General features: G+C 51.6%; 2 protein-coding genes and 1 pseudogene across 2 annotated transcripts; all 3 read left to right on the top strand.

Moving 5' to 3' along the window:
* The first annotated feature begins 14,718 nt into the window (after window positions 1-14,718).
* ERLIN2 (ER lipid raft associated 2) lies at window positions 14,719-33,383 on the top strand. The gene is made up of 11 exons (XM_056116946.1): window positions 14,719-14,848; window positions 16,483-16,564; window positions 17,502-17,548; window positions 19,702-19,763; window positions 19,848-19,973; window positions 24,968-25,041; window positions 25,171-25,229; window positions 25,663-25,754; window positions 26,483-26,572; window positions 29,026-29,105; window positions 29,642-33,383. Exons 1-11 carry the CDS (start codon window positions 14,742-14,744, stop codon window positions 29,843-29,845), a joined length of 1,023 nt encoding a protein of 340 aa, XP_055972921.1. The 5' UTR covers window positions 14,719-14,741; the 3' UTR covers window positions 29,846-33,383.
* Window positions 33,384-41,982: 8,599 nt separating this feature from the next.
* PLPBP (pyridoxal phosphate binding protein) lies at window positions 41,983-55,854 on the top strand. The gene is made up of 8 exons (XM_056116947.1): window positions 41,983-42,121; window positions 43,939-44,046; window positions 44,354-44,389; window positions 45,027-45,102; window positions 49,982-50,116; window positions 53,303-53,445; window positions 53,848-53,946; window positions 55,231-55,854. Exons 1-8 carry the CDS (start codon window positions 42,023-42,025, stop codon window positions 55,357-55,359), a joined length of 825 nt encoding a protein of 274 aa, XP_055972922.1. The 5' UTR covers window positions 41,983-42,022; the 3' UTR covers window positions 55,360-55,854.
* Window positions 55,855-60,046: 4,192 nt separating this feature from the next.
* Window positions 60,047-60,229, top strand: LOC130026232 (uncharacterized; annotated as a pseudogene).
* Window positions 60,230-70,037: the final 9,808 nt, after the last annotated feature.

Below are 70,037 nucleotides of genomic sequence, written 5' to 3'. Positions count from 1 at the left end.
AGGTGAGAATGCAGGAGTGAGGGAAGGTAGGGATTGATATTTCATAACAGGGAAGCATCATCTTTAACTAACTACCTCAAGCCTGCACGCACGCCAGCTTGCAACCCAGAAAGCGGCTCAGCCCCAGTCTCTGGGAAGGCAGTAATGACTTTGTTTTCTGTTCTCTTACAAATCATCTTTACCTCTGTGCTAGCTCACATCTTGATGCGGTTAGGCACGTGTTGGCCTGGGGTTTCATATTTGAAGGAGTTGGAGCAATGTAATAAGCAAACAGTTTAAAAGGCCCAGAAAGACCCCCTCAGCTTAAAAATCTATTACTTTTCAATGTGATATAAATGTATTTTGCTTCTGCTCAGAGCAATTTCCTAGTTTACTCTTATTAAACCAGGAGACAGCTTAGCAGAGTTCTTGATTTATGAAACACATACTAGATTCATTAAAACCTTAAAAGATTTAATACATTTTATCAGGACATTAAATCTAGGCAGGCTTTTTAAATCAAACACCTACCAGAGTTCGCCCTACCTCCACTGCCTGCACATGTACCCCAGTCCAACCAAACACGAACTGACAAAGATTGGGGGGTTCAGGCCTGATTCCTAAGTGGCATTCAGGTCCCCCCATACACACCTGTGAGGTTTGCGGTCCTCCTCTCCCCGACTCTGATTTGAAAACAAATGAGTCCCCTCTTTTGAATGGGGTTCAGTCAGGACACGCGGAGCCCCATGGTTGAAATCCACCTTCCCGTTCCCCCTTGTTCCGGCCCACAGCCAGTGGGTCAGCCCTTGGCCTTCCACCCCGTCCATCTTCCTCCAGACACAGCAGGGTTTCTCTGCTGGGAACAAATTTGTCACCGCCCCACCAGGGGACATTTGGCGACATCTGGAGACATCCTTGTGGTTACACCTGGGTCGGGGAGGCTGGAGAGGGGTCGGGTCGGAGATGCTGTGGAATAGTTCGAATGCACAGTCAAGCCCTCTCTCCCTCTCCCCTACCTTCCTCTCCTTCCGCTGCCGGACCCCTTCCTCCGCCTTTCACACACACATGAATTATCAGACCTTGGGACTGGGGAGACAGCTCATGTGGGGAGCACGTGCTTGACAGGTGCAAGGCACTATATGCTCACCACCCACCTCCAGCACCCCCACATGTAGCCCTCCCCAGAACCATCGAAAGTGGTTCTCTCATCTCCCAGGCTCGGCTGGGGGTGACCCCTCGAAATGACTGTTCCAACCCTGCAACCGGAGAGATGCTATGTCAGGTAGGGCCCTGCCCTTGCAGGCAGCCATTCTGGGTTTGATCCCCAATACACCATATGGTTTCCCAAGCCCCTCTTGGAGTGATCCCTGAGTACAGAGCCCCTGAGCCCTGTTAGGTATGGTTCAATAACCAAAGCAAAAAAAAAAATATTCAGTCTATAATGTTGATGGGGCTGGAGCGATAGCACAGCGGGTAGGGCGTTTGCCTTGCACACAGCCAACATGGCCAACCCGAGTTCGATTCCTCTGCCCCTCTCGGAGAGCCTGGCAAGCTACCGAGAGTATCTCGCCCACACGGCAAAGCCTGGCAAGCTACCCATGACGTATTCAATATGCCAAACGCAGTAACAAGTCTCACGATGGAGACGTTACTGGGCCCGCTCGAGCAAATCGATGAATAATGGGAGGACCGTGACCGTGAACATAATGTTGATAGCAGGGCGCAGGGGATGGTCTAGTCTGGAAGCTTACAGGCCCAAGGTTCCCTCTCTTCCCTTCTGCTCTCACTCGGGACTGGCATTCTTCACTGTTTCACGGATTGAACAAAATCTCCATCCTGACACATTGTTATTCCCCAAAGTCTAAAACACAGGTAGACAAGTGATTGCATTGGCAATCAGATTGACAATCAGATCAGCCCGTGGCATCCAAAGGACTTAGCCCTGCCATCCCTATGCCCTCACCTGTCAAACAGGGCACAGATGCCATCTTCGTGGCTGGTTCTGAGGCTCAATGAGCTACCACAACTGCAAGCTCAGTTTAGGAGTGAAGAATCCCATGACGGTTATTTTATTCAACAAGTCCTCAGACCAGGAAACTGAGGAGCCAGAAAGCCCGCTGGGCCCCAGGGGTGACTAAGTCGCAGCTGCACCTCCCAGGAAATCCCCTGCCAGGACCAGAATATTTCCAAATTGTGCAAAGGAAGCTGTGGGAACAGAGAAACTTTTCTCTGTTTATCTGGTGTGGAGGTCAACAGCCAGCAGTGTTCAGAGGCTACTCCCAGCTCTGTGCTTGGGGGTCACTCCTGGAAGTGCTTGGGGGAACCATGCGCAGTGCCGGGAATCAAGCTACAGTCAGCCAGGTCCTGGGCAAGCACTTTAACCACTGAGATTTAAAAGTCTTGATCTAAGGGCTGGAGCAATAGCACAGCGGGTAGGGCGTTTGCCTTGCATGCGGCCGACCCCGGTTCGATTCCCAGCATCCCATATGGTCCCCTGAGCACCGCCAGGGGTAATTCCTGAGTGCAGAACCAGGAGTAACCCCTGTGCATCTCCAGGTGTGACCCAAAAAGCCAAAAAAAAAAATAAATAAAATAAATAAAAGTCTTGATCTAGCCTTGAAAAGACCCTGATCTGGTAAGTCACTGAGAACAATATAGAAGCTGGAGGTATAGGTAGGATATCTAATCATTAAAGAGAGGAGAGAGATGGAAGGAGAGCGGAGAGAGAAAAAGGAGAGGGGAATGGAAAGAGTGTGAGACGGAGAAGCGAGAGTAAGGTGGAGACTTCAGGCTGCTGGAGGGAGGAGATAATGGAAGGTGTGGGTTGCTGAAGAGAAGACAGGTGAAATTTAAGAATCCAGGCAGAGAAAGACTGACGTAGAATACAACGTGGGGGGCTGGAACAATAGCACAGCGGGTAGGGCGTTTGCCTTGCATGCGGCCAACCCGGGTTCGATTCCCATCATCCCATATGGTCCCCAGAGCACCACCAGGAGTAATTCCTGAGTGCAGAGCCAGGCTGTGCATCGCTGGGTGTGACCCAAAAAGAAAAAAAAAAAAGACTACAACGTGGGTTCCTGAATCCGCCAAGATGCGTATGCCAAATATATCAGGAATCTCTTTACCTAGAACAAAATGGAATTGTGGATGATATAAAGAAATCTATAGACATAAGTGGGGGCATGCCAAGCTACCTCTTAAAAGTCCCTATTATTAGGAGTGGGCTAGAGTGATAGCACAACGGTAGGGCGTTTGCCTTGCACACAGCCAACATGGCCAACCCGAGTTAGATTCCTCTGCCCCTCTCGGAGAGCCCAGCAAGCTACCAAGAGTATCTCTCCTACACGGCAAAGCCTGGCAAGCTATCCGTGACATATTCAATACACCAAACACAGTAACAAGTCTCACAATGTTACTGGACCCACTTGAGCAAATCGATGAACAACAGGAGACCAGTGACAGTGACAGTGATTATTAGGGGCCAAAGCGATAGGATAGTAGTTAGGGTATTGCCTTGCATGCTGTGGCCCCTAGTTCAATCCCAAAAGAGGAAACAAGCAAAGTAAGTCCATATTACTCGTATGGCTTTAGAGATGTCAGGTGAATAGACTTCCATGCAAAAGAGACCAAGTCACACCTGGCACTCCCAGGTCTCTCACTGTGACTCTCCAAAGAGTAGGCTACTTTCGCCAAGTGTGCTGCTTACCCTGGCCAGGTCCAGTGTCGAGAAACATCCTCTCTTTTCCCTCTATCTAAGAGTATTTAAATCACAGACTATGTATGTGTTTATTATGAATGAACGGTAATAGGAATGGAATAACAAATTTAGTATAACTGTACAGTGGAATACTATATAGCAATAAAAATGAGCAAAGCATCAATATACTCAATCAAACAGATTTTAAAACTCTTTTTCTTTAAGCAAAAAAAAATCCTCCCTAGGATCTACATATCAAATGTATTTTCACATACTATTTAATTCCATGTATCGAAATTGCAAATGAATCTATAGCGACAGGCACATAGGTAGTTGCTTGGAATTGGGAGGAGGTCAGCAAGAGTCAAGGGTGAAAAGTTTCAGGGGGCATGAGGAAATTTGGGGCATGAGGCATGTCACACGTATTATCTGGATTAAGGTCATGGTTTCACAAGTTTTTAAATATGTCAAATTTTAACAAATTGTATGTTGTTGTGTATTTTATTGTAGGTCAATTATACCTCAATAAAGCCATAAAAACATAAAACCACACAATAATCCTTCGGTGATGACCAACCACCTTCCAACTCAATCTATTTTTCATGATTCCTCTTTGATCCTTCTGTGAAGCTCCCCTTGAAAAAGAAAAAAGAAAAAAAATCATAAGCCCCAAGCAAATATCCCTTTGTTCTTAGAAGGTACCCAATCTGGTTTTCCTAACTGAAAAAAAGGGGGTAGGAGGAATTCTAGGTAAACTGCCCTCTTAATAAAGACAGAACTCTCCATTTGTCTTTCCTCAAGCTCACAAAAATTTTGTTAGGATCAAATGTACTGAAAAATTAGAAAAGGAAAAAAAGTGACCCAAGAACTTGGGGATATCTCTGTGGAAGAGCCCTTCATGCAGACGTCAGAGTTGCACAAGTTGGGTCCCAGTTCTGCTGCACAAGCCAAGTGGAATCCATCAGCTTCTTAGGGGGCTTTGGAGACCCCTGACACCACCACCACTGCTGCTGAAGAGAAGGGGAAATTTTTTCAATTTTTTTTCTAGCAACTTCCATTATATCATAATAATATAAATGAATTAAAACCAAAGGTTTCGAGAATTGCCTGGTTCTTTGGGGGGTTGTTAATCGGAAGTGCTCTAATTATGTAAAATAAGGGGGGGCTGTTTTCCCTTTGGTGCGGCACCCTCACCAAGAATCAGCTTGATAAGAGAACTAACCAAACAGAAATCCTGAGATAAGGAGATGTGAAGTGCTAGAGAAGGAGTACTCTTTATCCTACTTCGAACTACAACTCAAAAATGAACTGGTCCAACTTAAAAGTTTTGCAATGTCTGACCACTGGTTTGCATTCCTGATAGGTTACATGTGAAATACATGTGAAGTAAGTGGGAAAGGGGAGGGAAATGGAATGAGAGAAAGAGAGAAAGAAGAAGAGGAGAAGGAAGAGGAGGAAGGAGAGAGTTGAGTCACTGCTTTCTAATTCATTAATTACAAGAAAGAAGGGCAGGTCCTCTGAGTTCTGCAGTTTATGAGTTCTAAGTAAGATCTTTCACTTCTTTAAGTTTTGACTTCTCGAAATCGATGGAATAGATGACCTGAAAAATTATATCAAATGAGAAAGGTACAAAGTACCTACCAAGTACTCAGTTATACCTTATGCAACCTGAATTGTGAGTACCTATTAAGATATACTTTCAGAGTCCCTTATCTCTTCTGATAAGCCTTCATTTGCTTATTACTCAATACCTCATAACTTTAACCTTCTCCTCCCGTCTTCTGTCACATTAACAGTCTGAATGGATGAATAGACGAGAGCTCATTAAATGAGTTAAGCTATTTAAAACAGCAAATGTTTCATAGCTAACACTTTATTAAACATGTATGATATACCAAATGTTGATGTGTGCATTCATCTTGGTGTGCTGTTTCATCCTCACAGCCGTACTAAATGGGTCTTACCATGATAAATACCCATTTTATAGATGATAAAACTAAGACATATACATTTCGCCATTTTTTCCAAAGTTAGTGGGGTGAAGAGGGTGGGGTTAGGACTTAGACAGTCTACGGATTATCTGTGCTTACTTTATATGAAAGCTTTTTAAAAATAGATTTTAGTCTCGGTACAGGAAATACATTTTGGGGGGAGTAGAGATAGGGGGGAAAGTGCACTTACCTTGTGTGCGGCCGATCCAGGTTTGATCCCCAGCACTGCATATAATCGCAGAGTTCCCCGAGGAGTGATCCCTGAGCACAGGGCCAGGTATCAGCCCTAAGTACTGCTGGGTGTGACCAAAAAGCAAAAAATAAAATAAGGAAGTGGATGATTTTTAAAAAGAAATGAAGTGAGGGGCTGAAGCAATAACACAGAGGGTGGGGCGTTTGCCTTGCACGCAGCCGACCCGGGTTCGATTTTCAGCATCCCGTATGGTCCCCCGCACACCACTAGGAGTAATTCCTGAGTGTATGAGCCAGGAGTAACCTCTGTGCATCGCTGGGTGTGACCCAGAAAGCAAAAAAAGAAATGAAATGTGCACTCCTATATTCATTGCAGCACTGTTCCCAAGAGCCAAAATCTAGAAATGCCCTCTCCTCTCTGGAAAGAGAGATGGCGGCCGCATGGGAGCCTTGTGGACAGCAGGTATGAGCCGGAGGTCGGGGGGCGACGAAAACCTCATGGGAAGGGGGGTGTTCTGGCCCGTCCTTCACGCCCTACCGAGGTCACCAGTTGCCCCCCACGAGCGGCTCTCCGGCATGGCCACGACTCCAGAGCACAGAAACGAATCTCTTAATTATCTGACTTTTAGTAGAAATACTTCCAGGGTTAATAAGTAAAATAGCAGAAATCCAAAACCGCGCAGCCGTGACAACATTTAATTCTTGAACCCATCTGTAGAAAGCAAATCATTTCACAACGCTTTTTCAGCATGTCTGATTTGGGGGAGGAGGGGTAAACTCTAAATAATAATGGTGCATCTTTTATCAAAACAATGAATCTAGTCAAAGTAGATAGAGTGTTAACTAGAACTCATCTGCCTCACAGGAATTGGGAGGGGTGGGAGGTGGGGTTCTATTGGGGTTCGTGGTAAAAAATAAGTATTGGTAAAGGGAAATGTGTTTGATATTTGCATGACTGAGACCTAAACCTGAAAGCTTTGTAACTTTTCCCACAGTGATTCAATAAATAAATAAATTATTAAAAAAAAATCTAGAAATGACCCAAGGATCCAAGAACAGGTGACGGATTAAAAATAAATAAATAAATAAATAAATACCAAAACAACATAACATGACACCTAAGGATAGTAGATACACCGGACAGGAAGATCGCTCCATAGCTGGAAGCCTGCCTCATGAGCAAAGGGGAGAAGGCAGCTGGAATAGAGAAGGGATCACTAAGAAAAAGATGGCTGGAGGAATCGGTCGGGATGGGAGATGTGTGCAGAAAGTGGATAAAGGACCAAACACGATAACGTCTCAGTATCTGCATTGCAAACCATAATGCCCAAAAGTAGAGAGAGAGTATGGGGAATATTGTCTGCCATGGAGGCAGGGGGAGGGTGGGAAAGGGGGGGTACACCGGAGATATTGGTGCTGGGGAATGTGCACTGATGGGTGTTTGATCATTGTGTGACTGTAACCCAAACATGAAAGCTTGTAACTATCTCATGGTGATTCAATAAAATTAAAAAACAAAAAAATACTATAGTACCTATATGCAATGGAATACTACTTGGCTCTGAAAAAAAGAGAATTAAATCTCGAAGTTTGCTGCCGTGTGAATGGATCTGGGGAATAACACCTAAGTTGAGGGAGAAGAACAGATTCAGAATCTCTCTCGTATGCGGGATCACTGTCACTGTCACTGTCCTCCCATTGTTCATCGATTTGCTCAAGCGGGCCCAGTAACATTGTGAGACTTGTTACTGTGTTTGGCATATCGAATACGTCACGGTCAGCTTGCCATGCTTTGCTGTGCGGGCAAGATACTCTCAGTGGCTTGCCGGGCTCTCCGAGAGGGGCGGAGGAATCGAACTCAGGTCGGCCAGGTTGGCTGTGTGCAAGACAAACGCCCTACCCGTTGTGGTATGTATACAGGATATAAGGAAGATAGGAAGGAAATCAGTGCCCCGAGGCAGCAGGAGCTGAGAGCTGGTCTTCAGCAGAAAGCTTAGCACAAGGCAGGATGGAGGGGAGAGCACCTGAGGGACAGTTGTGCGGGGTACTGGAAACTCTGGGGGAGCGGGGTCCTGGAATGCTTCATACAGTACCATTAGCAGTATGGTAAATCATCTTAATTTTTTAAAAATCCGAATTAAAGTCATTTTAAAGTCAAAGAGAAAAATGTGGGTTTTATTGTTGTTGTTGTTGTTTTTTGTTTGTTTGTTTTTCTTTGCTTTTTGGGTCACACCCTGCGATGCACAGGGGTTACTCCTGGCTCTACACTCAAGAGTTACTCCTGGCGGTGCTCAGGGGACCACATGGGATGCTGGGAATCGAACCCGGGTCGGCCCCGCGCAAGGCAAACGCCCTACCCGCTGTGCTATCTCTCCAGCCCCCAAAATGTGTTTTTAAGCATCAGAAAGAGACTAAAGTGTAGAGCACAAGCCTCACATGAGCATGGCCCTGCGTTTGATCCCTAGCACTGACCCCTAGCGTGGCCCCGAACACCCTCGTCTGGAGCCTTGCTGACCCCCAGAGGGGCCAGATGCGACCCCTATGTACACTGCCCCAGCATTATAGGAAAAGAAAGAAATACAGATTCTTTTTTTTTTTTTTTTTTTTTTGCTTTTTTGGGTTACACCTGGTGATGCACAGGGGTTACTCCTGGCTCTGCACTCAGGAATCACTCCTGGCAGTGCTCGGGGAACCATATGGGATTCTGGAAATCGAACCCAGGTCGACTGCATGTAAGGCAAACACCCTACCCACTGTGCTATGACTCCAGCCCCAGAAATACAGATTCTTTCAAAAATATGTGTTTAACTTTATTTAAACATTGTGGTAAGCCCAGTTGTTCATAATACAGTTGTTACAGGCCTTTTATGTTCCAACACCAGAAACACAGATTCCGAAACACTGTTGTTAAATAAATGATCACAGACTCACCCACTTGGTGGCTTTAGATATTGAATCACTAAAACTCACAGATCTCTTAAGACAGGGCTTTTTAGAAATGTTAGATCATCTACTTAAACTCCACTCCCAACCTCTAGACAGGGCCAAACAACTTAGGTCTGGTGAAAAGCCCCTTGAGAACAAAATCCCACAGCTTCCGCTCATAGTGCATGCCAAACTTTATTAGTCAGGAATTTTGTTTTTGTTTCTGAGCCACACCAGCTGTGCTGGGGCTACTCCCAGCTTGGTGCTCAATGGATCAAACCCAGGCCTCCTCCTGCACATAAAGCATATGCCCAGGAACCCAAAAAAAAAAAAAAAAGAGAGAGAGAGAGAGTAGACAAGGCATTGGCCTTGCACACAGCCGACCCAGTTTCAACTCCCAGCACCCCTGATGGCCCCCTAAGGCCGCCAGGAGAGGTCCCTGAGTGTCCCAGGAGTCAGTCTACCTGCCCCCAAACTAAACAAACCAGCATGTGCTCAACCTGTTGTGCTCGCTCTTCGATCCACTTGAGAAATTTTTTTTTTAAGTGAAGCAATATATTTTTGTACTTAAAATTCTTTAGAAAGATGTGGGGGGATGGGGCTGGAGAGAGAGTACAGTGGGTGAGGTACTTGCCTTGATTTCTGAGTGCAGAGCCAGTAGTAACCCCTGATCACTCCCCGCTACCACTTCCCCCCCCCCCCAAAAAAAAAAGATGTGAGGGGAGAGAAAGGGAGAAGAATGTGCTCAAAAGAGAACAACGTCTTCCCCAGAGTGGAAACAATAAGCAAAGAGATAGACAAGCAAGTGAGACAGGTGTTCAAGGGAGAACACGGGCTTGGAGAGCAAGTCCACTCAGGGAATTCTTAAATGACAACTAATTTAAATCCGGCATGCTTCAGGCTAAGTCAGCCATGTTTCTCAAGCTAATCAATCCCACCAACATCTCCATTTCTCTTAGTCATTTTCTCAACTAGTAAATAAACATTTATTATGCATGCCTGGGTGACTTATATCACTGAACATAGAAATAAAAGACTCAAGTTCTAGGGGCCTAGGGACCCCCCAGTCATGGTGATAGCAGCAGCAAAGAAATAAGATAGGGGGAAAAAAACCCTCAAATTCTAATAGAATCAATGAGGAGATGGTCAAGGGTGTGTGTGTGTGTGTGTGTGTGTGTGTGTGTGTGTGTGTGTGTGTGTTGGGGTGGGAGAGGGATTTGAAGTGAAAGATAGAGGTGAGAACAAAAGCCTCCTGCAAGAGAGAAAGTATGTGGGTAGGGCATTTTTATTGCCAATGACTGATCTGGGTTTGCCAGAGCCCTGAGCACTGCCAGGTGTGGCCCAAAACCCCAAAACAAAAATAAAGTCCTGTCAGCCCACACGTGGATTTTAGCATGGTCACGGTCACGGTCCTCCCGTTGTTCATCGATTTGCTCAAGCGGGCCCAGTAACGTCTCCATCGTGAGACTTGTTGTTACTGTGTTTGGCATACTGAGTACATCACGGAGAGCTTGCCAGGCTTTGCCATGCGGGCGAGATACTCTTGGTAGCTTGTCGGGCTCTCGGAGAGGAGCGGAGGAATCGAACTCCGGTTGGCCATGTTGGCTGTGTGCAAGGCAAACGCCCTACCTGCTGTGCTATCGCTCCAGCCCCAGATTCAGGGGTAACATGATTCAGGGGTAACATGATTCAGGGGTAACAGGATTTTAGCATATAATGCTGAAATATCCCAACACACAGAGAAACCAGGGAGGGAAAAGCAGCTGGCCTGGAAACACTATTATTTCCGTTTTCCTGTCTAATATGAGGCAGAGGCAGGGGAGCAGGAAGCTCCCGTTTACCCAAGGCTGTAGATGAAGTGGAGCACTTTGAGCAGACACAATGCAGAGGCTGAATTAGAAATTCCAGGGCAGTGCAGCCCCAAGTCTGGGTCCCCCTGAGGTTCCAGTCCACCTTCAGCCTGTGTTTCCCAAGCCCTGAGCACCCAAGCGCCCCAAAACCTGTAGGGCAGACACAGCTGCCTCAGAGAACTTACCTTCTAGGCAAGGAGACAACGCAAGCCACAAGCAGGTGTACTGCAGCAGATTAGGAAGGCACTCAAGCTCACGTGGCTGTCGGGGGCGGGGGGCTGTCTCCCCATGTTACCACTGAACCTTACTGAAGTTGCACTGTTTCATGATCTCTGTTCACTGAAACTGGGCTAACAGGACCAGGCAGTGGGTTAGGGCATTTGTCTTGCATGTGGTCAACTAGGGTTTGATCCCTGACCCTACAAAGGATCCCCAGCATCCCCCCCCCCCCCGCCCCCAGGCACAAGTCACTGATCCCTGAGCAGAGAGGCAGTCCTATGCCCTGAGAGCCATTGGGTGGGGCCTAAAACAGGTTGAAAAAAAAAAAGGAGGGAAAATAGGGCCGAAGCAATAGTACAATGGGTAGGGCATTTGCCTTGCACGCGCCAACTGGGATTTGATCCCCAGCGTCTCACACGGTCTTGGTCCCCCAGCACTGCCAGGGGAGTCCTGGCCCTCCTCTCCCAAATAATTGGAAAATCGGGCCAGAGAGAGAGCTCAATGGGCGGGACCGCATACATTACGTGGTGAGGTCCAGGCTTGATCCTCGGGACCACCAAGTCCCCAGCATGGCCAGGACTAGCCCCAAGTGCCAGGGATGTGGATCAAATACCAAAAGCTGAAATTTTCTTTAAAATAGTAAAATAATCTCGAAACCCGGCGGCTTTGGGCAGAAATGCGTCCGGACCACACAGTAGGTTACTGTTACCGGGCCACCCTAGGGGGTGTTGTCCCTCCACCTGCTCCCCCTTGGCGGCTCGGTGGCCGTCATCCTCCAGAGGCCATTAGACAGTCAGGTTTGAGCCCGCAGTGTCGAAACTTGTTGGGCCTCACAGGATGGGGGTGGAGCTAGTCCTGGTCTCCCCCATCCCAATGAGACCCCAAGTCATCGCCCACGAACGGCCTCTCTGGCTCCTGATCAAGCTGCTCAACGGCCATGATCCCAGAGACTCAAGAGCAAATCTCGAAACCCAGTGGCTTTTGGCAGAAATCCTTCCAGATTTAAGTGTTAAAATTTCAGAATTTCAAAATCACCTGGCCCTATTGCAGCCATGCGACATCATGTTATTCATAACCAGCAATAGAACACAAATTGTCTACTGTTGCCTTTTCAGCAGATCTGAGTGTTGGGGTAAAAATCTCAAATAATAATGGTGGGTCTGGTGTCGAAATATTGAACGTGATCAAAGTAGAGAGAGAGTAATGCGGAAATCATCTGCCCCACAGGTAGGGGGAGGGTGTGGGATGGGGGGGGGGGGGATACTGGGGTTTTTGGTGGTGGAGAATGGGCACTGGTGAAGGTATGGGTGTGTCATTATATGACCGAGACTTAGACCCGAAAGCTTTGTAACTGCTCTCGTGGTGATTCAATAAATAAAATTGTAAAAAATGGGGGGAAAAAGTAAGGTGGAGTTCATGCCCAATTCAATCAGCTAATCAGTGGCTGAATAAACAGCAGCACTCCTACATAAAAAAAAAATAGTAAAATAATAATAAGAAGAAGAACAATCTGTTTGGGTTTGGTCCATACCCCAAGCCCCCCCTCCCAAAAAAAATACAAATTAACTATGGGTGTGCATGCTTTGCACACACAACACGCAGGAGCCCCGGCTGAGCCTGGCACCGCTGACCGGGGTGCCCCGCCCCCTCGGAACCGGAAGCCACGCCCCGAAGGCGGCCGGGCCCGCCACCAGCGCCCCCTGGCGGCCGGAGCCCGCGCGGCCGAGGGGCGTGTTCTCGCGTGAACTGGGCGTCGCGGGCTCGCGGCCGGAAGGAAGCGGCGCGCAGGGGCGTGGCGGGGCGGCGGCGCGCGGCGGCGGCGGCGCTACGGAGAGCCCGGAGGGACAGCCCGGTACGCGCCCCCGCCCGCCGCGCGCCCCCGCGGCGCCCCGGCCCACCCCGGCCGGGGACCGCAGGCCCGGGGAGGGGGCGGGCACGGCCCGAGGAGCGTCCGGCCCGCGGCGGCGGCGGCGGCCTCCGGGGACACCCGGGCACTGCGCGGCCAGATGGCAGCGCGCGGGCCGCAGCCGCCCTGTCCACGCGCCGGGCCGGAGCGCGGCCGCGGGAGGGCCGGACGGGGAGAGGGACACGGGGGCGGGGAGACGGACACACGGACGGGAGAGGGACACGGGGACGGGGAGAGGGACACGGACGGGAGAGGGACATGGGGACAGGGAGAGGGACACGGACGGGGAGTGGGACATGCACGGGAGAGGGACACGGGGACAGGGAGAGGGACACGGGGACAGGGAGAGGGACACGGGGACAGGGAGAGGGACACGGACAGGAGAGGGACATGGGGACAGGGAGAGGGACACGGACGGGGAGTGGGACATGCACGGGAGAGGGACACGGGGACAGGGAGAGGGACACGGGAACAGGGAGAGGGACACGGGGACAGGGAGAGGGACACGGGGACAGGGAGAGGGACACGGACGGGGAGTGGGACAGGGAGAGGGACACAGACGGGGAGTGGGACATGCACGGGAGAGGGACACGGGGACGGGGAGAGGGACACGGACGGGAGAGGGACATGGGGACAGGGAGAGGGACACGGGGACAGGGAGAGGGACACGGGGACAGGGAGAGGGACACGGACGGGGAGTGGGACATGCACGGGAGAGGGACACGGGGACAGGGAGAGGGACACGGGGACAGGGAGAGGGACACGGGGACAGGGAGAGGGACACGGGGACAGGGAGAGGGACACGGACGGGGAGTGGGACAGGGAGAGGGACACGGACGGGGAGTGGGACATGCACGGGAGAGGGACACGGGGACGGGGAGAGGGACACGGACGGGAGAGGGACATGGGGACAGGGAGAGGGACACGGGGACAGGGAGAGGGACACGGGGACAGGGAGAGGGACACGGACGGGGTGTGGGACATGCACGGGAGAGGGACACGGGGACAGGGAGAGGGACACGGGGACAGGGAGAGGGACACGGGGACAGGGAGAGGGACACGGGGACAGGGAGAGGGACACGGGGACAGGGGAGGGACACGGGGACAGGGAGAGGGACACGGGGACAGGGAGAGGGACACGGACAGAGAAGGACACGGACAGGAGAGGGACACGGGGACAGGGAGAGGGACACGGACGGGGAGAGGGGCCCAAATGGGGAAAGACACTCACGGGAGAGGGACACGGACAGGGAGATGGACACGGACAGGAGAGGGACACAGGGACAGGGAGTGGGACATGGGGACGGGGAGAGGGACACGGATGGGGAGAGGGACACGGGGATTGGGAGTAGGACATGGACGGGAGATGAACATGGACAGGGACAGGGACACAGATGGGGAGAGGGACACGGGCGGGAAAGGAAGACGGGGAGAGGGACATGGGAACAGGGAGAGGGACATGGACGGGAAACGGACACAGGTGGAGAGGGGACTCTGACAGGCCGGACCCAGCGTGCCTTGTACACAGGGACACGGTTCCCAGGGACACGGGCCCAGCGGTGCCTGGGGGGACGGCCATGCCAAGCCGGACCCAACAGTTCCCGGGCCAGGCAGCCCCCTGTGCTGTTGGCTGCAGTCTCAGTGGCCCTGGCAGGAAGGAGGCAGGCTGGCCTGCTTTCCTCTGGGCAGCCCTGGCCAGGGTTCCACAGCCGCAAGGGCTCAGCCCTTCTCGTCCCCGCCTCCCCAGCGACCCCGGGTTAGTGCTCCAGGAGGTGGAGGTGGTGTTCTGAGCCACTCCCAGTTGGCATTCCCCGGGCCCATGGCTACAGCTGGAGCACTGCCTCCTGTGTCCTGGCACTGGCCACGTGAGGGGAGCCGGGCTGGGCGAACCTCTCGGCAGCCCCATTGGTACCGTTGAAGCTTTTGCCCCGCGTGTCAGACCCCACGTTTCCCCCTCTCGTCCCCCTAGCTCAAGGTTCCCGATGGCTCAGTTGGGCGCGATTGTGGCTGTGGCTGTGAGTTTCTGCTGTGCGTCTATCTTCTCATCTGTGCACAAGATCGAAGAGGGACATATTGGGGTCTATTACAGGTAAGGCGGGATGGGGGCCGCTGACCCTTCCTGTGAACATGCCTTTCTCGCTCCCTGGCTGGCAGATTCTGCTGGACTGTGTCGCATTGGTTGGAGCCCTGCAGATTGAACAAACTGAGGACATTCACGCATATCATACACAGGGACATTAGGCATGAAGTAGCGTCCTGAGTTAATGCCATCAATGGTGACTGATAGTGTGCAGCAAGATTTAGACAGGAACCCTTTAGTCAGATCATCCTCGGGACAAGGGTTTGCTCTCCATCTGCTTGGGACCCACCCCAGTCCGTGGCTAGGGGCAACCCCTTGCTCTGTGCTCCACATGGACCGTCCCACCTGGGAATCAGCACCAGGTCTCATGCATACAGGCATGGGTCCAAGCCTTGGGAGCTCTCTCCCACCCAAGGATACCCCTGATGCATGCCAGTTCTTAGTGGGAGCTTGGGAAGAGGGCCTGCTCTAATCTGGGCCCAATTCTTAAAAACGGACATTTCAGGACAAAAGAAAGAGGCTGCGGGATTTATTACAACCACCAAGCCCTGGGGTACTGGTCCTTAAAATAAACCATTAGGTCAGTTTATTGCACCTTTCTAAAACTGTACCTTTGACTCCTTAATGTAAGACAGAGAAACGCTTGTCAGTCTTGGGTTCCCTTCCTTTCAGTACGCTTAGCCAGGTTTTTGTTGTTGTTGTTTTGTTTTGTTTGGTTTTGGTTTTGGTTTTTAAGTCTATATGAATCCGGGACCAGAGCGTGATAGTACAAAGGGTAGGGCACTTGCCTTGCATGTGGCCAACCCAGGTTCCATCCCCATAATCCTGTATGGTCCCCTGAGCACTACCAGGAGTGATTCCTGAGTGCCGAACCAGGAGTAACCCCTGGGCATCACACGGTGTGATCCCAAAACAAACAAAAAAATTCTGTGTAAGCCCTTTCGTATATGCATTTGACTTCCGCTTATTTCTGGGTTGCCAATAACAAGTTCTAAAACTCTTGAGTGTCCTACTCTCTGTTAACTATTTGTCCCATTATCTACTTGTCCCCCCAAAAGGCTTTTAATTTTGTTATCATCTCCATATCACTTGATTAGAAAGGTGACTTCTACTGCCAGAAGAAATCTCTCAATGACTTGTGAGGTGTACTGAAAATAATTCCTTTGGCTGTCCCTGTCCCTGGACTCCAGCATTCGTGCAGTTAATTGATAACTGTGTTACCGATCAGACTGCCAGTAAAGGGTTGCTGCACGCTCAGGCAACTTCCTCTCTCCGTGCGGACTGGGATTCTGCTGTCATCGGGCCACTTAGCCTGTCTGCCTATTTTCCTTGCTGCCGAAGCATGACTGATGGTTTTATGTCTCCCCCCACCCCCCATGCTTTCTCGCAGTTAGGGTGCAGCTGCGAGGAAAGGGTCGGTGGACAGAGTCGTGGCACACATCACTGTGGAACATTTCTGCAGCGGGAGAGCAAGTGGGCCCAAGCAGCACTACTGTCGAAGCTCACCTAAGCCCGCCTCTCTGTCCTCTGCAGAGGACCCTGCTGTCGAAACTCACCTGAACCCCTCCTCTCTGTCCCCCGCCTGCAGAGGGCGCTGCTGTCGCAGCACGCCTTCCTAACTCCCCTCTCTCTTCCCTCTGCAGAGGCGGTGCTCTGCTGACCTCCACCAGCGGCCCCGGTTTCCACCTCATGCTCCCTTTCATCACCTCGTACAAGTCTGTGCAGGTACACCTGGCTGGCGTGTGTGGCTGGGTGTCGATATGGGGTATTGGAGGAGTCTGGTGCCCTTTTAGGTAATGATGTAAGGCAGGTTGATCTTTTAGTATCCTTACGGACAGCTCAAATAAAGAGCAGGCTCCATGCTATTTACTTGAAAGCTTCCCCAGATTGTTGAAATAGTTGAATGGGGTCTTTGCCTTGGCCCATCAGCCCCAACCGGGAGAAATTTCTTCACTTCAAGACAAGGCCAGAGAAGAATCTGTTCTGAATGTATAGGAGAAGAAAGAAGGGAGGTTTGGCTGTTCATTTTTTAAAACCACAGGCTACCATAGAAGACGGAAATAAAATAGGGTGACTTGGCTGACTCTTGGTTGAATTGCAGAGATGGGAAACCTAATTTTGGGGTGGGTGGAGGAAGGTTGGACTTGGCAAGGGAAACTGACACCTACAGAGGACTGGGGTCGGCTGGGGCAGATGCAGGGCCACTAGCTTTTTGGAAGTCTGTCTGGCTGCGAGGAGGGTTGGAGAATGACTTCTCCCGGGCTCCTTCATCCGCACATTCCCCGCCTGCACTTACTGCTCTCGATGGTGCCTCCATGCGTGTTTTCTCGGTGGAGCCTCACAGCCGTCCCGAGGAAGGGCCAGCTAGTGCTGGAGGCTGAAACGGGCTAAGTCTGTTGGCAGTTCAGGACTCGGCAGTGGCAGGGGCTCAGCGGCCTTTTCACTCAGCTTCTTCGCAGGCTGCCTCAGCGCCAGTGAAGCGTGGGTGGGCATCTCTGCCTGACGTAGCCTCGCCTTCAAGTAAAGACTCGGTGGGCTTGACAAAGGCATATGTCACCCCAAAACATGTATTCATGGGCAGGCAGGTTCATTGGGGATTTAAAAAAAGTCACGCTGCGGGTCTCTGTCCATGTGACGGACTGTCCATCTCCTTTATTTCCAGACCACGCTGCAGACGGATGAAGTGAAGAATGTGCCTTGTGGGACTAGGTAAGGTGCTCAGAATGAGGCTGCTCAGCCTCCCGAAAGAGGAAGGGCGACTGGCCAGCCACCCTCACAGAAAGGCGGTGAAAGGGAGACACCCTTGAGTGCTTTCACCAAGTTCCCTGCCCTGTGGGTCTTGAATGAGGGAGAGCAAGAGAGAGAAAAACCCCAGGAGTAAGCCGGTCTGGGAGGGCCTTGAGTGGCATGCCGAGAAGAGTCGGCTTTTCCTGTCAGAGGGAAGCCCACACAGGCTGATGACATCAAGGAGGGTGAGGACTTCAGCCTCACTGTGAGAATGTCTTCCAGAGAAGGCGGGCCGTAGGGACAGGAAGTCCACGGTCCACCAAAATAGTCGGGTTGGAAAGCCCAGGGGTCCTCACTGGGCTAGGTGAAGAAGAGGACATCACCAGACCGGAATCAGGGCCCCAGTGGGCTACCTGACCTGTGTCTGGGTCACTGAGCGTGGAGGCTGCAGGGGACCTACATTAGTGAAGACCAGCAGTCCACAGCACAGGCTGCCCTGCGCCCCCGCCCCACAGGGGCTCACTCGGCTGCTTCGGCCTTCTCCCCGTTGTTTTCCGTGACCCCACTTTTAATCAAGAAATGCAACCGTGGGAGACTTTGTGCAGTGGGTAGGCTACTTGCTTTGCCTGTGGCCCACTCAGTTCAGTCCGGCAATCCCTGCCAGGAGACCCCTGAGTGCAGAGGCAGGAGTAAGCCCTGAGCACTGGAGCAGAAACCGGAAGGGTGCAAGGACTCAGGGCTGCAGCAGCCCGATAGTGCTGCACTCTGTTCTACATCAGTCCCTGCACCTGGAGGACCTTTTACTGTAGCAACTTTGTGTCTCACAAAGCCCTGGAAACTCTTGAGTTCACAATCAGCCCTGCAGGTCCCAGCTTCCACATCCCTGGGCCTTTCCTCTGTCCGGGGAGAGAGAGCGAATTCTCTCGGGTCTTTCCCTTTTCCCCCCGCAGTCAAGTACATCTCCTATCTAAGCCTCCTTTCGTCTCACCTTTATGGGGCGCTCGCTGCTGATCCCTGGCTTCCCCTGAGGTCCCCTGAGCATCTCCAGGAGTGATGTCAGAGTGCAGAGCCAGGAGTCAGCCTTGGGTACCACCAGGTGCAGCCCCCAAACTAAAATAATAATAATAATAATGATCATGTACCCTTGACTGTTCTTCAAGGCCATTTCCAAACGCAGTTACGTTGGGGAAGTTTGGACATGGGTTTTGGAGGGCATCCAGTTCTAAAACAAGAACCGTCACTGCCACTGTCCTCCCGTTGTTCATCAATTTGCTCGAGCGGGCCCAGTAACGTCTCCATTGTGAGACTTCTTGTTACGGTTTTTGGCATATCGAATACGTCACGGGGAGCTTGCCAGGTCCTGCTGTGCGGGCGAGATACTCTGGGTAGCTTGCCAGGCTCTCCGGGAAGGGTGGAGAAATCAAACTCCGGTCGGCCACGTGCAAAGCAAACGCCGTACCCGCTGTGCTAACTGGGGAAATTTTAATTAGGTCTGGGGGTTAGATCATTAGGGAATTCTGCTAACTTTACTCAGTTTGGGAACAGTGTTGCAGCTCTGTGGAGTGGGCCGTTGCTCGTGGGGGGCCTGCTGAAGCGTCAAGGCTCAGCATGACTGCAACTCTCAGGTTTGGGGAAGGGGAAGAATAGATCTACCGATCTATAAGGCAAGACGTTAACTCTTAAAGACGGGTACTGATACATGGCTGTTGTACTATTCTTTTCTATTTTTCTGTTCGAAATTTTTTTGTTTTGTTTTGGGGCCACACCCAGCGTTGCTCAGGGGACATGTGGTACCAGGCTTGAGGGCACAGGCTTGATACCTGGTACCACGTGCAAGGCCTGTGCCCTCTCCCTTGTACATTCTCACCGGCCCAGCGTCAGTTGCTCTCCTCCAAAGGCCTTCAGATTTAAAAGGCGTGTGGCTGTTTGGTGCGCTCTGGAAGTCTCACTTTCGGCTCTTGAAGGTACTTTTTAGGAGGTGACTTCTCACAGGATCGCAGGCGAGCTGTAAGCTCCGATGATCTCTTGCTTGGAGGTCTGACGTGCCCTCCATGAACTCGTTCGTCTGCTGTTACTGAGGAGCCCGCACAACCTCAGAGCTGACCGGTGACTTCTCTGTCCGCTTCCCCCCACAGTGGTGGTGTGATGATCTACTTTGACAGAATCGAAGTGGTGAACTTCCTGGTCCCGAATGCAGGTGCGCTTCCCAGCTGCCCTCGGCCAGTCCCTCCCCGTGTCCCGGAGAGCCTCTCTCACCCGAACTCTCCCCTCCCCTCCCCAGTGTATGACATAGTGAAGAACTACACTGCCGACTACGACAAGGCCCTCATCTTCAACAAGATCCACCATGAGCTCAACCAGTTCTGCAGCGTCCATACGCTTCAGGAGGTCTATATCGAGCTCTTCGGTAAGAAGCCGCTCTGGCCACCGCGGGCCTCAGCCTAGCTCTGGACTACCTGCCGCTGGCCTGGGCGAGACTGTCCCCATGAGAATTCCTCAGCAGTGGTGCTGGGAAGATCCCTGGGGTAGGGGCCTGAGCCATATACAGCGCATGGGGTGCTCGCCTTGCATGCCCCGTTCCTGCATCCCCTCGGTCCCTGAGCACCATCAGCCAGGAGTGAACCCGGGGCACTGCTGGGTGTGGCCCCAAAACAAAAAGGTCCTCGGGGTGGCTGAGCAAAAGGCACAGAAGACACACTGCTGAGCCGGGGAGTGGGGATGGACCAGGTCAGCGCGAGAATGCTGGGGACTTTCCAGCCCAGCAGTCACGTATTTAAGGGGAGGGTCAGTGAGTCTGCGAGAGGCAGTTGTAGGGCTGGTGGGCCAACCGGCTGGAGCCTGAGCCTTGCCGTGCTCACCACGCCAGGGGACCAAGACTTGGTGCCTCCGGGTCAGCCCTGGGCTCGGCACCGGGGCCAGTCACAGTGCTTGCCCCCTCGTGTGTGGTGGTTGGTGTGTTCAACCAGTGTCTGTGGTGATGAATAGGATGACTGGAGAGACTTCAGTACAGATGCCAGGGATGGTGCTAGGCAGTCTGGGAGACAAGTGTGTGCAGGGGCATGGCACCTGGCAGGCCTGCTGCTGGCACTCAGGAACAAGGGGGAAAGTCTTCCTTTGTGGTTGTTTATTTGGGGCTACGTGACAATGTTCCGGGGTTACTCTTTTTTTTTCTTTTTTTTTTCTTTTTGGGTCATACCCAGCAATGCACAGGGGTTACTCCTGGCTCTGCACTCAGGAATTACTCCTGGCAGTGCTCAGAGGACTATATGGGATGCTGGGAATCAAACCTGGATCTGCCACGTGCAAGGCAAACGCCCTCCCCTCTGTGCTATTGCTACAGCCCCCCGGGGTTACTCTTAACAGGGCCAGGACCATCTGGGGCGCTGGAAATTGGCCCCGGGGCGGCCATGTGCAAGGCAAGAGCCCTCCCTGCTAGACTCTCTCTGGCCCGGCCTCTGAACATCTCTTGTGTCTCTTAGCCATTGGCATCTTTCTGGAAAGGTGTCTATTCTGATCTGCCCGTTTTTTAATTTAATCGTATTTTCATTGTTGAGTTCTATAAATTTTTAGAGATGTTTTGGAGATTGTCTGTCCAGTATCTCCTCTGAGAGGCTGGGGGCTTGGGCCACTGAGCCGCCCAGGCCTGCGCAGGCCCCTCCAGCTCAGCGCCAGGCTTCGAAGATCATTTGGAAGAAGTTTCTTTTGCTGTGCAGAAGCCGTGTGGTTCGATCTGCTTTGTTTGCTTCTGTTGCCTGGCCACGGGAGTTGCGTTCGGAAAGACATCTCTGAGTCTCTGAGCCAGGAGTAAAACGGAGCTCCTGCGCTTGCAAAGAGACTCCCAGGCCCTTATAGGGCTTGACCCCGCGACCCTGAGTGAGTTGTCCATGGCTGTGAGCCTTGCTGTGCCTGTCTGTCCAGCGCCACAGACCAGCAGCACGCTGCTTTTCCCCGGGAGCGTCGGGAAGGGGTCCTGCGCCGAGAACACTTTTCTTGGTGCAGACAGAAGGCGGAATCATGGAAGCTGCCAACGCTCCTCATTAAGCCTTTCACACTGTGAGGAAAACTCAGGAAGCCATCAGAGTCACTTTTAATTCTGGTGCAGTGGAAACTAAATCTAAATTTGTTTGATAGGTTTTGGATTCAGTATACTCTAAAGAAATATCTGGTAAACTTATTACTGATACTTTTCTCCTTTTTACTTAGAAAAGTAATGCGATCTTGCAAAACATGGCGTTTTCTCTCAGTCATTATTTCAGGACTTGTGCCACTAAATGAATATTTGAAGGCATTTGAAACAAAAGGCAAATTTCTCTAATTTCCATGAAAAGAAAATTGAGATAGAAATTGCTTTGCATTACAAAACTCCTTAATAGAGAGAAACCTGTTAGCTTAGCGAGTGTAGCTTGTATGGTATAGAAGAGCTGGAGAATGTATTTACTTTGAAACTACCTTTGACATTTCAGTCTTGCTAGCAAGCAGTTTTGCTTAAAAATCTATTTTTATACAAAAAAAAGGAGAAATTCATGGGCGGGAGAGACAGTACGGGAGGGTCAGTGTTGCCCTGGTTTGCTGCTGACCCCAGTTCAGTTCCTGGTACCACAGGGCCCCTAAGCCCAGAGCCAGGAGGAGTCCAGCCTCTGCTGGGCCTGGCCCCAAGGCGAAAGGAGCGAGAGGAAGGGAGGGTGCCGAGAGATGGTGTAGAGGTAACAGCGTTTGCCTTCAGTAGCAGGCTCTGGTTCACAGGGTTCCCTGCACATGTGGACCCCAAACACAGAGCCAGAATAGCCCTGGAACACCACTGGGCCTGGCCCCAGAAAGTCTCTTCCAGAAGGCAGAACTTCTGCCTCTGGTCCTGGTCCTTGGACATGAAAGGCTCCTCCCTGGCTTCCTCGGAGAATAACATGGCTCCTTAGTCCTCAGTATTGCTTGCTTTTACGCTTTGTTCGTATTATTAAGATACTGCACTTGCTCAGAAATCTACTGGAGAACTTGTTTGTGTATATTTAACAGTGTCATCCACTCAGCATTGCATTCACATATGCACAGCTTGTCACCAGAATTACTGAACCAACTTTAAAGTATTTCTCCCAGATGTCCCCAGTCAGTTAGTAACCTGGGCCACAGTTGTTTAGCTTGACTTGGATCGTGTGGTCGGGTAAACGGCGGCGACTCTCAATGCTTGATGGAAACGGGCCATCTGAGTTCAAGTTTGGCTGGAATTCTGTTTAGGAAGTATCCCATTCTTTGTTGTCGGTTTGGTTTTTGGCCCATACCTGGTGTGCTCAGACTCACTCCTGGTGGTTCTTAGGGGACCAGATAGGATGCCAATGATCCAACCCGAGTCGTCCTCGTGCATGGCAGACGCCCTCTACCCGCTGTACCTTGCGTGTGCGCAAGGCAGAGGGGGAGACCGAGGCGAGTCTGCTGAGATGTGCCGCTCCAGGATGAGATGACTGGAATCTTTCTTGGGTTTTGGGCTTTGTTTTTGTTGTTGTTGTTGTTGTTGTTGTTGTTTCATTTGGGGGCCACGTCTGGTGGTACTCAGGGCTCATATCAGTGGTGCTCATGGCTCACGTCTGGCAGTGCTCAGAGCTCACTCCCGGTGGTGCTTGAGGGCCCACGTGGTGCTAGGAATTGCACCAGGATCGCTGCATGCCAGGCAAGTGCCTAAGCCCTGCTGTGTCTCCAGGGCCCCTGCCAGGATCTTCCTGAGGTGCTGGCGGGCAGAGAGTTCTGCAGGCCTGAGCAGGAAGGCAGCAGCCTTGGCACTGCTGCTCAGGGACCACAGCTGGAAGGGGCTCAGTTTGTCCTTCACTTGTCCAGGAAGTGGCTCAGAAGTGAGATCCAGAGAACGGGATCGGGACCAAAGCAAAAAAAAAAAATCTCAAAGTCGGGCTTGTACCCAACTCTGTGAATTTTTATTTTCACCTCGTGCTATTGGATGAAGTTCTCAGTGGAAACAGCCTCATCGGGACTTTCTTTGATGTCAGAGTCAGATTTTATTTTAGACAGTTCTAAAATTATCAAATCTAATCTTTTCAAAATACCTAACATAATCATTCCACCTTCCTTCTCATGAAAACTGGGAGTCTGTGTTCTCTTTTTGCAACTATTGTCTAGGGCAGAGGATCCCAAATTCTTGGTTTTGTCTTGGGCCACAGCTGGAGGTACTCAGGACTGTGCTCTGTGCTCAGGGATCTGGCCTGGTGGGGCTTGGAACCATATGAGGGTACCAGGATTGAACCTGGGTCTGCTACGTTCAAGACAAGCCCCTTGCCTGCTGTGCTCTCTCTCACCTCGTAGGTTCTCTCACTTACGGGCTGCCCACCCCCTTCTTGGGAAAAAATAAAATCGTGTGGTGCTTCCCTGGCGATCTGCTTTCCTTAAGCTGAGCAACTGGAAGAACGCTGCCGTCCCGCCCCATGTATAAGAGGCTCTGACCCCCATACACACTTTCTGGCACCCTGCCCGCCCACAGGGACCGTGTTACCCACTTTGGGAAACCCTGATCTAGAGGAAGAACTGTGCCTACTACAGGGGCAGGCTTGAGGAGTGGTTGGGAAAATTGGAAATAATAGTTGTGGGAGGGTGCAGTGATGGTGGAGTTGGTGTTGGAATATTGAACGTAGTAGATCATTATGAACAAATTTATATAAATAGAAACATTTTTCTTTAGAAAAGGAAAAAAACTGTGCTAGAGGGGCCGGCGTAATTGCACAGTGGGAAGGGCATTTGCCTTGCACACAGCTGACCCTGATCTGACACCCCCCCCCCCCCCCCACACACACACACACCATCAGGAGCAAACCCTGAGCACCACCTGATGTGGGCCCCCCAAAAAAAGAGAACTGGGCCGGAATTGTCCTTTTTCTTTGTTGTTGTTTTTGCTTTTGGGGTCACACCCAGCGACGCTCAGGGGTTACTCCTGGCTCTGCACTCAGGAATCACTCCTGGCGGTGCTTGAGAGGGGACCGTATGGGATGCCGGGGGTCGAATCCAGGTCAGCCGCATGCATGGCAAACGCCTACTCTCTGTACTATCGCTCTGGCCGCCGAATTGTCCTTTCAAAAGCTGGGTCCTGTGTAGGGCAAGTCTGGCGTCCTTTTAGCGGAAGTGCTTCGATCTGAGGCCACCAGTGGCTTGCCGCACCCTGCTTCTTTCCACCCCGGCCCTGAGCTCCTGCCTGGGGGAGACCCTTTGCCGGTCAGCTGCGTTCTCGAGCTGGACTTCTCACTTACCATCTTCCCCAGCGCTTGCCGCGGTGCTGGGAGTGGTGACGGGCAACTGTGGAACTCTGGAGGAGCACTTGCCTCCTGTGCGGGAGCATCTCCTGAGCTCCACCTTACCCCCGAGCGCACACAGCCCCGGGTGACGCTTCTCCGCTGCCTTCCCTGGTTTCAGATCAGATCGACGAGAATCTCAAACTGGCCTTGCAACAGGACCTGACCTCCATGGCTCCCGGGCTTGTCATCCAGGTAAGCGTTGGCGCCACTGCCTGGAAGTTGCATCCCCGCGTTCGGGGTTGGTTTTGGTTGGACTGCTGGGCGCTGCTCGGCCCCCGGCCACCCGCCTTCCCACCGGCTGCTCTTTTCATCCTTCTCCAGGCCGTGCGGGTGACCAAGCCCAATATCCCAGAGGCGATCCGCAGGAATTATGAGCTGATGTGAGTATCCCTTCTGCCCCACCAGAGGCACCGTCAGCTGGGACCCAGCCTCCCGGCACTCCCCTCCCTGAGATTAGGGTGGTCTCAGCCCACTGTACCCAGAGATGCAGCGGACAGCCTCCTGACCGGCAGCAGACCCCAAGGGCCTCCGAGGGAGCCCTGCCTGCCTGATGCTTTTGAAGGGACCGGGAGGCCTTGTTTGTGCTTCGTGGCTTGCGCTGAAAAAGACACGCGGGCGGTGCCTTTTACCAGAGTAGAACCATTGCTCACCTGTTAGCCCTTCTGGAAGAGGGTAGCAGGCAGCCAGCGTTTATCCGAGGGCTGAACCGTCTTCTAGAAGGCGAGAGAGACTCAGTCATTTGCCCAGTGGCCCGTGAGCTTCGGCAGGGCGCCCCCAGCTGGCCGCTCAGCTGCTCACTTCTTTCCGCTGCAGGGAGAGCGAGAAGACGAAGCTGCTCATTGCCGCCCAGAAGCAGAAGGTGGTGGAGAAGGAGGCCGAGACGGAGCGGAAGAAAGCCCTCATCGGTCAGAGTGTGGTCTGGGGCTGCGGCCAGGGCAGGCTGGGCAGCGGGAAGGTGCAGGAGGCCTGAGGCCCCCCCGGGCCCCACCATCCTCTGAATCTCCCCCAGAGCCCTGCTGGACTGGCTGGGTTGTGCCAGGAGGTAGCAGACTGGAGTGGCGCAGCTTAAAATGAAAGAGATCCTCTCCTCGGTCCTTTATAGTGTAATGCCCACCACTTCCTGAGAACCTGACTGTGGGCCAGGGATGTTTCTAAACTTGCACACGTGAACTCGCTCACTCGTGGTCACTGGGCACTCTCCTTGACCTTGTTTTTCTGGGAAGACATCTCCCCGGGGTCAGTGGGTGCGTAGAATGGAGCTAGGGGGGATGCAGGATGGGGCTCCAATCCTGGGTGGTTCTGCAAGGTTCTGCTTCTTCGGGTGAAGAGGCATTTTAGACATTACTTCTTTAGCTCTTCCTCTGTGGGGAGATCCTATGACTCAGGGGAGCCCAGGCTCGCCCCTCACTGTTGCCAAGGGATTGACCCCCTCCCTCGGTCCCAGACTCTGGCATTGTCTACCCTGATACCTCTGCCCGTGCCGCCCCTGGGCCCGTGGCTCGCCTTTCACCTACCCTGCTCCCAGCCTCGGTCTGGCAAGGGAAAGGGAAGCTTGGGGAAGCCTCGGATAGGTCCGTCATCAGACTTTGGACTGTCAGCTCTGAGTTTACTCTTCTCTACTCCGTTGACTTAGAGGCGGAAAAAGTGGCTCAAGTGGCAGAAATCACCTACGGGCAGAAGGTGATGGAGAAGGAGACTGAGAAGAAGATTTCGGAAATTGAAGGTGAGCAGAGGCGGAGCCAGTGCCTCGGCGTCCTCGGCGCCCACCCTGTGGCAATGGGGTGGGCTGGAGGGGCCTTTCCCTGGCTCTTTCACAGTTGTTCTAAAGTGACATAGTTTCTTTAAAACGTCGCCTTTTCTCGGCCCACCACACGGGCACCTAAGTGTGACTAGAACTATCCCCGGAAAGCCCTTAGCGCTGCCAGAAGAGCCTGGCAGGACACACACACAAAAAAAAAAAAAAAAAGGGGGGGGGACCATGGGGCTAGGGCTAGGGATGTTAGTCAGACGGTAGAGCTTGATGCCCAGCACTAATGTCCCCCCATCCAGGACCACGGAGGTAGCCTTGGTGGCCTCCCCCGCAAGCAAACAGAATGGCAGTCGCAGGCTGCCCTGTACTCCGCAGGCCTTCAGACCCGCTCCCGGGGGGCACCAGGAGCATCTCTGGGACCCCGCCCTGTGGGGGCTGCATGGGGGATTTTCTTTGCTGATTTTCCTGAGTCACATTTCCATCCCTCCCTCCTCCTCAGCCGCCACATCATCCCCACCAGCCCCCTGTCTTTCCCGTGGTGCTTAGGTCAAGCAAGTTTTAGGACTAAGATGGACAGTCAGTAAATACCAGTTGGCGTCGCTCGTGGAAGACAAGGAATAAAGCAAAGGAACAGACCGCGCTAAAGTGAAACAAACCCTGGAATTGTGCCTACAGAGCCAGTTCTAGGGGCGGTGGGTGGGAGCAGAAGGTGAAAGGGGTTTGTGCCGAATTTCCAGCCTCGCTCCTGGAAACTCTGCTTCCTTCCTGTGGCCCCCTGTCTTCCCGGCTCCCCCCATTGATGCGGTTTTCCCAGGAGACCCCAGTTGAGAGACACTGGTCTAGAGACTTTAGTGCATGGGGATAGTGTCCCTGTGACGAGGTTTCAGCATGCCCACTTCAAACAGTGTCGGGAGGGCTGGAAAGATGCTCATCGGCCTGGGCACGTGCTTTGCAGGCAGGTCACGTGGGTTTAATCCCCACGCTTCCCTGAGCACCACCAGGAATGATGCTGCAGCTCCAACTCAAAGAGGCCCTGAGCACCACAAAGTGTAGCCAAACAAGCGAGCAAAACTCCTGTTGCAACCAGCATCACCTCAAATTTTTAAAAAAAGAAAAAAAGGGGTCAGAGCAGTAGTACAGCGGGGAGGGCGTTTGCCTTGCACGTAACTGACCCAGGTTCGATCCCCGGCGTCCCTTATGGACTCCCGAGTACTGCAGGAGTAATTCCTGGCTGCAGAGCCGTGAATGACCCCTGAGCATCGCCAGGCGTGTCCCAAAAAGCAGAGAGAGGGAGAGGGAGAGAGAACCAAGACATCAGCACCCAACGTCTTGCTCTGAACAAGTTTAACTGAACTTGATAGGTTCAGTTGAGGCTGGTAAGGCCTTGCAGGAACCCGCTGAACTTAAGTTTTAAAGCCTGTTTAGGATTTGACAGGTCAGTGGCTCTTCCTTTGAGACCTGTGCAAAATAATACATTTTTAATTTCTCGTTAGCATCAGGTGCTAAGGCCTGGAGTCATCTTGCACAGCGGGCAGCCCAGTCAGACTGCAAGTTCCCACACCCGGGTCTTGTTCAAGGTAGACAGGAAGCCCTTGCCCACAGCCTGACCTTTTCACCTGGGGTTTCACCGTAGATATTACCTGGCGGCTGCCCTCATTCTCCAGGCAAAGGTGTAAATAGGACTAGAAAGCTCATCTCGGCCGATGCAGGCAGTATGTTACTTGCGTAGTAGAATTTTAAATAGGTTTTACACCAGGGCCAGAGAGATAGTACAGTGGGTAGGGCAGTTCCTTGCATGCCCCTGACCGAGGTTTGATCCCCAGGACCTACCTGTGAGCACCAGAAACCCTCCGGGGTGTCTCCTGACCCCAGAGCCCAAAACATGAAAACATAGGGGTCTTAACCCAGAGGTGTTAGCGGGGCCCAGCACAGCAAGTCTCTCAGGGTTGCGGGAGCTTCAACACAGCTCATTAGAAACTTCCAGGGTGCTGAGGTCCGAGATGCCAGGGTTTGTGTTTGTGGTATTGGCTTAGGGCGACAATCCGCGCCCTCTTTGGGCTCCCCTTGCTTTGGCTGCTTGCAGCAGAGGGTAAGCTGAGGCAGAGAGCTTAGAAACTAGAGACAGAGGGGCCTGGTGCAGAAGATGGGGCTTCCGCGTGCCTCCTGGGAAATGCCGTGCAGGTGGGCACAGCCCAAGCCTGGGGCTCTCGCCCCATCATAGGGAGATGCTCCTTCGTGTCGGTTGATGTTCACCACGTGTGAAATGGGGAGAGAAGTGCCTGTTTCCCGTTTCCCAGCCGAGGACCCCATAGTCCAGGGCAGACGGCACTCTCCCCACCACCGAGGCGTCTGGGGAATGCCCAGCCAACCCTGCATCCGCTGTGCCCGCAGCAACAGCGTGTCACTCACTGCCTCCTTCCCCGCAGACGCGGCGTTCCTGGCCCGGGAGAAGGCCAAGGCGGACGCCGAGTGCTACACCGCTATGAAAATAGCCGAAGCCAACAAGGTAAGGGTGCAGGCGGTCTGGGAGAAAGCGGGGCGCCAGCCGGGGTCTGGGCTTCTGCTGGCCGGAGAAGCTGCCGCCTGTGTGGCCTGGGCCGGCTCTCCTCTTTCCTTAGAGCTACCACGAAAGTCAGTTTTCCTCTTCGGCACAAAAACTCTTCCCTCTCTTCCTTGAAGGCCCTGAGTATTTCTCTTCCCGAATTCCCGCCATCCCCAAAGGCACTGTGAGAGCGGGGGAAGCAGTGGCCGGTTTCTCTGCTGGAGCCCCTCCACGGGGAAAGGGGAAGAGCCCCAGGAATCGGCTCAGCCCGGGTCTACCTGAGGTTCAGTTCTTCCCCTTCTGTTTGTTTTTGTTTTGAGGCCACACCTGGCCAGGCTCGGGGCTTACTCCTGGCCCTGCACTCGGGAACTGCTCCCGACGGTGCTGGGGGGAGGGAGACCATATGGGATTCCATACTGAACCCGGGTCGGCCGCGTGCCAGGCAGGCGCCCTCCCCACTGTCCTGTTGCTCCAGCCCCTCACTCCTTCCTCTCTCACAGCTGAAGCTGACCCCGGAGTACCTGCAGCTGATGAAGTACAAGGCCATCGCTTCCAACAGCAAGATCTACTTTGGCAAAGATATCCCGAACATGTTCGTGGACTCTGCAGGCGCGCTGGGCAAGGAGTTTGAGGGCCTCACTGACAAACTAGGCTTCACCTTGGAGGACGAACCCTTGCAGGAGACAGACGCGGGAGAGAACTGAGCACGCTTCCACAGCCTCAGAGGACACTTGAGGAGATCTTTAGTTCTTACTGATGAGCCAGGACGCCCCTTCCTCCCGCAGTTCCTTCCCTGACGCTCTTCCACTTCACTGTGGTGCAAAAAAAAAAAAGAAGAAAAGGCTTGAAATCTGGTCCCCTAGGGCAGGGATTGATGATTTGGGGTCTCCAGCAGGTAAGTGGGTTCCCTGACTGCTCTCACTGCCCCGTGGCTTTGACCTTCCACTGGCAGACACTAATTTTAGCCCTTTGCTGCTGGCTTAATTAGGGATGGTGCTGGAGCATGGGGAGAAATTCTGGGTACTGCCGCCAGGTGATTAGCATCCCCTTCCGCAAACTCCCTGTATGGCTCCCGCCTGTCCCGACTCTGGTGGGAGGTGCCTTGGCGGTGAGCAGACTCCTGGGCTCGGTGCAGTCGTGAGCTCTGTGGACTCGACTCCTCTAGGTGCCGTTTTCTCTACCCTGGGACGAGGACGGGGGCCCGGCCCGAAGCTTTCGTACTGTGGCCCTCCTTGCCCTGGGACTCAGGAACGGTGGGTTTCTGACTACGTTTCCGGAGTCAGGGTTTGGTCACCACCACAAAATTCTTTTTTAAGACTTTCCACCCTTTTGTGATTTGGTGTGTGTCCCCCCACCCCCACCCCCAAACTTGTCCATTGATTCCACTCGGCATTCAGGAGATGCGAACAAACAGCTCAAGTGTCTTAATTGCTGCTGGAGTGGGGTCCTTCCCGTGTGTCCTGGAGACCGTGTGTCTTTATTGTTGTGGCGAGTCCGCATTGGAGGCCCTCTGGAGGAGGACAGAGGGTCACCCAAAGGCTTGCCCGTCCTAATGCCCGTGGCGTGTGCTGGGCACTTCCCACCCCATATGACATCCAGAGGAACGTGGGGTGGGAGAGATGGGCGCTTGCCTTGCTGTGGCCCTTCCGGTTTGACCTCAGCCCGGCATATGGCCCCCCCTGAGCACCGCAGGGACTGATCCCTGAGCAAGCTACCTCTGGTTGTGGCCAGAAAACCAAAACTAAAGCAAGCATTTTCTCCACGTAGCATGCACTGCTGGACCTTGGGTTCTGGCCAGCGACCGGGCAAGGCAGAGCAGAGTCCGTGCCTGCACCCCCAGGGTCAAATGGTCACTGCAGCAATCCCAATCGGATGATTTCTGTGTCTTTTCTAATTGGGACACTTCTGAGGGGGATTCGGGGTGAGGGAGTGCATCCGTGAAGGAAAGATGTTCCTGCAGCAGGCTGGGTCACGCAGACAGGCACCCTGTGTGATTCCTGCTCTTGGACTAGTTGCTAGGTGAGGGTCGCCCTCCAGAGTCATCTTGCAAAGTGTCAGGATTCACTGCCCCAATCTTTGGCTCAAGATTTGCCTCTACTGGGGCCAGAGCGATAGTACAGTAGGCAGAGAGCTTGCCTTGTATGTGGCCAGCCTGGTTCGACCCCCAGCATCCGATATGGTCCCCCAAGCACCACCAGGAGTTACCCCTGAGCAAGAGCTAGGGTGTGGCCCATGAAACAAAGATCTGTCCTGTGGAGCGTGTGCTTTGCATGCACGAGGTTTGGGCTCAGTCCCCTGCACACTGCCCGGAGTGACCATAAACCAGTAATGCGGCAAGAGGAGCCTCTCACCATTGCCAGCTACGACCCAAGAACTTTTTTTAAAAAATAAGAAAATGTGGCCTTGTTACTACCAAGCTCCCCTCCAAGCTGGCCCTGGCCCCTCTTTCCTCACTGAAACTAGGGAGGCTCTGGCGCGATCTGCACCTAGCACGTGGCCAGGCCCCGTCCCCTGGCTCACCTGCTGGCCCCAGCTCAGGCAGCTTGCCCCTGGCCGGCTCAGGTTTGTCGGGAGTGGGGGGAGCATTCAGCCAGTCTCGGAAGAAACAAAATGTGAATTCCTTGCAACCTGAACGTCCTTCTCTTCCATTCTCATTCCGGGGACTTCGGTTTCAGACCGCTGTTCCTTGTTACACTCAGTTTAGGGGACCAAATGTTTCTGGGCGTGATGGAGTGTAGTGCAGAAGGAAGCCATCCTGAAAGCCGGGTCTGGTGTCCACTTCAACCAGCATGGACCCTCTCCCGTCTCAGTGTCTCCGAGCTTTGTCAGGAGCCATACCGCCCATCCAGCGTCCCCAGTCGACTTGTCTGCCCATTCTGCTCGAAGACTTTGAGTCTGGGAAAACACTGCTTTTCCCTAGCAGAGTAAGGAGCAAGGCCGTCTCCAAGTGTCCAGACAGCACTGCCGCTTGGGTTTTTAACTTGAAAGTCTAATCCTAAAAAGTCTAAACAACTTGTGACAGCATGTCCTATGCACGAGTCAGTCTTTGACCACACGCACACAAAAAAAGAAAAAACCAAAGTCCTACTGCTCCTGGCCCTCGGTGTCACTGTGGCTTCCTAGGTACAGATAGCGGACCCGGCGGTTTAACCCCGGGCTGCCTGTACCTGCGTCGGGGATAAGTTCATGGAGTGAGCTCTTGGCTTTGCGGGGGACAGCTCGCCCATCGATCTGTCGGACAGTTTCTGATCTTACAGGATTTGAATTCTAAACATGTAAAATGTGACAGCCTGCAGTGTTGTGGGCAGGAAAGTCATGGCTGCTATTTATACGTGTGGGTAACTTTATACAACTCCGTTTTTGTAGGATTTTCCAAGGAAAAGTCACCTTGGTTGAATGTTTCTCACTCATACTTTGCAGAAATGATTCGTATTCAGTACTGTTTTAAACCGCTTTTTTAGTCTGAGGCCAGAATGTTTGCAAGGAAGCCAAAGTTCGTTGATGATTTTTATATGACTTTAAAAAAATTAGAGGGATCTGTGATCAGCTTAAGTTAAAGGAGGAAAAAATGTATCATGGAAAGAATTTTAGCAAGATACTGATTTTCTTTTTTTTTTAAGTACGAAGTGGGGCTGGTGATATTGCTCAGAAGCAGGCACATGTCTGCGCATGTGAGGCCGGGCTTGAGCGCGGCTCCCAGAAGAGAGAGGGGGACGTCTCACCCGTGATCGATTGAGTATGGCCTCTCTGGGTCTCTGCGTCTCGGCAATGGTGGCTGAACTGTTTACAGTGTTCTAAATTTATCGCAAATAGTGAAAGCAAGATCATTATAGTTACCAACTTCCTTATTTAAGTTTAAGGTGAAATCTCTGCTCTGTGACCTGCGCCTCCCCATTACTCCTCTGGTTCTGTTCAGAAGGGTCTCGAATCTGTTCCTACTGTTTCCTTACAAGAGAGATACTTGCCCATCGTTTTGTGTTTGTATTTCTATTACTTTTTATTTCTGCTTTGGTGGAAGCTGGTGATCGAATAGTCAAACTTCAGCTTTCAAGGAGCCCCAGTGATTTGACTTTGTAACAGAGAAGTAATTCTTGTTATAATCATCACTCTGTAAATGATATGCTGAATTAATTGCTGTGGGTTGATAGTTGGAGAAGTCATTTGGGCAACAAATGCTACGGTATGAATTTTTGTCCTAGTTTTGTTTTCAGTCTTGCTAAATAAAATGAATCTTTGTATTTACTCTTGTTAGAGTGAAATTTTAGCAATAGTTAAAATAGGATGGATGTTAGAAAGAAATAAAACATTTCTCCTGTTGAGTTGGGATCACCTTCAAAATACATTCACAAGCGTATCTGTCCCTGTTACCAACATAGAGGCAGTAACTGATTTACTTGTGAGCCTGGCATCATTCTCAGTCAGTACTATAAAGGTCATTTTAAAGAACCCAACTCCAGAGACTAGAGCAATAAGACAGCGGGCAGGGTCCTTGGTTTGCATGCAGCTAACTCGGGTTCAATCCCCTGTACCATATATGGCCCCCAAGCTTTGCCAGGAGTGGTCCCTGGGCTTAGAGCAGGAATAAGCCCTGAATACCACCTATTGTGACCTAAAACAAAAACAGAAAACAGAACAGTAATAATGGTTCAACCTCACTGCAAAGGTGGTGTTCTAAATTTATCTCAATTGCCTTGCACGCAGCCAACATGGCCGACCCGAGTTCAATTCCTCCGCCCCTCTCGGAGAGCCCAGCAAGCTACCGAGAGTATCTCGCCCGCACGGCAGAGCCTGGCAAGCTCCCCGTGACGTATTCGATATGCCAGACACAGTAACAACAAGTCTCACGATGGAGACGTTACTGGACCCGCTCGAGCAAATCGATGATCAACGGGAGAAAATTGTTGAGAAAATTGGTTTCTTTGAAAAGATGTCCAGCGAAGTACAGTATACTGTAGCATTGTCCTCCCATTGTTCATCGATTTGCTTGAGTGGGCACCAGTAACATCTCCATCGTGAGACTTGTTACTGTTTTTGGGATATCAAGTATGCCACGGGGAGCTTGCAGGCTCTGCCGTGCAGGCAGGATACTCTCAGTAGCTTGCCGGGGCTTTCCTAGAGGGATGGAGGAATCGAACCCGAGTAGGCCACGTGCAAGGCAAACGCCCTATCTGCTGTGCTATCGCTCCAGCCCCACGATATACAGTATGCCCAGCTAAATATGAACTTCACATAAACAGTTGTGTTTTTTTTGTTTTGTTTTGTTTTGTTTCTTTTTGGGTCACACCCAGCGATGCACAGGGGTTACTCCTGGCTCTGCACTCAGGAATTACTCCTGGCGGTGCTCAGGGGACCATATGGGATGCTGGGAATTGAACCCAGGTCGGCCTCATGCAAGGCAAATGCACTACCCACTCTGCTATCTCTCCGGCCCCCATATAAACAGTTTTTAATGTTTGTCCCAAATACAGACTGAGATATACTTATACTAAAAGTATTTGTTGTTTATAAAATTGCACATTTAACTGGGCATCCTACATTTTTACTAGAAATGTAGTCACACTAGCTCAACCTCTGTGGCAGGGCATTCCCTTTTATTTCTAGTCATTTTGTCTGGACACACTAAGAGATATATTAAGCTTAAAGGGTGGCTTTCCCTGAGGACATCTCATTCTGTATCCCAGACTACAGTGCTCAAGCCGGGTTAGTCTTTCCTAACCCTAGCAGGGTCCTTACCTAGTTACTTCTTTTTGGTTTATGACAGCGTTTCTCCATGTTTTTGGGTGGAGCCCTCCACTCTGTTTGCATGTTACCTTCGTTGATCCGCATTGTAATCCTGAAGGAGATGCTGACCCCATCTTAGAATTGAAAAACTGAAACCATGAAGTAACTTCCCCAAGTTCATGGTTTCATAGTAAAGCCAGGATTCAACTCAACGCACTTCATGCCACCACTACCCGCAAGTGTTTGTTGACTTGAAAGTTTAAATCCTTTCATGGTGCTTTTGGGGGAACCACGCACCTACACAAGGGTGATGGGGTTAGAGAACGGGCCTTAAAAGAGACCTGAACTGAACAAGAGGCTCCTGCAGGTCACCGTCAACTGCTGGGGGTGGGAACAGGTTCTTCGTCTAGGTTCGTTGTCTGTTCTGGTTGTTCTATAGGTTTGTACGGGTTTGGTGGCTCACAGCTTTGGGGGCTAATCCTTGAGACAAAAACTGTTTGCTTGGGTGCTAGCCTGAGCCCATGGTGAACTTGTTCCATCTACAACCATGTCACTCTCAAGAGCGGTCATGGGACTTTTAAAGGGCTGGTGGAGGAAGTAGAGAAGGGCCCTGTCACGTCACAGCCTGCTGGTGTCAGTGGTTCTATGAAGTCACCTGAGCTTCCTTGTAGAACTTAACACCATTGTACAACACAACCTTTTTTGGGGAGGCTGGGGGTGTTCTTTTTGGTTGAGGGGTTTTTGTTGGGGGCTGTGTCCAGAACGTACTCCCGGCCCTGTACTCAGAGCATCGCTCTTGGCAGGCCTGGGGATCCATGTATGTTGCTGGGGATGGAACCAGAGTCAGCTGCGTGCACAGCAAATGCCTGGCCCGCTGCACTGTCTCACTGTCTCACTGTCTCTCATTGTGCAGTATCAGCCTTTGCTGTTCTACGTGTAACATTGTCAGGGATAAGGCAGCTTTTTTCTCTCACCCATGACTGACTTCTAGTTTAGTATTAAATGTTTCTAGAGGGGTCGGAGCTAGAGTATAGCAGGTAAAGTGTTTGCCTTCCACATGGCTGACCGTGGCACCCCGTATGGTCCCCTGAGCCCGCCAGGAGTAATTCTTGAGTGTAGAGCCGGGAGTAACCCCTAATCAGGCTGGGGGTGGCCCAAAGGCCAAAAAAGAAAAAGTTTATAGAAATATTTTCAAACTTTAAGTGAAAGGCAGACACAAGGAATAAGAGAGTTTAAAATTCTGCAGAGAACAGGTTTCTAGAGCGGCTCACAACAGACCCAGCCTCCCTTCTTCTGTCTCAGGGAGAGTCCATTTCCCATGGGGAATCACCTGCTTTCCAGGAGAAAAATAGGGGTGTGCATTGTCTGAGTCTCACGATCACGATCACGACCATCTTGTTGTTCGTCGATTGCCTCGAGCAGGCCCCAGTAACGTCTCCTTCATCCTAGCCCTGAGAATTTTTCAAAAAGTGCCATATTCAAGGTTCTTCAGGGTTAGGAGAATGACACCCATCATTGTTACTGGTATTTGGCATATTGGGTACGCCATGGGGAGTTTGCCAGACTCTGCCATGTGGGCAGGTTACATTTGGTACCCTGCCAGTTTGTCCAAAGTAAGAGTGAGATGTGGCCGCGCGCTTCCGGGAGCTGGGTTTTATAGTCTCCGGGTCTTGGCCGTTGATGGGATTACACGGCGCCAGGGGGCCAGTTGGTGGGTGTGACCCCCGCCTACTGAAATTTGGAGGATCCGGGTGGAGGATGCTCAGCCCCGATCCGAGCAGGCTTGGAGATCTCAATACCTTTAAATTCAGAATAATGAATTTGAGTCTCAATACCTTCAATACCTGAGTCTCAATACCTTCAAATTCAGAATAATGCACCGGAGCGTGTGCTGAGAAGACGTGTCCTGCTGCCCCTGAGGCCTTCACCTGAATCACCATCCCACAGATCTCTGAGGCACCTGTGGCTTCTGATACTTTCCAAATCACAGGTTCTTTCACCTTGGCATACACACCCGACCTTTCCTCTGTACGCCCCGTCTCCTTGCCCCCTCCACTCCTTCCCCCTGTTCCTCCATCACACCATCACTGTGGCCCCACCCGTCAGTCAGCCCGTCACCCTGCCGCAAACCCCGGTTCCAGCCACAGCATGAAGGACTCCTCTGGGCGTTTTTCAATTTCTCTCACTTTGCAGGAGTTGAAACGATGAAGCCCAGAGACATATTTTTCAAGCACAGTTACTCCTAAAGTTTGGCAACACCAGTTCCGAGTGTCTTAAACTTAAATCTGTCACCCTAAAATTGGCACGAGTAAAGGGTTTCTGAACATGCCACGATCGAAAATTTATTCAAAGCCAACCACATAATGAATCTGAGGTGTTTCTGGCAGTGTTCACTCGCTTTGCGTTTTTGGGCAAAAAGCAAGGGTTGGAAGTGGAAAAAGTTGAAGAAGCTAAAACCTGCCCTAGTTTAGAGATGACCCAGTTATGCAGCCCCAGAGGAAATCCTTAAAGGTGAGGACCGTAGATGCTTCTCAGAATGATTTTCCTTTGAGCAGAACATGTGAGATTACATGGAGTTTGGGATGACGGTGAGTGGGGAGGAAAATTCTGCTGCTTTCCAGAAGGTGAGAAAGTGAGCCTGGGGGGTTGGGGACGAAGAGCACTGAGCTTCTGTGCCGGGCCACTCAGGCACGGTCTGCGACTCTCACGTCCTTCCATACGCTTGTAGGGGCGACAGGGGGCGGCATCGTAGCTCTCCCATCTGCTTCCTCCAGGCTGCCTCGTGCACAGCAGCTGCGTAGGCCTGTGTGGTCTGTGACAGTTGCCTTGTCTGTGTCCCTTCTGCTCAGAGGAGGAGAGGCGTGGACCCAGTGAGCCCTTCTCTGACCACAGGCCCTGGTGGTGGGCCAGTCACACAGCGAAGTCCAGTCCCCTCAACTCAGCCTGGAGAAGTTGGAGCCCAGCATGATAGCATCCCACTTGAGTGGAAAGTTGGACTCGCACTCTGACCCCTTTCAACAGTAATGACAGCCAAACCTACTGTCCGTCACAAAGCTGATTTTCGCCTTGTCATGCCAGCTGCAGTCTGGCCTTCTGACTATTAAGCTCAGTGTGTTCCCAGGGCAGGCCTTTGTGTTTCTGAATCCCCCACCTTCATGAACTTCCTGTTCCCCAGATCCTAACACAGGTCAGGATGCTCAAAAGAGTTCGTTGGGTTTGGTTCAGTTTGTTTTGTTTTTTAATTTCTTGTGGGTCTTTGTAAAATTTTGTTTTTATTAAGAACACTGTGATTTACAGAAGTTGTACATTATCAGTTGTTTGGGCATTTAGTGTTTTAACAGCACTGGTGTGACCCTCCACCAATGTCCCCATTTTCCCTCCCATTTCCAGCCTGCCTCCTGAGGCACAGAACAAATTCTATTTTACATGATCCTACAAAACTTTAAGAAATGGCAAGTATGGGGGCCAGAGTGAGTGATAGTACAGGGGTAAGATACTTGCCTTGCAAGCCAGCAACCCGGCTTCAATCCCTGGCATCCCAGAAGGTCTCCAGAGCACTGCCAGGAGTGATTTCTGAGTGCAGGGCCAGGAGTAACCCCTGAGCATCTCTGGGTTGGCCAAAAAAAAAAACAAAACAAACATAAAAACCCACAGAAAAGAAATGACAAATAGAATGATGAGAAAATCAGTAAGAGCCAATTCGTGATTGCGTTATACTTTTTTTTTGGGGGGGGGGCTTTTTGGGTCACACCCGGCGATGCACGGGGATTACTCCTGGCTCTGCACTCAGCATTACCCTGGCAGTGCTCGGGGGACCATATGGGATGCTGGGGATCGAACCCAGGTCGGTCGCATGTAAGGCGAACACCCTACCTGCTGTGCTGTCGCTCCAGCCCCTGATTGCTACATACTTTTAACCTATGTAAATGATGAAAATAAAATCCTTTAATACAATATAATAAAATGCTTCTCATTTACATAATTAAGTTTTCAACTTGGAATCTAAAGTATATTGCATTAAATTTTATATTTGGATCTCATTATGGTAATAGTCATGCCTTATCTATCATTAATTAAACTTTTAAAGAAATTCTGTGCTGATTTTGGAGTTTATATGAAATAGGTAAGGCCTGCTTATGTAAATTTTCCTCCTGCACTTTATATGAACACTGGGGCTTACAAATTTGTTAGAGGCATTCTATATTCCAGCACCAATCCCGCCAACTTTATCATCTTCCCTCCATCGTTGTCTCCAGTCTTCCCAACCATCCCTCAAGCATGCCCCCGTAGCAGGCCCACCGTAGTTTATTTTATGTTACTTATTATCCAGGCTGGAGCGGTAGCACAGCGGTAGGGCATCTGCCTTGCATGCAGCCAACATGGCCGACCCGAGTTCGATTCCTCCGCCCCTCTCGGAGAGCCCGGCAAGCTACCGAGAGTATTCGATATGCCAGACACAGTAACAACAAAGTCTCCCATGGAGACGTTACTGGGCCCGCTCGAGCAAATCGATGATCAACGGGAGGGCCTTTACTTTACTTTTTTTACTTACTTATTATCCAAAAATTGCTAACAAACTGATGGAAAACTGTATCTTTAGAAGACAGTTAGTGTAAGTTGTTGCATCTCCCCATGGAGACATTAAGCCCCTGTGTGAGGGATTACTGAGATGTTCCAGGTTTGGTGTGGAACTGTACTGGTCGCCTTCTCTGTCATCCCATCCAGTCTGGTATGCTCCTCCTGGATTATCAGGGTTGTAGAGCTTGGGAATGTCGCGTGACCACAAGGCAGCCGTGCAGATGCTCAGTCAAGAGTTGGGGTGCATGTGTGGCTGAGCTCATTGCTGGCCTGGCTGACGCCTGTGCTCACCACCCACGAGGAAATACAAGCCACGCGAAATACCAACTGTCTCAACACTACTACCCTACACACACCAAAGAAATCGAGGCAAGCTAGGAGGCGAAGCTGTACACTGGGTTGTCGTTCAAAGGTTTTCTGTCGGGTTTTGTTGCAGACGGTTTGGTAAATTGTGGTGAAAGGGAGGTAGCCTCAGGAAGAGTGCTCCCCCTCTCTGCACCCTGGACCTTGGCCCCCAGGAAATGCCTGGTGTGGGTCAGGATTGGGAAAGTCTGTTCCGAATACCTGGGCAGCAAAGATGCTCACATCCCACCAGCCCCCCGAGGCAGCCACCCGGAGTTCTCTTGGCCTGCATAGCAAAGGAACCGGGTCCCCACCACCCAAGTTCTTGGGCAGCCGTGGACTCCAACTCTCGGACTGGAGCAAGGAATTGCCCTTTGCAGGAAAGTCAGTCCTGACCTCAGCACCTCGGCACAGGCCTGCTGGGCCCATGGTCTTCCCTCACAGAAAAGAACCCCAGGAAGAAGCAAAACAGTGAAGCAACATAGGTTTTATTAGTGACTCAGATGCAAGAGGGGAAGAAGGAAAGAAATACATGCTTAAGAACAAGCGTGCAAGCCAAGTCACAGAGACAAGAATAGGAGACGTGGGTTCAAGAGAGACGCAGGCTTGAGGAGCAAACCCCAATGACTTTCAGGAGGAGCTCAGACAATTCCTCCGAATGTTCTTGTCCTGGAGTTTTGCATATATGAAAGTTAATCCGGGTGTTGTCATAGGAAGGCCTGACACTGTGGATGGACGATCTCACCGTCATCTCATCCCTCGTGTGTTAATGGTTCCTTTACAGTCTCATCTCTCGCACATGGATGCTTTCTCTGTAATTGCCTAGATTCTTCTGTAATTCTTTTCCTGAAGGGTCATCCTCTGAGGGGTGCCTCAGTTTCTCCTTTCCAAAGAGCTCAGGATTTGTATTTGAAAAGCATGTGACCTTCATGCCTTTGAGCTCTTTCCAGGTGAAGCCACCTCTATTATTTTCCTAAAATATATTACCAGGACCACTCCTTCCCCCCCCCCCCCCCCGCAACATTAGATTCTGTTCCAGGTGCCTCACCTTCTCTTGCAGAAAAGAATTTCAAAAGGAGGTGAAAGAGTGAAGTAAAATCTGTTTCTGTTCAACCAAATTTGGAGCTATGTGAGGAAGAAGAGAGAGAATGTTCAAGAGAAAACAGGCATGAAAAGCCAAGGACTGTAGGATAGCTTTCGGAAAGAGGTTGGTTGTCACAGGAACCGCCTTTGTTGATGTCCCTTCCGTGATCTCCTACACACAAATAAGTTCTGCTGTAGCTTCTCCTTTCCGAGGGATCCACTCTTCTCTGGGTGGTGCCTCAGTTTCTCCATCTCCAAGGAGCTCAGCATTTGCATCTCAAAGGGATATGGTCTGCATGCTGATGGCTATTTCAGGGCTGGGCCCTTTCTTAAGTTTTATTGTTTACCAGAAGCTCATTACAGAAGTTAGGGTGCTTGCCTTGGAACCCCATATGGTCATCCTAGGCCCACCAGAAGTGATTCCTGAGTGCAAAGCCAGGAGCAAGCCCTGAGCATCGCTGCGTCTGGCCTAAAATAAACAAAAAGCTTATCATCAGAGCATGCCCGCCCCCCCAATCTATCTGCCTCAGCAGTTAATGTTGAAATCTTATTTAGACGATCTACTTTGGGATTCAATGTGCTGGTGAGATGTTTAACTTTCCCAGTTCCTAGTGGGGATTTCTTAATTAACTGCATCCCATATTTCTACTGAACCTCGCAGGTCTAGGTGATGACAAGACCAAAGTAATTCTAGATTCGAATCGAGCCCCGGGGATCTTTAGCATCTCGCCCCTAACGGTCCCGCACAGGAGTCACCGGGAGGTCGCAGCCCCTGCTCTGCCAGCTTTTAATCCTGGTTCCTGCGCACAGAAATCTTCGCTCTCAGCTCAGAGGGAAGGCCAGGGAAGGGGACGCCGGCGAGGCATTTGGAAAGAACCCTGAAACCGAGATTCTCGGCAGGTTCTCGGCAGGTGGGAGGAGCAGCTGGAACGACGCCAGCACAGTCCCCGGGACCCGGACCCCCCAAGTTCCCCGCGGCGACCTCCCCAACATGGCCACCGCCGAGGGGCGGGGCCGCGCGTCGCCCCGCCCCGCCGCCCCACCCGGGCGGCGATTGGACGAGGGCACGCGGCGGGGAGCGGTGATTGGGCCCAGCCTTGTCGTGACGGGGCGGGACCGGAAGATGGTCTCCGAGCTCTGCGGGGGGTCCCCGGGGAATGTGGCGAGCCGGGGGCATGTCTGCGGAGCTGGGCCTGGGGGCCGCCCTGCGGGCGGTGAACGAGCGCGTGCAGCAGGCGGTGGCGCGACGGCCGCGGGTGAGGCGGGACCCCTGCGTGGGGCGGGGCGGGACCGGGCCGCGCCTGGCCGGGAGGAAGGTGAGCAGCGCCCAGCAGCGCGGACCGAGCTGCCCGCGGCGCGGCTGGTCAGTGCCCAGTAAATGCTCCGTGCACGTCTGCTCTGCCCCTCGCCGGCGAGGAGACGGGGGGCCGGCCGGGCTCCGGAGGCCCCAGCGCTAGTGGCACCTGGGGACAGGGACAGGACGGGGCGGACCCCCTCTCCCGAGAAGCGTCAGGGCAACGCGCGTGTCCCCCTAGAATTTCATTAGCCCAAAGTCACAGATTATCTGCGCCCTCTCGGTGTCCTCTGAGTTGAGAGGCGCCGCGGGAGACAGACTCGAGCAGAGGCTAAAGGTTTCCCTGATCAATCATTTACAGAGTCACGACTCAGAGCAGGTCTTGAATCATCAGGCTGTTGGAGCAGTGCAGGGGTGGGAAGGGTCGTGCGGGAGGTAGGCGCTGGCCTTGCACTCGCAGGGGTCGCTGCCCTGCCACCCCGCATCATCCCCTGAGCCCCGCCAGGAGTAAGCCCTGAGCATGCCCAGGGGTCGTCCTAAAACAGAAAAGCCAAAAAAAGTCTGATTCCCTAAGAAAAAAGCAGGGATTCCCCAGCTAAGCTTACTCTGCAGGTTCAGTTTTGGGGACGGTACAGTAGGTCAGGCCTTGGTACCTCATAGGGTGCCCGAGGCCGGCCACCAGTGAACCCTGAGCACCTCTGGTGTGGCACCAATAGGAGAGAGCTATGACGTGGTCTCCTAAGAGGCTGATCATGCGGCTTGGGGCGGAGGGAGCACATCCCAGCAGCCGTGCTCAGGGCTTACTCCTGGCTCTGTGCTCAGGGTTCACTTCTGGTGGCCTCAGAGGACCATATAGGGTGCCCCAGATCAAAACCAGTTAGGCCACGTGCAAGGCAAGATCCCACCCACTATATGATCTTTCGGGTCCCAGTAATGCCGCTTTCTGAAGGAAATGTCTGCTAATCATTGAGTTTTCAGGCCCCTGGAGATCCTGTGATTCTGTGCATATCCCGGGGCTGGCAAGGTGCCTGAACACTGAGCTGAAGGAGGGGAATCTCTTGGTCCTGTTTGGGTTTGTTTTGCCCAGAACCTGCAAAGCCTTGGCCTTTGGGTATGGGATCAGCCAGGAGAGGGTATCAGGTAGACCTGATCCTGAGCTGGCGCTTTTGATGTCCAGGACTCAGCTATGACTTTGATTAGTTGAACAAGAAATTAGTTATCCTGAGCAGGCTGCCTTGGAGGGTAAGTGAGAACAAGATTAGTAATCACACCGAACCAGACAGAGCTTCAGACATCTCTGGCCCTGGGGTTTCAGAAGCCACAAGAGATCGCTTCTGGTCAGAGTGCCCCCTCCCTCGGGGGATTCCCCACCTACTGCCTAGCCAGGCAGCAGATGTTTCTGCAGTTCCTTAAAAAGTGGATTCCCTTATGTAAATGTACCAAAGTTTCTTTAACCAAGGAATGAAACCCAAGCACAAAAATTTGTAAGTCTACAACTGTACCTCATGGTGTCTCACTAATAAAAATTAATAAAATTAAATTAAATTTTAAATAAAAGTGGATTCCCAGGAAACGGGACAGGTTACAGTGGGTAGCACATTCGCCTTGCATGTGACCAGCCCAGTCCCATCCCCAGCAACTCATGTAGGGGCCCAGCCAGCTCCATGGGTGCTAGGTATTGCCCCTATTTTTTTAAAAACCTGGTATTTTTATGATGCAATCTCACAGTATGTTGGACTTGCCAAAACACTCACTCTGGGCTCTTTTGTCTTTGAACAGGACCTCCCTGCCGTCCAGCCCCGGCTGGTAGCAGTCAGCAAAACCAAACCTGCAGACATGGTGATCGAGGCCTATGGGCATGGCCAGCGCACTTTCGGGGAGAACTATGTAAGAGCCGTGTGCGGAGGCTGAGGGGACGCCTCCAGGGGCTGGAACTCATGCCATGCATGCTCTAGGTTGGAGCTCAGCCCATCACACACCCACCCCCACCCCAACCCCTATAACCCATGTGACTTCAGGATGTCACAGTCACGTGGTACACCAAATAACACCACACCGCCAGGCCCAAGTGCTGACCCCTCCTGGGCCAACTATTCCCAGGAGCCCCCTGAGCTTGGATGGATGCCCCCACCATCCAAAGCACCGTTGTTTCCAAATTGCTTCTGGAAGTGTCTTCTTTTGTTTTCCCCTTTAGGTTCAAGAACTGCTAGAAAAAGCATCGAATCCTAAAGTGAGTGAATGCCTACATTTTTTTTTTGTTTGTCTCTAAGTCGCGTGTATGTTTACTTATCAAGATGGTTTTTATTGAACACAACTAACTTAGAAAGATGGGTGGGGAGGAAAGGAGTAGGTGTTCAGGAGAGAACAGAAGCACGGCAAGTAAAGAAACTGAGAAAACATGTGTTCGAGGCGGAACCCAGCCTTGAGGAACAAGCCTCTGATTCGTGGCTCTGTGTTAGAGAAAGAGGCCCTCGTCGATGGTTGGGTTTTAGAGTGGGAGAGTAAGACTGTCAGTAGAAACATCAGCATTCACCTTGCACCCCAGATATTTCCCAGCTAGATTTTTTTCTTTATTAAATTGTCATTTTTCTCCTGTGTTGCTGCTGGGTATGGAGATTTTCAGGCTTATTATCATCGTGAATCCTTTTGAAATCTGAAAGCTTTAGTCATTCCATTCTTGGTGGGTGGTAATTGAAAGGTGGAAAGAGGATGAGAAGCACAATAGTAACCTTAAGCATTGCTCACAGTATCCTTAGGAAGCTGGCGGTAGGTGGGAAAAGTAGTTTATTGCATAGATAGGCAAGATAAGGGTGTTTGGACTGGCACCGGCACCATTAAATCGGAGATAAACTTGATTACCTTTTCAGATTCTGTCTTCATGTCCTGACATTAAATGGCACTTCATTGGACATCTGCAGAAACAAAATGTCAACAAATTGATGGGTAAGATAAAACAAAATCTGCAGAGAAAGCTCTGCCCCCTTCTTCTGCCAGTGTTGTACCCTTTTGATTACTGTCTGTGGAAGAGGGGACAGATTCGTAAATCCTCCTAACTCCTCGTTTGTGATTGGGAGTTGGTTGGGGAGAGAAATTTGAGTTCTTGGGGCTTCTCTTTTTGGGAGCTATGAGGAGGTTGGCCACACCCAGCTGTGCTCAGGAGTCATTCCTGGCTCTGCACCCAGGGATCACTCCTGGTGGTGCTCGGGGGACCATATAGAATGCTAGGATGGAACCAGGGTCCGCCATGTGCAAGGCCATTGCCCTACCCACTGTACTATCACTGTCGTCCCTCTTTTCACCTTCTTGCTGATGTTGTTTTTACATCACAGAAGTTTTTCATTTCATGTAGTTCAGTCTGTTTTATGAATATACGTGTGTGTGTGTGTGTGTGTGTGTGTGTGTGTGTGTGTGTGTGTGTTGTGGAAAGAGCGACACCCAGCAGTGCTCAGGGCTTACTCCTGGCTCTGTGCTTGGAATATCTCCTAGCGAACTCATGGACCATCCCAGCTTGGCTGCATGGAAGGCCAGTGCCCCACCCGCTGTCCTATTCCAGCCCGTGTTTTATCTTTGGTCTTTGTTGGGTAACATATCTGAGAACCCCAAAACCTGAGAAGCACAGTGGGGGGATGGCGGGGAGGGGGGAAGGGGGCCAGGGGGACGGTGACAGACTGAGCAAGTGCGCCCCAACATTTCTCCTTTGAAATCGAACTGCATCCAGATTCTCTGCCCCTCAGAATTCAGAGTCAGCCACAGTCAGTTCCTATTCCCCTCCCATGCCGCATCCCCAACGTTGCTTAGGGAATATGCAGAGACTCCTGTGGGACACCCTCTCCTGTCCCCTCTTAAGGATCAGTGTCTTTCATGGCAGCATTCTGGGGTTTTTTGGGGGGGTTTTTTGGTTTGTTTCTGGGTCACACCCAGCAATGCTCAGGGGTTACTCCTGACTCTGCACTCAGGAATAACTCCTAGTAGTGCTCAGGGGACCATATGGGATGCTGGGAATCGAACCCGGGTCAGCCGTGTGCAAGGCAAACACCCTACCCACTGTGCTATCGCTCCAGCCCCGCATTCCTGGCTCTTAAAGCTCGTTGTTTCCTTCGTGCTGTGGCATCTGTCTGATTTATGTCGGGTCCCCAGCTTCCACCTGGGAGCAGACGACTCGGCTGCTCTTCAAAAGCCGATTTATCCCGTGTGAAGGAAGGGGGTCGCATATTTATCCTTACTAAACCACCGTGGGGCAGGCAACTATTTATTTGAGAAATAATTAGATTCCTTTTCACACATTCCAATTAAAGAACCTTATCTTGAAAATCAAAGCTGAAGCTATTAGGAGAAAATATAAGGAAACTTTTTTTCATTTTCTCGGGCTAGGGAAAGTCTTAAGAAAACACCAGGTCTGGAAGCCACAAAAGAAAGAGCAAAGGTTTGATTACACATAGATTAAAGTTTTGTGTACTTCCAACCAAAAGAGAAGCACAGACTGAGACAAAAATATTTTTCACTAGAAAAATAATATTTTTAAAAGGAGATAAAGCGCATATAAGCTGGGCGTCAGAGCCCTGGGTTCTTGCAGGAAATGTGCACTGGTGAAGGGTTGGGTGCTGGAATATTGCATGACTGAAACTCAATCAGGAACTACTTTGTGCATCTCACGGTGATTAGTTTAAAGCATTATTTTTCTTTTGCAATTTTTTAAAAATTTTTATTAGTGAAACACCACGAGGTACAGTTGTAGATTTACAAATTTTTGTGCTTGGGTTTCAGTTATACAATGATCAAATACCCATCTCTCCACCAGTGCCCATTTTCCACCACCATGGGTCCCAGTATCCCTCCCACCCCCCCATCCCCCTCATCCCACCCTGTCTCTGTAGCAGGGCATTCCCTTTTGTTCTCTCTCTCCTTTTGGGTGTTGTGGTCTGCAAAAGAGGCATTGAGTGGCAATCATGTTTGGTCGATAGTTTACTTTCAGCATGCTTCTCCCATCCTGGGAGGATCCTCCCAACACCCTTTATTTGGTGCTCCCTTCTCTATCTGAGCTGCCTTTTCCCCTATAATGCCTGGCTGGCCTCTAAGCCATGGAGTAATCCTCCTGGTACTAATCTCAGCCACTCCTGGGTGTTATTCTCCCATTTTGTTACTTTATGTTCCCCAGATGAATGCAATCTTTCTATGTCTATTCCTCTCTTTCTGACTCATTTCGCTTAGCATGATACTTTCCATGTACTACCACTTGTATGTCAATTTCATGACTTCCTCTTTTCTAACAGCTACATAGTACTTCATTGTGTAGATGTACCAAAGTTTCTTTAACCAGTCATCTGTTCTTGGGCATTCAGGTTTCTTCCAGTTTCTGGCTATTGTAAAGAGTGCTGCAATGAACAGACAATTGCAGATGTCACTTCGACTATACTTTTTTGCCTCTCTGGGATATATTCCCAGGAGTGGTATTGCTGGGTCAAATGGGAGTTCAAATTCTAATTTTTTGAGAATCGTCCATACTGTTTTCCAAAAGGGCTGAATCAGTCGGCATTCCCACCAGCAGTGAAGGAGGGTCCCTTTCTCGCCACATCCATGCCAGCATCAGTTGCTTTTGTTCTTTTGGATGTGGGCCAGTCTCTGAGGTGTGAGATGGTATCTCATTGTGGTTTTGATCTGCATCTCCCTGATGATTAATGATGTAGAGCATTTTCTCATGTGCCTTTTAGCCATTCGTATTTCTTCTTTGAGAAAGTTTCTGTTCATTTCATTGCCCCATTTTTGGATGGGGTTGGGTGTTTTCTTCTTGTGGAGTTCAACCAGTACTTTGTATATCCTTGATATCAACCCCTTGTCAGATGTGTATTCGGCGAATATCCTTTCCCATTCTGTAGACTGTCTTTGTACTTTGGTCACTGCTTCTTTTGAGGTGCAGAAGTAAAGCATTATTTTTTTAAAAAAGAAGCTTAGGTTCAGTCTCCAGCACTGCATGGTCCCCTGAGCTGACCTTCAAATACCGAGCTGGGAGGTGTCCTTCTATGTCTATATAAGCATAAGTGGTGAGTGCCCACCCCCACCACACAGAGAGGAAGTTAGTGTCTAGAATACATAAAAAGCTTAATTTTTTTCACTCTATAAGGAAAAAATAGGCAAAAACAGAAAAGCAAATCACACATACAAAAGGTATAAAAGTCCAGGATTCAGTAATACCCAACCTTACTATGACAGGTGCAAAATAAAATAATAAAGTTTATTTTTCTAAGTGCTATTTTTCATCTCCAGGCAGATATAAAGGGGGTGGGAGAGGCCAGAGTGATCAGTGGGGAGGTCGTTGACTTTGCATGCAGCCAGCCGGACCAGATCCCCAGGAGTAAGCCCTGAGCATCGCCAGATATGGCCCCAAAACAAACAAAAAAGATTGTTGGGAATGTGGCCCAGAGATGGAGTGTCAAGTTTGGCCCCATGCCGGAAAAAAACAACACCAGAGAGTAGATTGGTAGCTCTGACTTCTTACTGCATACACTTCTATATGCTTACTTTGTTTTTTTTTTTTTTTCATCAAGCATGTATAAACTGTCATTTTTTAGTTTGAGGGCCACATTCAGCGTCGCTTGCATGTGTTCAGAGAGAGACAGAGAGCAGGACTCTTTCTTTAGAGACTTTCTGAAGCAAAGCAGCATGGAGTGACGGAGAAGGCCCGTGGGTCCTCTCACTGGCACCACGAGAAGAAAAAGAAATCCAGGGAGTAGATAGGCCTGCCTTCGAGTCACAAACACCACGTGTTAATTTTCTAAACTTGAATAAGCTTCATCTTTCTGAGCCTATTTCCCCACCTGTAAACTGGAGCTAATAGCACCTACGAAGTGCTTAGCATGTTACGAGTTAGTTGAGACCAGACTAATACTGATTTCTAGCTGCAGCTTTTAGGAATCTCACCGGGTTGGCTGCGTGCAAGGCAAAGGACCTCCCCACCATACTGTCATTCCGGCCCCTCCCAGCCATCTTTATATACACCTGGTGATAAAAAATAAACTTTATTATTTTATTCTGTACCTGTCTTACTAAGGCTGGCCTCATTTAGCTTCCGAGGTTAGGTCATTCCTGTGTCTTCGTTAAATAAGCTCCTGTATTCCAAAGCGCTTCAGAATAGGCTGGTACCCTATATCCCAGGATGCACTTTGTCCTGGATGAGCTGTCCTTTTCGTTTGTTGTTTGGGTTTGGATGCTGGTGAGCAAATCCTGTACCTCTTTCACATAAAGCAAAGCTCTATATTGCATCCCCCGCCAGTTTATACTGAAAGCTCATCAGATCAAGCCTGCAGTTCTCAGCACCTTGGGGCCTAGACATGTGTGCAGCCTCTCCGTGTGCCAGTTGAGGGGGTCCCTCCTGCCCTGGCCTTTTTGCTGGTTAGACTTTGAAGGTTAACCCAGTGTTGAAGATGGAGTGATATTCAAACAGTGTCTAATCAGACTTATCTAGATCTTAGCTGCATGGAGACTTACCTCTCTGTCTGTTTTGTTTTGTTTTGTTTCGTTTTGTTTTGTTTTGTTGCTTTTTGGGTCACACCCAGCACTGCTCAGGGGTTACTCCTGGCTTTTCACTCAGGAATTACTCCTGGTGGTGCTTGGGGGACCGTATGGGATACCGGGGATCGAACCCGAGTCGGCTGCATGCAAGGCATGCAAGGCAAACACCCTACCCGCTGTGCTGTGCTATCGCTCCGGCCCCTCTCTGTCTCCTTTGGAATTCATTATTTTTCCAGCTTTCCAAGGAAAGATTTGCAACATGTTGCTTGCTGCAGGCAGATGAATAGAGAGTTGCTTTGCCTCTTTTTTGTCACAGCTGTCCCCAATCTCTCCATGCTGGAAACAGTGGATTCCATGAAGTTGGCTGACAAAGTGAACAGTTCATGGCAGAAGAAAGGTTCTCCTGAAAGACTCAAAGTTATGGTCCAGATCAACACCAGTGGCGAGGAGAGTAAGTGACCGAGGCAAAATGGTATCTCTCTCATCCCTGGAAGGGTCTGGAACTCAGAAAGAGTAGCAGAGTCCAAGTTTCCAAGAGCTAAGTGGATAGGAGGGTTGAATATATATCTGAGAGCTAAGTGGATAGTAGAGCCGAATATCCAAGAGCTGAGGTGATAGTAGGCCCGAGTATCTGGGAGCCGAGGTGAATAGTAGGGCCAAGTACCCGAGAGCTGAGGTGGATAGTAGGGCTGAGTACCCGAGAGCTGAGGTGGATAGTAGGGCTGAGTACCCGAGAGCTGAGGTGGATAGTAGGGCTGAGTACCCAAGAGCTGAGGTAGTAGTAGGACCAAATACCTAAGTGGATAATAGGGCTGAGTATTCAAGAACTAAGTGGATAGTAGGGCCAAGTACCCGAGAGCTAAGTGGATAGTAGGGCCAAGCACCCCAGAGCTGAGCTGATAGTAGGGCCAAGTATCCGAGACCTAAATGGATACTAGAGCCAAGCACCCGAGAGCTAAGTGGATAAGAGGGCCGAGTACCCGAGAGCTGAGGTGATAGCAACCCGGCCTTAAAGTGAGTTCTCTGTGTCCTCTTGCAGTGGCATAGTGACATCCAACCAGTTCCTTTGTTCCAGGGTGTTTAGGAGGAGGAGAGTAGAGGGGAACTGTGACTCCCCTCTCCAGAAATCCTTGAAAGAAAATCCTGCATACTGAAAGATGCGTATGTCACAGTGATTTTTCCACCTTTTTTTTCTCTGCGGGCCTGCAGAGCCCACAGAGCAGCAGCCGGAAGCCAGTGCTACGTCATGCTTCTTAGGTCTCTCATGGTACTGTATTGTATCGTGGCTCGGGGCCACACCCAGCAGTGCTGAGTTACGCCTGGCTCTGCCCTTGACCCAGGCGTTGCTCCTCGCGGTGCTCAGGGACCATCTGCTTTGCTGAGAATTGAACCCTGCCAGAAGGGCTGGAGCGATAGCACAGCGGTAGGGCGTTTGCCTTGCACGCAGCCAACATGACAAACCCGAGTTCGATTCCTCCGCCCCTCTCGGAGAGCCCGGCAAGCTACCGAGAGTATCTCGTCCGCAGGGCAGAGCCTGACAAGCTCCCCGTGATGTATTCGATATGCCAAACACAGTAACAACAAAGTCTCCAATGGAGACGTTACTGGGCCCGCTTGAGCAAATCGATGAACAACGGGAGGACAGTGACAGTGACAGTGAACCCTGCCAAGCCTGTGCTCAGCCGTGGAGCCCTCCCTCCTAGACCAGATCTTCGCTCCCAAATAGCCTTAGTCAGCCCCACACAGGGGACAGACTTAAGCTCTGTCATCAGTGCGTGTTGTCTTCAGGACCTGGGGTTAACTGGACCGGTCAGCACAAGCCTAGACTTGAGCGTGGGCGGCCCTTGCCCTGGAGCGCCATTGCCTTCCAGCTGTGTGCGGGTGGCCAGGTTTCTTGCCCTCTTTGTTTCTCTGGCAGGAATACACAACAATGCCTCCATTCAGAGGGCTTCTGGGGACTGAGTGTGACAATGCAGATAAAGCTGTTGACACAGAAGCCCTCCTGTCTTACTTGTTAGCTGTCTGGTGAATGAGTGTTTACTGGCCGGAGAAATCATCCGGGGTTAAGGCACTTAACCTCGCGTGCTGCCAACCTCAGTCCACAGCCCTGCATACGGTTGCATGGTTGGCCCTGCTGTTCACCTCAGCTCTCGGATACTCAGCCCTGCTGCTTGCCTGCTGAGCACAGAGCCAGGAATAGCCCTTCGGCAGTGCCAGGCGTGTCCACAGAGAAGAGTCAGTGTTTGCAACTGTCAGAACACCCGGATCCAGGAGTCTGAACATGAGGGACACAGTGAGGACATTTGTTCCACGTCCGCCCTGAGGGCAGGCTCATAGGGTTCATATCCAGTTCCAGAGTTCTTAGTTGTGTGATCTTAGAAAAGGTCCTGGACCGGGGCTGAAGCAATAGCACAGCAGGTAGGGCGTTTGCTTTGCACGCAGCCGACCCGGGTTCGATTCCCAGCATCCTATATGGTCCCCCAAGCACCGCCAGGAGTGATTCCGGAGTGCAAAGCTAGGAGTAACTCCTGAGCATTGCCAGGTGTGACCCAAAACAAAAAGAAAAGAAAAGAAAAGGTCCTAGAACCTCCATCTCAGGTTCCTCACCTTGGGAATAGAGGTAGTTAAATGCACCTGTGGAAGTTACTAAATAAAAAGCTCTCAGGAATTGGCACATAGCGTTCCGTACTTTTTAGCAGCTGTTCTGTTTGCATGCACCTAGATTGTAACTTTTACATTAGCTCTACAGGTAAATGGAAAATGGACTCCAGATCAAGTATCATTTCAGCTCCTTTAGCTATAGTGTGGCCCAGTGAAAGTTTAACGAATGTTCTCAGCATCTCCCTTTGATAAATGAGGGAAAGAGTATCAGTGGTTCTTATAACTGCCTCACCAATAATCATTTGTGTGATCATAACCTTTCCTCTCATTATTAATTAGAAACTCAACTAACTTGTTCCAGTAGTGATATTGTTTAATAGAGACTTCAGATTGTTTTACCAATTTATGAGACTGTAACTATCGAAAAATCAGGTTTGAAAAAGTCATTTTCAGGTTCAGTTGGTGTTTTGGCAGTGTAAGTCTTATTCCTATCCCAAGGAAAGCTGTGTGTGTTCTCTCCCTTCTGTTCCCTCAGCTTAGATACCGAAAAGATCCCATTTTAGCTCTTTTTTTTTTAATTCAGTTTTCGCTCTTAAACCTGAAAAAATTTGGAGCCTGACCCGAAGGGTAGCAACCTAAGAAAAGATCACAGTTATAAAATTATTCTTTGGGACCTGAGTACAAGTTCTTTCAGAAAGTCCCAACAGAAGGCCAACGGTATGAATTAGCCAGTTAGTGGTAAGAAGCACTAAAATAAATTATTTTGGGCCTGCTACAGGGGCAGGCTCGAGGGTTGGCTGGGAAAATGGGGACAGCGGTGGAGGGAAGGTGACAGCAGCGATGAGACAGGGTTGGAATATTGAAGGTCTGTAACAAAAGCGTCATAAGCAATTCTGTAAGCCACGGTATTTAAGTAAACTGGGAGAGAAACCCGAGTATGAGAGCTGCTCTGTTCGAAGGCAGCCGGGAGGAAAATAGAGCCCTCCTACAGCGCTTAGATCACTTTGAGAGCAGTAATTTGCCTTTTTTTGCAAAGGTAAACACGGCCTTCTGCCCTCGGAGATGGTCGCTGTGGTAGAACACATCAACGCCAAGTGCCCCAGCCTGGAGTTTGTGGGACTGATGACCATCGGCAGTTTTGGGCATGACCTCAGCCGAGGACCAAATCCTGACTTCCAGGTACAGGGGGCCCGGGTTGCGGGGGGCGGTCCTGGCGCCCCAGCTGCAGCAGGTCACACTGAAATGCAGTTGCAGGACGGGCAACAAATGCCAGGGGAAGCCCAGATAGACCTTCGGGTGCCACCCAACAGCCGCTTCTCTTTTCATAAGAAAATCTCCCAGCGGCCTTTCCGACTGGTGCACACCCAGCCTGCGCGTGGTCTGGGCAGGACTCTCGCCCCTTCTTCCTCTCCGACGATTGGTGCTTCTCAGGAAAGGGCGAGAGTCCACCAAAGCTCCCTGAAGTAGCTTCCCTGCCCGTCCTGGCAGGTCTTAACTCCTGTGGTCAGGGCGTTGCCATTCGGCCCCTTGTAGGCGCTCTCCCGGGAGGGAGGCGGCCAACCTGACCCTGTCCCCCCACAGGTGCTGCTGTCGCTCCGCCAGGAGCTGTGTCATAAGATGAGTATCCCTGCCGACCAGGTCGAGCTGAGCATGGGCATGTCGGGGGACTTCCAACATGCGGTGAGTGTCCTCGGCCCACCTCCTCTCTGCCGCAGGGCCAAGGTCCATGGGCTAGTGGGTCAGCGGATGTCACATATATGCGAAGCCCTGGGTTACATGCCCAGCACCGCGAGGTATGGCCCAGCCCAGGGACCACCACGAGTCACCTCCACACCGGTTTTTTTTTAATTGCCTTTTGGTTTGGGGGGAGTCACTTCCAGCAGTGTTCAGGGGTTACTCCTGGCTCTGCATTCAGAAATTACTCCTGGTGGTGTTCAGGGGACTACATGGGATGTTGAGGATCACTCCTGAGCGTCACCAGGCATGGCCCAAAACCAAAATGCCTCTGTGAATTAGGTACCTAAGAGCAGTGACTCAGCTTCTCTAATAGCCTCCTTTGCTATCCTTGCAAAGGGAAGTGTATAGAAATCATACAGCATGACCCATTTCATGTCGTGATACGTTCTTTTAAACCCAGTATAATTCTCTAGTCGTATGTTAAGGAAAATAAGAAATTGATCGTTTGTTGTACTACAAATGATAAATTTAACAAGTCATCTATATAAATCTGTAGGCCTGGATTGATGACAGTTAAGTGGTCATGCCGTAACCTCAGGTTTAATTTTTATCTGTTTGTTTTGGATCCACACCTTGGGGTACTCATGGCTTAACTCCTAGTAGCCCTGAGCACTCAGGGATCACTTCTAGCAGGGCTTGGGGGGCCACACTGAGTGCCGAGGATTGAACCCGGGTCAGCTGCGTATGGGGCAAGCACCCAATCCACTGTACTACTGCTCCAACTTTGTTGTTAAAAATAATGTGTCTCGGGGCTAGAGCAATAGCACAGTGTGTAGGGCGTTTGCCTTGCACGCGGCCGACCCCGGTTCGATTCCCAGCATCCCATATGGTCCCCCGAGCACCGCCAGGAGTAATTCCTGAGTGCATGAACCAGGAGTAACTCCTGTTTATTGCCGGCTGTGACCCAAAAAGCAAAAATAATAATAATAATAATAATGTGTGTTGACAAGTACAGTGGAATTAAGTCCTGCTCAGAGAGTTAAAAGAGGCTCTTTTTTCCATATGGCCTCTGCATGTATGTGGGCATCTGCTGGCCTGTGTGTCCAGCATCTCTGGCTCTACCGAACTCAGTGCTGCTCAGATTCCCACCCCCGGGAGAGCCAAAGAAATCCTTCCTCCTCCTGAAAATGCTCATGAAGCTGGTCGAGTTACCCGAGAAAGCGTGATCCAGGGGCATCGTCAGCCCGGGCTACATTTCATTCCCCCCTTGAACCTCCTTTCCCACAGATTGAAGTTGGATCTACGAATGTTCGAATCGGCAGCACCATTTTTGGAGAGCGCGATTACACCAAGAAAGCCCAGGACAAGTCTGCAGCGGACCTGCAGGCTCCGGTCGAGGTGGCGCAAGCCCACTGAGGCCCCGGCTGCCGCCCTGCCAGGAAGGCCAACTATGCATCACCCGGTGTCCGTTTCAATGTCCCCCATGCGCCAGCACAACCACGCTTCCTGGGCGCGGGGCTGGAGATCAGACCGGTGATGTGCGTTGGCAGAAACCCTCTGTTCACAGTGTCTGACATCAGAAATTCACACCAGGCAGTAATATTGGTTGGGATCTGAGAAGCTCAGGCATTTCAGCACAACAGATACCAAGTCAGTAGCCAGTCATTGAGTTCAGGATTGAGTGCTGCCCAGGAGTACCGGCCAGCCAGCCGGCCGAGGAACTCCCTAATGCCTGTCTACGATCACCCAGATCAGAGGAATCACATTGGCCATCTACTTTAATAAAAATTTACTCATGTTTACCAGCTGCATACAAGCCCCTACCAGATTATCATCTCTGCTGCCCTAGAGCAAGGTGTTTCTGTTAACACCACACACACATACACACACACACATACATACACACACACATAAACATACATGCATACACACATAACATACATACACACGCATACACAAACATGCATACACACATACATGCACACACACACACACACACACACACACACACTATCTGTCTTTGCACTGGCACAGCAGCACTGGTCACTTTCACCTTGATGAGCCAAACCCAAGTTGTTGCTGACCAGAGTTTGTGGCATTGGCCACCCTGTAGCAGTGACCTTGCAGACCCCTGGAGTGACGGTAATAGGACTCGGCCTTCTTAACGTCCTCCTAAAGAGACAGACTTTGAGCTCCTTCCCCTGGGCCCTGCAGTGGTAAGTGAATAAGGAGGTTGTCTTCCACCAGAAGACCTGTCAGTGAACATCCCAGGATTAGAAGGTTCCTTCCCAGTCACTTTACATGCTGTTTCGACCAGGTCTGGCCTGGGGGGGTCCCCATCCATTGCCCCCCCTCTCCCCCCACCACCACCCCACTCTGTAACCAGCATTCTGCAGCTGCTTCAATGGGTCTCAAGGAGTCGCAAGCTCTGCAGTCAGAAAGCACAATTCTGTGGTGGCAGTGACCGCTGCCTGGATCCCTATTTATTTTCTGCTGGCTTTATTTATTCAAGCCCCCATCGTTAATTATACGAAATAACTTTCAGAACATAACGCTTCTGCTGAATGTAATTTTGTAAGATTTAAAACCATTATGATTCTTGTACTGTTCCAATCAGAGCTAGAGTGTGATTATTTCAGAGACTATTAAATAAAAAATGTGAGTTTGAATTATACCATCTGTGCCAATTACGAAGCAATTAAAGGATTTATTTTTTATGATCTGGTGTAGTGAATCTAACGTGAGGGGGAATGGGAACCAAACAGGAAGCAGCTGTGCCCATCACTTGGCATGGTGCCAGCCGCTGGGAGCAGGACTTCCCTTGGCTTACTGAGGTAGCCACAGCTCCATGAGAGCGATTCTGAGCTCCTCGGGACAGGAAATAAAATGGGGACGGACATACTTCCTGTGGCAAGAAGGGCGTTTGCCTCGCCACAGCCAACCTGGGTTCAATCCCCAGCATCTCATATGGAGCCCTGAGCCTACCAGGAGTAGTTCCTGAGTGCAGAGCCTGGAATAACCCCCGAGCATCGCGGGGAGTGCCCCCCCCCCACCACCAACCCCCAACTTGAAAATAAGAAGAAATTCTAATTAACTGCCTCTAGATGGCAACGTTGGACAACCTGAGGGGTCCGGCATTGGGGTTCTGTCAGCGAATGGAAGGGACACAGATTCACCCTTTGGAGAGCAGGACAGTGTGAGGGGGGGGAGGGGACCTGGCTTCGCAAGCAACTGATTCTTGCAGAACCTTTAGATTCTTTCTGCTCCTCCACGCCTCCCCTTAGCTGGCTAGGACCCTGAGCCTGCCTGAATTTGGAAGCCGTTTCCTGCCTGCGTCTGGAGTCCAGGACGGCAGGAGGAGGAGGCCGGTCTCCCAGGGAGGCTGACCAGAACCAGTTAAAATGAGCTAGAGAGAGCTCAGGGGTTTCGGCACTCGCCTTGCACGTAGCCAACCCTGGCTCAGTTCCCAGCACCACACACACAACACCCGGAACACCCCAGAACAACCCCCGGCACCGCTGATTGTAGCCTGAAAACCAAAAGCATCAAAAGAAAGGGGGGGGGGGGGCGGCGGGGAATCAAGTATGATGAGGACCCACATAAGCCAGCGTGCCCACGGAGAGCAAAGTGAGCAGAGTTGTGGCCGTATTTTTGTTGTCTTTGTGCCCCCCTGCTCCCCTGACTGTGCTCTGCACTCAGATCACTGCTGGCAGGTTCAAAGAACTACCTGGGCTATTGGGGGTCGACCTTGGCTCAAACGCATGCAAGGCAAGCGCCCTGCCTGCCTGCCTGCCTGCCATGTTCTCTCTGCCCCTCTCTCCGTGGTTGTGCTGTTTCTGGACGTCACGGGCGGCCGACCTGAGGGCTTCCAGGTGCTCACCAGAGCGGGTACACCACGACTCTTGGGCAGCAGCATCACATCGTCCCAGCTTCCAGCCTTCCCAGCCTAGAGCCTCGACAGGCCTGTGTGCCTCCACAGCTTGGCACACTCAGGCTCCCAGGAGCCCCCCCCCCCCCCCGAGGTCTTCCCCAGGGCGTTATCTCTTAGCGTCACCTCCAGCAGGGGACCTATAATACAGTGGGTCAGCACTTGTGCCTTCACGCAGCCAACCTGGGTTCGATCTAGGTAACCACACACAGGAGGAGGGGACCCCCGAGCACAGAGCCAGGAGTAAGCCCTGAGCAGCGCTGGATGTGGCTAAAAAAAAAAAAATCTCAGTGCAGAGACTGTCTCGTGTTGTTCTGCGATGCCATCTGGGAAACTCATTATCAGGGTAGCCCATAGTATGCAGTCAGAGCATAAACTTACCAAGCAAATGGCATCACCTACTGCATTCCCGGTATGGGGGATGACCATCATCGACATAGGTGGCTGGTGACCTTGCTACGTAGCACGTGACTAAGAGTTGAGCCACCCTCCTGCCTCCCCATCCCCTCACCTGGGTCTATGTAAACTCTGGCCATACTCTCGTGAAGGGGTCACTGAGTCCAAGCAAAGGTCCAGGGCTCATATGACATCAGAGACAGACGATGGCGGGGCAAGAAAAGACACTCAGGTGTTTGATTTCTAGGGGGCCCCTGGGGTCTCCCGTCGTCGGGAGCTGTAACGGCTGGTGAGCAGCACGCGTTTGGGTTGACCTTAGCTTCAGAGATGCCAGTTCCAAGGAGCTGGGCCAGGAATGTCTTGTTTTTACTTGAGCATGTATGCTTATAGTCTGTTGTATTTAGTCTATTGAGAAGTGACACTTTTTATTTTGGGGCCCACACCCAGAGGGAGTGGGGCTCCTGGCTCTGTGCTCAGGGACCACTCCTGGTGAGGCCCAGGGGACTGTGCGGAGCCAGGGGTCACTCCGAGCTTCCTGCGTGTGAAACAGACATTCCCTCAGCCCTCTGAGATTCCTCACCCAAACTGACAGATCCCGGTGCGAAAAGAAAATTAAAATAAAACCACAAAAAAACAAACTTTGGGCTGGAGAGGTAGCACAGCGGGTAGGGCGTTTGCCTTGCACGCGGCCGACCCGGGTTCAATTCCCAGCATCCCATATGGTCCCCTGAGTGCAGAGCCAGGAGTAATCCCTGTGCATCGCCGGGTGTGACCCAATAAATAAATAAATAAAATTTAAAAAAAAACTTTGAAGCCTCACGGAATGGTGGTTGAGAGAATTCAACCTGAACCCATTCACGAGTGGAGCTGACCCTTGCCTTCTTGTCCGTGTCCCTCACACGCATGTCTCTCCCATCTCCAAGCCTTCCCACAGACTGAAGAATTCAGCGTGAGGGTCTTCACCCCAAGAGCGACGCTAGTGATGAATTCTCATCCCTATGGAACGGGGACGAGACTATAAAACCCAGCTTCCAGAAGCGCGCAGCCACAAATGCAGCCATGCGACATCTTATCATCTTATTCCTACTTTGGACAAACTGGCAGGCTACCGAATGTAACCTGCCCACACGGCAGAGTCTGGCAAACTCCCCGTGGCGTACCCAATATGCCAAATACCAGTAACGATGGGTCTCATTCTCCTAACTCTGAAAGAGTTTGAATATGGCACTTTTTAAAAAAATCTTAGGGCTAGGATGAAGGAGACGTTACTGGGGCCTGCTCGAGGCAATCGACGAACAACAGGATGGTTGTGATTTGATTTGTGATGGAATGAGGAGGAATGAAGTTGAGCAGGGAAGGCGTCCTTAAAATCCCGACAGCTTTGTCCTCAGAACAGAAGTTGCCCTGCTTGTCCCACCTGTAAGCTGAGGAGGAGGAGGAATGCCTCAACTGTCGTTCCTGAAGCTTCGATCATGCGGCAGGAAGTGACCAGTTTGGGAACTCCGTCTGGCTTGTCACATCAGCATGAGACTTAAAGGCACAAGACTCCCAGCCATTAGGCCAGAGAATGCTCAAGGACTGAGGTCCACTTTGCATGCAGGAGCCTGGTCTCATCCCTGGCACCCAGGGACCCCTGAGCACTGTGAGAGTGACCTCTGAACACAGCTGGGAGTGCCTTCAAAACCCAGAAGGAAAAAGAAAAGGTTTCCAGCCAGAGAGTTTGGCCTCTCTCCTCCCCTCAGGTAAAGCAAAAGGCTCTCTAACGGTCTGATAGTGGAGAAGATGAGAGATCGTTTCTATGGCTCATGACCAGAGACCCGTTCCCCAGGGGGAGCAGAGCCTCCCCTCCTGATGTGAAGCCGGTTCTAGGGGTTGCTTTGGCAACTGCCTTTTCCCAATGAAGAACCATCATTCTTCTCTGCCCTTGGGAGAGGAAGAGGGAGAGGATGCAGATTGAGTGGTTTCTTGAGAGAGAAAAAAAATCCCAAGAAAAAGCAAAGAAATGGGCTTCATTACCAGAGGCGGCCACTGCAGCTATGGGATGTGTGGTCAGCATAGCCGTGGACAAGGGAGAGGGCTCTGAGCTCATGTTCCTTCCCAGGGACACTTGGAGCAAGCACCTTCTCTCCTGCAAACTCTGGTACAGATGAGGTGAAAAACTATGTAGAGACAGGGTCAGAGGCAACACTTTGGGCACTTTTGGTCACTTTTCTTGAATTTAAAATAAACTTGGGGGCTGGAGTGATAGCACAGCAGGTAGGGCGTTTGCCTTGCACATGGCCGACCCGGATTCGATTCCCAGCATCCCATATGGTCCCCTGAGCACTGCCAGGAGAAACTCCTGAGTGCAGAGCCAGGATTAACCCCTGTGCATCGCCAGGTGTGACCCAAAAAGCAAATTAATTAATTAATTAATTAAATTTTACCAGGCCTGCAGTACAGCAGGTAGAGCACTTACCTTCCATGCTGCCAGCCTCGGTATGATTCCCACCCTCGTATATATCGTCCCCTGAGAGCACAGGAGCACTGCCTTTGTGGCTCCCTCCCCCTCCCCAAATAAAATTGATTTTACAGCAGCATAGAGATAGCTCAGCGATAAGGCTCCTGCCTTGTCTGCACAAGATGCCAAGTCCCAACCCCTGATGCTGCCCCACGCGCCAGGCAGGATGGCAGCAATGCTAATGCTATTTGCCATCCCTGGGCCCGAAGTCACGTGTGTGTGTGTGTGTGTGTGTGTGTGTGTGACAGAGACAGACCCCTGCCCCGGTCATCACAGCACCAGTGGGGAGAACGCCCGCACCCCGGTCATCACGGTAGCACCAAAGGAAGGAAGGAAGGAGTGTAAACAAACAGGCCGATTGTACAAGTTGGAGCACCTGAGCTTTGAGACATCCGAGGAGCCAACAGCCCCCTTCAGTCAGAGGAGCAACAGCCCCCTCCCAACACCGCGGTGCTCCCACTCTCCCCGCCTGGCCGTGCTCCGTGCAAGTGTCCACCCACGTGCGCCCCAGCTTCAGGGCTGAGCTTGACCCAGCTGCCAATCTCCCAAATAAAACCAATGTGTGACCTTATTCACCAGCTGTACCGAAGAAACTCGCACACACGAGGCCAACTTTGAAGCCAAAAAGGGAAGATGAGAAGTCGGGGGAGAGAGAGAAAGGGGTGGTGGGGGGGACTTGGCTGGACATGAAAGGTGTCTTGTCTGTTCTCCATTAGGTCCAATTCTCCTGCAATCTGCAGCCTCAACATAATTCTCTTGACCAGAAACTCTCCAGAGAGATAGTGGCAGAAGGAAAAACAAACAGAATAGCATCTTTGACAGCGAAGTCACTTGAAGAAATACTCTTGGGTCGGGGGAGAAGGGATAAGAGCCGGCAGCAGGAGGGGAGGCCCCCTGTGGAAGCAGGGTGACCCGTCCAGCTGCTCCCTTAGAAGTCAGAACCCCAAGTCCTCGGCCCGCGAGTCCCAACCTGTCTGCCTTTCTCAACCAAAGGTGCAACAACCACCAAAATAACCCACTTTGGAGGGCTTTGGGCAGCCCGGAGGCGCTGCGCGGAGTCTCAGGGCCTGGGTTGGCCGACGCCGGCCCCGGGAGAGCTGGGTACTCCCGGAGCCTGGCCCCAAGGGTGTTCTCTCCGGAGCCTGCTTCCAGCACAGGAAGTCAGGCCCGACCTGCCCAGCCTTCAGGACCCCTGGGGGTCAGGATTCTGGAGTCGAGGGGGCTTGAGGGGGCTGCAGACCTAAGAGGGCACCACTCAGCGCTCAAGTTTCTCGACAGGCATCCTGTGATAGGCGGGAACTTCTATTTCTTTTTTCTTTGGGGAAGAAAAAAAATCCACTGAGAGACGCCAGCGCTTTCCCTGCCTTTCGGACTTGTTTATGAGTTGGAGATCTGATTTCAGCCGAGGAAGCCGGCACCCAAGCAAGGTTTTTATTGGCCGTGAGCAAGAGGAATTCAGGGTTTGCCTTTGATTTGACTTCCCCAGAACTGGAGGCACCGAGGAAGCCGTTGCTGCTTTGAAGAAGGAGCCGGGTGCTCCAGGGCCGAGAGCGCTGGGCTCTGCAGCCCCGCTTCAACTCCCCGGGGGTGGGGTGGGGAGGGGGGAGGAGGGGGCAGCCAGGAGTGCAGAGTGGGAGGGGGCCTCATAAACACTTCAGAGAGCCGAGCGAAATCGGGGACAAGAGTTGAAAGGTTCTGGAATGGGCTGAGGTGGGGGCGGCAGGAGTGAGGGCTGCGCGTGCTCCCCTCCCCAGCCCGCGGCCTGCCAGAGGGAGGGAGCCGGGGGAGGGGAGGTCTGGTTTGGATGAAAGCTGGGCTGGGGCTGACAGAGCCAGGCCGGGCCTGATGGCTTCAATGTGTGGGGAAGATAAAGCTTGAGATCTGCTCAGGCGGGCCTGCCAGCAGCCCTCCTCAGACGGGGTGGGGGGCTCCCTGCAGTGGGGCACAGGCTCCCCTCGCGCTGCTGAGTACAACACCCGCGCGCGCGAGCGCGCACACACACACACATGCACACACACGCACACATGCACACACATGCACACACATGCGCACACACGCATGAACACATACATGCATACACATGCACAGATGCACACACAAGTACACGCACACGCACACATGCACACGTGCACACACATGCACACGTGCACACACATGCCACATGCACACACGCACACGCACAGATGCATGCACACGCACACATACAAGCACACACATGCAGACACGTACACACACATGTGCACACATGTACACACAGACATGCACACACGCACACACATGCAGACACACGCATGCACACACAGACATGCATACACACAAGTACACACACATGCACATGTGTACACGCACGCGTGCACACATGCACACACATGCACACACGCACACACACGCATACATATGCATGCACATTTACATGCATGCACATGCACAGATGCACACACAAGTACACGCACACGTGCACACATGCACATACACGCACACACACGCCACATGCACACACACATACAAGCACACACATGCAGACATGTACACACACATGTGCACACGCGCACACACAGACACGCATACACACATGTGCACACACGCACACACATGCAGACACACACTCGCACACACGAACACACACGCACACAGACATGCACACGTGTACACGCACACATGCACGTGCGCACACATGCACAAGCACACACCCCCACACACATACATACATACACCCTGTCTCTCTCATGCACATGCTGGTACCCTCGCTGCCTCACACACTCCCACAGACAGGGGCCCTCCCAGGCTGGCACTTACCCCCCCCCCCCCCCCCCCCCCCCCCCCCCCCCCCCCCCCCCCCCCCCCCCGTCACGCAGGCTTACACTGGGCCCACAGTGGTGCTTGCTCCAGACCACAGTGTTTGGGTTTGATCCCTATCTACTCCCAAGTTGCTGAATAGCCCTTGGCCAAGGGCCTACCCCCTTGGTGCCTCAGTTTCTTCCCCTGTAAAGGGGAGTGACGGTGGGGTAAGCAGGGAAACTGCCATAAGCAGGGGAAGTGCCGCCACAGACCTGGCACAGAGACCTGGATGGCCTCATGGTCTGTGCCAGTCTCCAGAGGGCGCTCTGGGGGCAGAGCGGGCAAGAGGAGCTGGCTGACCCCAAAGCGAGACTCCTCGTCCTTGAGGCCTGAGGAGAAGGGGGACCTCTGAGGCCCCGAGGCCTGAGGGTCTCTCGCCTCAGACCACGGCTGACATGAGGGACATGGGGGCCCCGCTCCCCCTAACACTCTGCCCTTTGAACTGAAGACCTGACTCGACCTGGGCATAAAGTAGGAAACGCAGCCCTGAGCGAAAACAAAGCTAGACTCCAGCTCCTGTCCCCCGCCCCCGGGACACCCCCAGACTCAGGAGCCCAGTGTCCTGCTGGACACCGCTCTCAGCCTGGCCTCTAGTGCCCAAAGCTGGACCCCAAAGCCTGCCGTGGAACCAGCGGAGGAAAAGCAACAGCACGGGCTGGAGAGAGAGAAGCTGAGGGGTTGGGGAAAGAGAGAGAGAGAGAGAGAGAGAGAGAGAGAGAGAGGGAGAGAGAGAGAGGGAGAGAGACCCCTCAGGGCAGCTGCTGGCCAGGGTTCCACACAGAATCTGACTTCTCTGGCCCTGGACAGTCTCACCTGCCAGCCCGGGCTTGGCCTCGCTGTGCTTAGCGAGCTGTGTTTCTTGACAGGGCTGTCACATGCCCAAGTCCCACAAGGTTGGGCTAGGGGTAAGGGCATCAGGGTGCGTGCACACGTGTGTGTGTGGTGTGTTTGTGGGGTGTATGGTGTGTGTATGGTGTGTGGTGTGTGGTGTGCGTGTATGTTGTGCATGTGTGTGTGGTGTGTGGGGGGGGTGTGAGGGTGTGTGTGTGATGTGTGGTGTGTGTGTGGTGTGTGGTGTGTGGTGTTTGTGGAGGGTGTGTGTAGTGTGTGTGGTGTGTGATGTGCATGTATGATATGCATGTGTGTGTGGTATGTGTGTGGTGTGTGTGGGGTGTGGGGGCTGTGGGGGGATGTGGGATGTGTGTGTGGGGTGTGTGGTGTGTGATGTGTGTGTGGTGTGGTGTGTGTGTGGTGTGTGGTGTGTGTGTGGTGTATGTATGGTGTGTGGTGTGTTTGTGGGGTGTGTGTGTGTGTGTGTGTGGTGTGTGTGGTGTGTGTGTATGAGTGTGTGCGCCCGTGTGTGAACAGAGGGCAGCAGTGACTCAGCAGGCCAGACCAGGAAGATAGTCTGGAGAGTGGAGACTCCAAGAGGGCCTCTGCCTTGGTTGTTGTTTTTTGTTTTGTTTTTTTTTTTTGCTTTTGAGGTGACACTTGGCAATGCACAGGGGTTACTCCTGGCTCTGCACTCAGGAGTTATTCCTGGTGGTGCTCAGAGGACCATATGGGATGCTGGGAATCGAACCCAGGTCAGCCTCGTGCAAGGCAAATGCCCTACCACTGTGCCGCCATCTCTCCAGCCCCAAGGGGAGGGCCTCTGCCTTGGAAGGGCGTGGGGAGCTGCAAGGGGAAGACCCTGAAAGGTGGATCTGAAAATCGCCAGGAACACAGAACCTCCTTCCGCATAGCTTGCACAGGCACAGAGAAGGGCCCGGGGACGCCACACGCCGCGGGGTGCTGGCAGGAGAGACCCTGGCTCCCGAGACAGATTTCTCTGTACTCTCACTTCTGTCTCAAGCTTCCGCCTGCATCGCGTTGATAGAAGTGATTTGGGGGCTGGAGCAATGGTACAGCGGGTAGGGCGTTTGCCTTGCACACAGCCGACCCAGGTTCGATTCCCAGCATCCCATATGGTCCCCTGAGCATCGCCTGGTGTGACCCAAAAAGCAGGAAAAAAAAGAAAAGAAGTGATTTGGGCAAGTAGCGGTGGGGACAGAAGCAGTTCAGCCCTAGATAAGAGTCTGAAGTTGGCTTCCCACTCAGCCTCCTCCACTGGACAAACCCTGAGCCCAGAGCCCCAAAGCCGTAGACTTGCCAGGGGCGCCCGCCGCCCCTGCTCTCGTCCTTGAAGCCGCAATTTTCCCACCAAATGTCTCTCTGCTCTGTCTCCAGGGCTTCTTCCCCCCACCCCCCCTCCACACACACACACACAGCCGGTGTGAAGTGAGGGCAGGACTCTGGGGGCAGAGTCTGAGGAGACCAGGCTCAAGTGACCCTGGTGACCAGTAGCACTGCAGCTCCCGTGCCCATGGCTGGGCAGCCCTGGGAGAAGCCCAGGCTCTGCTGAGCTCCACAGAGTGGGCCCCGAGGGCTGTCCAGCCAGAAGGGCAGTGAGGTTGAACAGGGCGAAGGCCCACGTGGCAGCTGGCCCAGATCAACCCCTGGCACCACTTGGCACCCAAGCCTCTCAAGAAGCAGCCCTACAGGTCCCGGGCGTCTCAGGAGACCATCAGGGTCTGAGCAGCGCAGCTTCTGCAGGCCTGTGCATTAAAGCACCCTGGCTGAACCTCGGGAGCACTGCTTGGGAGAACCCCCCAAACAAGCAAGTAAATAAAGATCAACTGAGCCATCCCAACTCAGCTCTCTCTCTCTCTCTCTCCCTCTCTCCTTCTCTCCCCCTCTCTCTCCCAGCCCCCCTCCCAACCCAACTCTCTCTCTCTCTCTCTCCCCCCTCCAACTCTCTCTCCCTACCCCCTCCCCCAATCCCAGAGTCCTTATCTGCACAGCCGGAAATAACAGGCTATTTGCGAGAAAGAAACTCCTGCAAGTCCTGAGCACAGGGCCAGGCCTCAAGCCCTGAGTTGGATCCTTGGCGCCGCAAGGTACAAGCAGCGCTGCATTCTTGTCCCCTAGGCCTGAGCGGCAGAGGGGCACCTGGTTTCCTAGCACTGCATGGGAGCCCTTCCCTCAAAACTCCTTCCACAAAGTGCTCGGTGCCTTAGTCCAGCAGGCGTGTTATTCCCTTTTCTGTGTCCCTTCTAAAACCTTTCTAAGGTTTCTGTGTAAAGCTCTGTGCTCACACACCCACTGGACTATATCTCTAGCCCTGAAATGGGCATTAAAAAAAAAACTTTTGGGACTGGAGCAATAGCACAATGGGTAGGGCGTTTGCCTTGTATGTGGCTGACCCAGGTTCGATTCCCAGCATCCCATATGGTCCCCCAAGCACCGCCAGGAGTAATTCCTGAGTGCATGAGCCAGGAGTAACCCCTGTGCATCGCCGGGTATGAACCGAAAAGCAAAAAAATAAAAAAAAAAATTAAAAAATGCTTTGGCTTTTTTTGGGCCACACTCAGTGATGCTCAGGTCTTACTCCCGGTTCTGCATTCAGAAATTACTTCTGGTGAGCATGAAGGACCATATGGGATGCCAGGGATCAATCTACCTGCTGCACTATTGCTCCAGTCCTGCAATGGACATCTAGACCACTGTTCTCCACTCCAAAGCATCTCCCATATGGCCCCATCTTTAGCTTGGAGCACTGACGTCTCACAGTGACATCAGTCAGAAGGAGAGGGGCAATAGAGTCATCTCTCACATGCGGGATATAAAGAAACACAACAGGGAATAACAAACAGTCAAAGAGCACAGAGTCTGAGAGCTGGTTTGCAGTCTTGAGCTTCCCGTGGCAGGGTGAGGGGCTGCGGGGACCCCAAGACAGAGTGGAGGGAGGGGCAGTGTATGCCTGACCCCTCTCGTGAAGAGGGAACCTCACGGTGCCTCATATAGTATCTCACGGTGCCTCAAATAAAATTGACTAAATAAAATATATTTCAGACAAGATTATAAATTATTCCTCTTTCTTTTTCCTGGTTTTTTGGATCATACTTCTGGCTCTGTGCTCAGAGATCATTCCTGGTAGGCTCGGGGGACCATTCGTGGTGCCAGTGATTGAACCCATGTTGGACACTTGCAAGGCAAGAGCCTTTCCAACTTTACTATCCTCTGGCCTCAAGTTATCCCTCTTTTCAACACTCTCTCCCCATCCCGTCCCACACACACACACACACACACACACACACACACACACACACACTAAACTGTTTTTTTTTAATATTTTTAAAATTTTAATGAATCATCCTGAGCTACAGTTACAGACTTACAAACTTGCATGATGCTTTTCCATGACACAATGATCGAGTACCCGTCCCTCCACCAGTGCCCATTCTCCACCACCAATGTTCCCAGTATTCCCCGCATCACCCCCATCTCTTCCCACCCCCTGCCTTGTTGGCAGGCACATTCTCTCTCTCTCTCTCTCTCTCTCTCTCTCTCTCTCTCTCTCTCTCTCTCTCTCTCTCTCTCTCTCTCCTTTTGCACACAACTGTTTTCTCTTTGGACAACCTGGCAGGCTACCGAATGTAGCCTGCCCACACGGCAGAGTCTGGCAAACTCCCCGTGGCGTACCCAATATGCCAAATACCAGTAACAATGATGGGTCTCATTCTCCTAAAGAGCCTTGAATATAATCTCGGGGCTAGGATGAAGGAGACGTTACTGGGGCCTGCTCGAGGCAATCGACGAATAACAGGATGGTCGTGATTCGTGATTCGTTTTCTCTCAGAATAAAAAGTCAAATTCTTCCCGGGCCTTCCAGACTTCCCGGGACATGAGTCCCAAGGGCGCGGGGCCCACACCTCGCACTTCACTGCCTCCTTCCCCTTCCAGGCACTGCAGCCCCGAGTCTTCCCTGAATGAAGCAAATGACCCCCCCCTCCCCATAACAGGCCATCCCCTCACACCTTAGGCTCCGTCCCCCGACTGCTCCCTCCTATCCTCAGAACGCTGCTCAGAGATCCCGTTGCCAGAGACACCTTCCCTGTCAGCCTTGAGCCCCTCAGCCCGCTTCGCCCCTGTGACTTGCGGGTCACCTCCCTTTTGCTAGAGCATTCTTCATTCTTTCTTCATTAACTTGCCGTCCCTCTGCGTTACAGTGTTAGGTCCATGGAGCCACAGACTTTCTTCTGGTTGCTGCTATGTCTTCAGCACATGGAGATTTATTGGGCACATAGTTGGTGCTCAATAAATGTGGTTTAAATGACTAAGAGCTCAGAAAGCCTTTGTTGATCAAGCTAAATAAATGACTCTTCTATGGGTTGAGTGATAAAATAGGCACTTTCTATGATGAGAATCATAGAAACTGAAAGAATTTCCACTTCTGCAACCGACCATTCTACTGGCAGAGTCAAACAAGCAGTGAATAATATAAAATAAAACCAAGCAGGTATTGGTGGGTGGAGAGATAGCAGAGCGGGTAAGGCACTTGCCTTGCATGGGGCCACCCTGGGCTCTTCCTCAGCATCCCATATGGTCCCCCGAGTCCCGCCAGGAGTCATCCCTGAGCATAAGGGCTTAACAAACAAGCATAAAATCTAGAAACAGAACAATAAGGAAATTAGAAGCAAGCCCTCCGAGCAAGTCACTTAACACTGAGCAGGTGAATGTGCTGTCAGGGTCTTCTCAGATGCCAAATCTCTTCTCCAGTTCTGAAGAACGCTGCTGACATCGACTGCTCTGGTCCCCTAGGAAAAGGCTGACTCCACCAGCCCCCTCAGTCCAGGTCCCTGAGGCTCGTCCCTTCTGACCAGCCCACGACAGACTGGAAAGTTTATGGCCCCCTAGTCAGATTTAATGATCTGCTAGTGGAACTGGAGTGATAGCACAGTGGGTAGGATTTTGCCTTGCACACGGCTGACCCGGGTTCGATTCCCAGCATCCCATATGGTCCCCCAAGTACCGCCAGGAGTAATTCCTGAGTGCATGAGCCAAGAGTAACCCCTGTGCATCGCCAGGTATGACCCAAAAAGAAAATAATAACAATAATAATAATAATAATAATATCTGCTAGCAGGGCTCATAAAACTTGGAAAAACACATTTTCTGGTGTATAAAGGATACAGTACAGGAATTTCCAATGTAAAGATCCATAGGATAAGATTGGGGGGCATACACTCAATGCCTCTCTGGCAAAACACAGTACCCAAAAGAAGAGAGAGAGAACAGGGGGGAATGCCCTGCCACAGCGGCAGGGTGGGACGGGGGGGGGGGATGGGGGTGGGAGGGATGCTAGGACCCGTGGTGGGGGAGGATGGGCACTGGTGGAGGGATGGGTACTTGATCATTGTATAACTGAAACCCAAGCACAAAAATTTATAAGTCTATAAGTGTACTTCATTGTGTTTCACTAATAAAAAAAATGATAAAAAAAGATAAAAAAAAAAAAAAAAAAAAAAAAAAAGATTGGGGGGCATAGAGACCCCCTTTGGTCGCCCCAGGATCCTCTCCAGCACTTGAGATGTTCACACATCCCAAAAC

The sequence above is a fragment of the Sorex fumeus genome, unplaced genomic scaffold (assembly GCF_029834395.1).
Source record: "Sorex fumeus unplaced genomic scaffold, SorFum_2.1 ptg000033l, whole genome shotgun sequence".
Lineage (NCBI taxonomy): Eukaryota > Metazoa > Chordata > Mammalia > Eulipotyphla > Soricidae > Sorex > Sorex fumeus.
Note: the sequence above shows the minus strand (reverse complement) of the source record. Positions and strands in the feature narration are given on the sequence as shown.

Excerpts from the sequence above, each read along its gene's own strand:
- ERLIN2 (XM_056116946.1), top strand. The coding sequence starts at position 14,742 with ATGGCTCAGTTGGGCGCGATTGTGGCTGTGGCTGTGAGTTTCTGCTGT. Across the intron at positions 19,974-24,967 it reads GGTCTATATCGAGCTCTTCG|ATCAGATCGACGAGAATCTC; the intron begins GTAAGAAGCCGC and ends CCCTGGTTTCAG. Across the intron at positions 26,573-29,025 it reads GAAGATTTCGGAAATTGAAG|ACGCGGCGTTCCTGGCCCGG; the intron begins GTGAGCAGAGGC and ends CCTTCCCCGCAG.
- PLPBP (XM_056116947.1), top strand. The coding sequence starts at position 42,023 with ATGTGGCGAGCCGGGGGCATGTCTGCGGAGCTGGGCCTGGGGGCCGCC. Across the intron at positions 44,047-44,353 it reads GCACTTTCGGGGAGAACTAT|GTTCAAGAACTGCTAGAAAA; the intron begins GTAAGAGCCGTG and ends TTTCCCCTTTAG. Across the intron at positions 50,117-53,302 it reads CAACACCAGTGGCGAGGAGA|GTAAACACGGCCTTCTGCCC; the intron begins GTAAGTGACCGA and ends TTTTTTGCAAAG.